The sequence below is a fragment of the Simochromis diagramma genome, unplaced genomic scaffold, assembly GCF_900408965.1.
Source record: "Simochromis diagramma unplaced genomic scaffold, fSimDia1.1 OVJJ01000304.1, whole genome shotgun sequence".
In the NCBI taxonomy this organism is placed as follows: domain Eukaryota; kingdom Metazoa; phylum Chordata; class Actinopteri; order Cichliformes; family Cichlidae; genus Simochromis; species Simochromis diagramma.
Window position 1 is genome coordinate 7,098,793 of NW_024387030.1, and position 72,089 is coordinate 7,170,881.

The following is a 72,089-nucleotide window of genomic DNA, read 5'->3' on the forward strand; positions in this document are numbered from 1 at the left end:
GTGTTTTTGCTGGTTACAAATATTGACACATCTACTATATTTTAGAATCTCCTGGAGGTACAAAACATGACCTCTTTTATAGCAATTATTTCCAAGGTAGTATGCCAAAGTCACCTTAAAGAAAACAAAAAATAATCAGAAGTTGTTTTTAAATGTCTGACTAGTTAATCAAAGTAATATATTTTAATTAATATATTTTAATATAAAAGATCTATTTGCTAATTGTTTTTGACAAATCAACAGGGTATTTACTATATTAATATATTGGCTGTCCCGTTCTTTCCTATAGTGTTTTTTTTTCTAGGCTGGACAGACCACCGTGCAGAATAATCACTTTTCAAATAGTCCAGGTATCTGATATTCTGTATGGTCCAGGTTTTTTAGTGAATCCATTGGTCTATATTTTTCAATGAAGATGTTGTCTAAAGTGTAGCTTTTACTTGTCTATTTGCATCATCACTTTATGAAAAGATAATGTTTTAATGCACCATTTAAAAGTCATTCAATTAATATAGTTTTATTTTTTATTTGGTGGGTGTGTCTTGTGGAAAGTTGTTTTTGAGGGCTAGAATCTAGCAGGAGTTTCACAAGGCATAGAAATTTCACTTATTAATGACATAATGATGTTTGAATTAGTGATACAGATGTCTTTTTTTATTCTCATTTTTGATCCCCATTAAACATTTATGTCATATTTGGTTGAAAGTGATGTTAGAGTCCTGCTGGACTGGATTGCACTGCAAAAAAATATTAACAACAATCATTCTCAATCCTAAAGGCAGCTGAAATTTTGGTTAATGATGACTGAAACATGAGTCCAACAGCAGTCCCAATCAATACTAAGGCTAACTGTGTGTGTGCATTTGGATGTGTAGAGCACAAGAAAATGGCTGGAAGAAGGGAAGGGGGGGGGTCTCCACTTTTTGTCCCTTCTTCTTTTAATGTCATGTTTGACACTAGGTGAATTTCTTTAATGTCAGTGTCATTTTGTCTCCATTTAAAACTCCAGGTGAATGTAATATAGTAATCAGAACTTGTAAACAAAGTGTATTTTATCAAAGTAATAGAATATTATGAATAAATAATAATGGAAAAAGTTTCTTCTTTGACTGCATCTTCATTTTATTGTATTTTTTTTCTTTGGTACTATTTATAATTTATATATATATATATATATATATATATATATATATATATATATTTTTTTTTTTTAAAGCACAATAATGTTACGACCCCTCCATGGGCCAGTCTCACAAAAAAATTCTGTTGCTCCAAAGTTTGACATAATAACCCTGATTACTGTAACTGAGTTATCCCTGACTGCCTTAGAAAAATGTAAAAAAGAAATGTGGTGGGGTGTCTCCTAAAGATCTCTGCCCTTAGGAGGGATACATGTTTTTATATGAGGTCACCACACTGTCACAGTTGGGGAGGGGGTATTATTTTCATTAAATGGCTTCAAAAAATAAACTATATTTAATTTAATATTTAAAAACATTTGGGGTTAGTATATTATCCAGAAGAGTCCAGTTGTTGAATAAAGAACAGGAACGCTCTATGACGCTGTTGAGCTGCATTATGGGAAATGTAGAGCCCAGGAGTTATGGAGCTTGGTTCTCCAGACAACTAGAAAGTCATGATACTTTTCCGGTCGTTTAGAAAGTATTTGCGCCGGCCACATCTCTTTCTTTCCCCTCTTTATGAAAGTCCCAAACTGCTGCAGTATCCCTTTAAATGAGTCTAAATGAATTCTGTGCTTCTTCCTATTCAGTGTATAATATTGGGGATTATATTTCAGAGTAACAGCGGTATTAATAATAGTAGTGCGCCTTTAACCAGCGTGCGTGCGCACATGCGTAAAGTGTACTAGTAGTTGGTCGCGCATGGCATCTTCGTGCCTGCTTGTATCTACTGTCCTCTGCCGCTGGGTCGCTGACGATGCCGAGCGGAGCAGGGCGCCTCTACGTTTCTGTGTGCGGCTACAACCGCAGTTGCGAAGACTGAAGTCGGATGAGACGGGAGAGGGGCTTGAAAAACGACGATGGATGGTCCGAGCTGTTTCTCATCGCCCGGACAGCTTTAACATCAGGGGAAACGCGTGGATTTATTAAAGGTGAGAAGTGGGGCTGTCCAGCACGGAGGAAATATCCCCCTTATTCGCCCATAGCCACTTACATCCTCCCTATCTGATGCTGCTGCTGCTGCCACCGATGATGATGATGCTCTAAACGCAACCTGCGCGATTTTCCTCCGGTAAAGGCCAATTCCCCGCCATGTATCTTACTTGGCTGTGGAGACACCAGTAGGATTTGAAGAAATGCAGAATTGTCATTGTTTGTTAACCAAAAAAATACAAATTAAAAAAATAAAAAATAAATGTATGGACATCACGACACACATTCCCCACTGCGGAAATAAGGTAAATAGTCGGTTAAATCAGCAACATGGCTGCGTTGATGCTCTGCCGTCGCTTTAGAAGTGATTTTTAAGTGTTGCGGTGCCTCTCAGCGTTAGAATTAAGGCTCGTAGAAAGGGAGAAGTGAATGATATCAGCGGCGGAGAGATACTGCAGTAACCGAGTCCTTATGTTGACTCGCGTCAAAGGATGTTGTCATTACCTTGGAGCTGAAGGTGCGGTTACAGTAAAATGCACCTTTCCAGGCCTGTGATGATTACTACACAGTCTGACTTCACTGCAAGCATCTGACATCCAAATTATTACGAGCTTGTGATTGTTTATGGGGAAATGAATAAATGGCACTAGCCAGAAATCCCATTGATCGGGACCGGTGAAACAGTGATCACACCGACTGTGATCTGAATGTGCTGAATTTATTTTGGCATGAATTATTAAAAACTTCCATCAAATAATCAACTTAACCGTTAAACTGTCATCTGCTTACAGGCTCTGATTACACGTCTGTGAACACGAACTGCCAGTGTGCAACCCTTGTTGCATACTCATGAATTTCAGCAGTTACCTCATAGGGGGAATTTATTTACAATGAACCATTGTGATATTTTGCTGACATGTCTCTGCTGGGTCTTCCACTGCATAACAAATGTTTTTTAACCATTTCGCCAAAGGGCAGCCGTGCCTCTTTGACATATCTGCTCTAAAAATGCCCCCAAAGCTCTTTTTTCTTCTCTATTTAGAATCACAATTATGATATATAATTGGTCTGACTTTATCCAAACTACCATGCTTTGCCAGCTCCAAAGGCATGTGATGGGGTTTATAAGCACTGAAGCTGATTTTTGACTATTGCACAGAGTGGTTTTGCTGCTTGTGAAACGAGTGGTTGTTGTCAAAGAGCTGAAGATGAGTCATTCAGTTGCTCAAAAAAATTAATTATTTGGAAAAAATCTGACATTTCGTTTGGTTTTTCAAGCAAACATCAGATTCCCACAACTGGATTTTCTGCTTTACTCAACCCGCTGTTTAGGAAGTGGGAGGTTTTGCTTGTTAGAAAGCCAGGCTGTAGTTAAAGATATCGCCCAAAGCTGTCGTATGGCAAAAATATTGATTGAACATTTGAGAAAAATATCAGCAGATTGTTTGATGTTGAGAATAGTCTTTAGATGTGGCTCTTATTATATTAATATCTATTATTTAAAACTTAATTTCAATGAAGCATCCCCTTTAAAAATCTTTGCTGGCTCTTGTAAGCAGCACAGAGTAATGTTCAAGACAAGGGAGAGGTGCGAGTTTGTGACTGGAAATAGGCTCTGTCATAACACTAGAGATCAGTCTGTCTAAAACAAGGTTGGATAGAAGTGAAAGCAAAATAAAAAAAGGGGGGGGGGGGGGCTTCTTGTCTACACACTTCGAACCTTGGCTTCTATGGTTTGCTGATCAGCTGAACGCCCTCAATTCACCATGAGAACAAGCAAGTAATCTAAACATGTTTGGGATACTCTTGAGTCCTTGGTCCCAGGGACACCCAGTGCTAATGGCTTATTGGCTATCCCTAATGTGCTCTGTGTCCGTCATCATTAAGTGGTTCCTTTGCAGCTCAGTCGGTGTCATTAGCCCACAGGATGCAGTCACTGCTGAGCGGGATGTCATAGAGAATTATCATTTGCACAGACCACAGGCACTGGAGTGCTCCCTAGCTGGCTCACCAGTATCTCTGCAGGAGGCGATGGGGGGGGGGGTAAGAAAAGCAGAAAGTGAGAGTTAATAAGTCCTTGAAGGAGGTAGACAAGGGAGGTGTTAATTACTTATTTAAAAGTCTACTACATTTTGTCAGCATGAAATAGCTCATCTCTCGTAGTAATGGTGGCGTAGAGTCAATATCAAGACACCCTCGCTAACCTTTTTCAATTTGTTTTTTTTTTTTCACAGGGTCAACGTTTAAGGCTTCACTTTGTTGACATACAGTGTGCGGCAGGTAAGTACTTTTAAAATCAGTGTGATATAATATGTCACATGTAAAGCATGTCATATAAGCGCTTGGTAAGCAGGAAAGGATACGGTGTCCATGTGCAAATTGTCTTCACGGTAAATTATTTTTGTCAGATAAGAAAACAAGTGCAAAAGAATTGGTGGTAACGGTAAATTAAATTGTCCTGTGTTTGAGAGAAGTGACACTGTAAAGAAGTGACTGGAATCACAATATTAAAAGCCATGGAGATGCTTTTGAAAAATAGTACAGAGAAAGAAGTGAATGAAGTAATGAAACCTGTGTTGTTTCAAAGGGGGCTTTTCTTTCCCTGCTGAGCTGAGAAGAAAACATACACCAGCAGTGAATCCTGTTTGAAAATGCACAACAGAGTCAACAGTGAAGTTCAATCAGGCAGCAACAGTTAAAGCTGTTCAATAGGGATCTCTTCTTTGGTATCAGATAATTATTTGGGGGCACTGAGAAATATTTACATGCTCGTGAGTTTAGAGCTAAATAGATTTTGTCGTCATATTTTAAAAGATTTGTAGAGATTGCAATTTCCTTGGCTTCTTGAGATTTTCTTTCTAAGAACTGCAATAGACAGCATACTTTTCTTTAATGCAAAATTTATTTTCACTAGTAAAGAATTGATAAGATTGAATAATTTTGCCAAACTGCAGTAAGTTACACTTACTCTTTCATTGCTCATACCGAGGCTGATACTGATAGCTTTAGCCATTTTGCCTTTGCTACCTTTTTAAAATATCCATGTTCAGCTTGGTGAGGGGGATTTAAGTGTCTTATTAAATTTGTTGTTCCATTTTGTGGCGATTTATTTTACAGTATATGACTGTTTGCCTATGCCATTGTGGTCTAGCCCATACTAAGCCATATATGTACATGAGGCTGACTGGCTGGTCACCTGTCTGGGCAAAGAACACTGGAAATCAGCTGATTCTGGTCTCTTGTTGGTCAGTTGGCGCATCTCTAGTTATTTCCACTTCCCCCAAGAGTTAGATTGCGTAAGTGATCTATAACATTCTCACATTGGTAAGCTAGTATAGCCAGAAACTGGTAAAACTGTCTATGCAGAAATACTGGAATACTATATATAAATATCCCTTATGTAACCCACCCTAAACTACAACCTATTCTGGTAATTATGTGAGTTTTAGAAGCTGGAGAGCAAACAATTTCCACATTTTCAAATCTTTATACTAAGCTAAGCTATTTGGCACCTGATTGTAGCTTCATATTAAACCTACAAATGTGAAAGGATATATTTTTTTATTTTTCCTTATATACCTAATGAAGGAAGTAACATCATTCGGACAGTGTTAAACTCTTTAATAAAAGTCACAGTTCTGACACGGCTATTCTTTTACCAAGCACACTCTCAGTATAATGTATATATAATTTCTTTTCAGTTCTCTGTCCCTTCTCGGTAATAGGGAATGGACTAGTAATAAACAAGTGAAATTTCAAAGCAAAATCATCTATATAGTTGACCAAGGTTATATTGATGACTAACGCTGTCCTTTGTGCAGAGGGTAAATTGCAAACTTCCTGCTGGCACAGCCATATTCAAGGGTTCATCTGAGTGTTTCAATAATTCATTATAGCCACATAATGGATCACTTACTGTGTGTCCTCCACTGGTAAATGTAATTTAGACTTGAACACCAGATTCTTTTCTATTCCATTTTATCCACAAAAATCATCAGTTCTGTATATATCTGCATTTTCTTTAGTTGTATGCAAGAAGTGTAGTTCATTCAAATCCTTCTTAGTCCTATCTCTATGACTTCTGACACTGAAATGAGTTGTGTGTTGCATTTATTACTATGCTGCTGTGCAGTAAGCACAGTAAGAGTAAGTGCTGCATGCACTGGTGTTTGATGTGCCACAGAATGATCGAGGAAGGCAGTAAACGAGGCAAGGCCATGGTGGAGAAGAGACAGCTCTTCATGGAAATGAGTGAGTGGAGTCGACTGCGAGAGATGTCTTTTCACTATCTCATGTAATGCACAAACATGCATGGTCCCTCGCGTGTAATTCCTCCCACACAGAGCGTATCACTGATTAAATAAACATTCAAAAAGCTTTAAGTGATATTTTTACTTTGATATCAGATTACATTTGTCAGGTATAGATGATTTTTTGAGACTGCGTTTCTCTTATTTTTCAGGAGCTCAAAACTTTGATGTCATCAGACTGTCAACTTATAGGACTGCCTGCAAACTTCGGTTTGTGCAGAAGAGATGTAACCGTAAGAAAAAAATGTCACCTCTTTTCAGCCGTTATAACACCAGCAGAAACATTTGTTTGAACATGAATGCAGACTTGATTGATTGTATTCTGTCTGTTTGCCAATCCCCCCTCACAGTTCATCTGGTGGATGTCTGGAACATGATCGAAGCCTTTCGTGACAACGGGCTCAACACATTGGACCACAATGCTGAAATCAATGTGTCACGACTGGAGACTATTCTGTCTTCCATTTACTACCAGCTCAACAAGCGGCTGCCCACCACCCACCAGATCAATGTGGAACAGTCCATTGGGCTCCTGCTCAACTTCATGGTGGCCACATATGATAGGTATGGAATAGGTGCACAACACAGAGAAGTACTATACTGTAGTCTAGTCTGTAGGTGGTGTTGTTTGGATAGAAACAACAAACAACAAAAGAGTAAAGGCACAGCTCTTATTTAGGATCTTTTTAAGATAATATTTACCAAAGGAGGGTGGCACATTGGAGCAGTGGTTAGCACTGTTGATTCACAGCAAGATGGTTCATGGTTTGAATCTGCTGGCTAATAGCAAATTCAAGTTAAGTGTAACTGCAGGACTGCAAGAAAATTTACTGTATGCAGTAAAAAAAAAATTCAACAGAACAACAAGCAAAGATGAATCCAACATGAGTTTTGCAATAAACTGTAAATAGTTTTTATAAATAGGTTAAAAAGACAAAAAGTGGCTACAGATTACTGGATCAAGTCCACTAATATAAAACATGTGGAAACCTCACATTGTCACAAAAGAGGAGCTGAAGCCATCAACTATTTGACATTGTTGCTTCAAATCAGTTTTTAAGTAATAATCAATTCTTAATCGCTTATAAAATGCATTGCTTAAAAAAAAGCTTTTTCTTATTTGAAATAAGTGTAAATGATGCTCTATACAGTACTGTGGAAAAGTCTTGAGCCACTCATCGCTCTCATTTCTTTAGATGAATTTACCAAAAATTCCAAAGATAAAACTGTTTGGCAGGAATAAAATAGTATTTTTGCACCAACAAGGTGATTCCCAAAGAGCTGTTAGCTGAAAACCTGGCATATCTCATACAGGAGGGAACAAAAAGACCCTAAATTGCACTAATAGCACTAAATCAGCTCTAGAAAATATAACTATTTATCAACAAAACACAGGACAGGTGCAGACAACGCAGACTTCACAAGGGGACACGGCTGACAGGGAAGACAGATGACTAAACATAGATACACAACAAACCTTTAAGAATTAGGAATCACAAAGATACAGACTTGGCACTGACTGAGGAGACACAGGGAACACGGAGCACAGGAGGAGCACAGGAACAGAAACCAAGAAACCAGAAATGATAAATTATGAAATCAAAGACTATATAATAACTGAAAATACAAAACACTGCGTCACTGACCCAGGACCGTGACATAAACCGTGTCACCTGCTATCATTCTGTTGTCAGTCTGCTATTGAATGGGTCAAGCTGGCAATTACGTACTTTATCAAGCTAAGTGTTTTTCCAGTGTTGGATTTAGTGTAAACTTGTTCAGCTAACATTATCTCAGGATGGTCATGCAGTTGAGTAGTATTCCCAGGGTATTTTCATTTATTATTTTCTATTTATTTTCATTCTTTTAACAAAAAATATTGATATTTCATGTCCCTGGGTTAATACAGTATCACCATGCAAAAAATCACAATACTGTGCTGGTTGGATTTTTTTTCCCGCCACCCCAAATATCTCAGCAATTGAAGTTCAAGAGAAGAAGTGACAGTTCTAAAAATGATCTACAGCAGACCAATGGTGTCGAAAGTCATCCCCTTAATAGAAGAAAAAACTAGTAAAAAAAATCCATCAAAAACCTTACACAGGACCCGAGAGATACACTGGAGCCTGCAGATAATCCACTGTTTGGAAATGGTAGGTTGGCTGTCAAGGAAGGGAAACTAGGATAAAAGACTGAGGTGTGCCAAATTACACAAGAACCAGAATGAAAATCAGTGGCAACAGGTCTTGGATTCATATGATTAGTATATATGGAGGAGGTCAGGTACAAAAGTATCTGCAGCTATCTGTAAAACACAGTACAGACTCTGTCATGGTTTGAGTTTGCATTTCAGTCAGTGGTTTTGGGGGATCTTATCAAAATTGATGGAATTATGAACGTAGAAAAGTACCATCAGATTTTGATTCACCATGCAATACCATCTAAAATAATCTGATTAGCAACAACTTCATTTTTCAGCATGACAATGATCCCAACCTTGCCACTGCAGTAAAAGCATACCTGGATAGAAAAACAGTGGAAAACTATCAGTCATTTGGAGTGGCCTCCCCAGAGCCCAAACCTCAACAGAATTAAACAAAAGGGAGCCAACATCCAAAGAAGAACTTAACTTTGAATGTCCTTCGGGAAGTGGGAAGAGAACTATTCTTGACGACTACTTAAAGAAATGGCAAGTAAGAGAGTTCAGGTTGTGTTGATGAATGTAGGTGGTTAAATTAAATACTGACTTTCAAGCTCACTAATAAATCAGTAATTTCGGGAGCTTTTTCTCATCTTCCTAGCAAAATATATAGAAATCTGAGGTGGCTCTGGACTTTTGCACAATGCTCTTTTTGAACCTTTTTTTAATCAAGTGCAGTTTTAAAATTCCAACCCATAAATCTTCACAAATCCACATTTCTGACTCTGTGATTTGTCACACTAACAGAAAGACTGCCACCTCCCAAAGATTTGCTTGGGCACTTCCAAGTGTTCTCCTTCTGGTTTGTGTTGTGTTGTATGTGATTAAAAAGACCGGGGGAGAACATTTCCTGTAGCTGCTTAACTTTCAGGATGTTAAATAGACACTTATACATGGCTGAGTTATTTCCAAACATAATCAAAATACAGTAAAACCATTACTGGCACTTAGACGGTCCATGGATCTTGTTTTCAGAAATCCCAGAAATACAGATTGGTGCAGAGGACAGAGTATCAATGACCCAGCAATCGATGAAGAATGTAAAATGTTATTAACTTCTAGTAGGTTCAAAATCAGGATTTTAGGTGGGTATGGGTCAGGATAACAAATAGACTCTAAACTAGCTAATAATTAAGATTATACAAGCATATTTACTTTTATTAAAGGACCCTGTCTATGTACATTTAACTAACTGAAATATTAAACCGCTCATCAATCAAAAATGTTAACATATAAGCTACCCTGTACCGGTCGACAAAGTCTGGTAACCCTGGAGATGTTTTACGGTACGTCCCTCCTCTTAATATCTGCTTCCTGAATCAGGGAGGTTTATTATTGACCATAAAGCACTCTCTCATTATTGTACCTCGTGTACTCAAATTGATTGGCTGCTTGCCCTCTCCATTCAGGGATCCATTCAATTGGTTTACTTTTATCTGTAAAGCCATTCTGGTCCCACTCTGTTATTATTCATGCTCCCGTATCTCTGTGAAACTTTTGGAAACGACTTGCTGCAATCACAGGAAGCAGTTTTGCTATCTGTCCCTCAGGTCCAAACTGAATTAGGCAGGAGAGCTTTCATCCACTCTGTTACTTCTGCTCGGAAGCAAGAGCTAAATGAATCTCAGACGAAACAAGCTGGTCTCGCTAGGCAAGTTAAAACGATTTATAAGAAGAATAGAAACTTAATAAAGCAGGTGAATAATCATTTGTACGTCCACGATCAACCGTAGTTTAAGGTTTAGTTAAAGATTCTTCACATTTTGTATGCTAAAGGATGCAAAATCAACACTGCAGTCATATTTTTCAATTTTATTTTTGTTCGTACTCCTGAATGTTAGTTTTTCCTCTTAAATGACAAAACTTCAGGTTAAATTAAAAAAAGAAGCATGAAAAGCATAAAAACCATAAATTCCTAGTACTATAGGAGCAGAATTAATAAACAAATGTATATTTTATTCATTTTGAATTCAACTTTCTGCTTCTTGGAATGCTTTATTTTTATTTCCAAGTATTCACTGTACTGATAACGCTTTCCACTTGCAGTGAAAGCCATGGGAAGTTGACAGTTTTCTCAATGAAAGCCATGCTGGCAACAATGTGTGGAGGGAAGATTGTTGACAAACTACGCTGTAAGTACAATTTTGACTGCTTTTTTTAAAAGCTGATGTTTTGGTTAATTACATATGCCAGGGTCTGCATGTAGTTACTCAAGTTAAACACACAGGGGCACTGCTGCAACATATATACAGTATTCATTTATTTTAAATGCATTAAGTTAATGCTGAGTCTGTGTACCTACGATCAATAGTTTCCATTCACATAAATGTCAAGTGCTGGTTTGCATCCTGTTTTTGCTCAAAAGTAAAATGTGACATTTGCTTTCTCAGATATTTTCTCGCAGATCTCCGACTCCAGTGGCGTCATGGTGTTTGCAAAGTTTGATCAGTTCCTTCGGGAGGTGCTGAAACTCCCCACAGCCGTGTTCGAGGGCCCATCATTCGGCTACACGGAGCACTCAGTGCGGACGTGCTTCCCTCAGCAGGTAGGAAGAGAATATTGAATCAGTTTTCTCCTTTACTTTTTTCAAAATTTTCAGTGCTTTACACTTGTTCAATGCATGCATGTGTGTGTTTGTATCTAGAAGAAGATCATGCTGAACACATTTTTGGATGTGTTGATGGCAGATCCTCCCCCGCAGTGTCTTGTGTGGCTGCCGCTCATGCACCGACTTGCTAATGTTGAAAATGGTAAGTTTTCCCAAACCAAATTTAATACTGAGAAGAGATGCTTGAGAAAGGAATAATAGTTCACTATTTTTAGACATTTTCTCTCATGGTAACATTTTATAAAGTGAGTGAAATATCATAAAAAACCAACAAGGAAATCCTGTTATAAGAAAAGCCAGAAGAAATCATGAAACCAGTCTTGGCTTGGCTCCAAGACCAAAATCAAGACCATGACAACAAATTGTGTAAATAAATTATAAATGTACTTTCCCGTCGCTTATTTCTCCAAATGAATAAAAATATTTTCTCTCTACGTTTCATATGCTAATGAGGGGGCGGGGGAGGTGGGCTGTCTTAAAGATGTGTCATAGTGTCAACTTTCTAGCTATTGGTTGTTACAGAAGTGGTGGAGTCAACTCAGAAGATCATTTTTAATTGTCCTTTATCTGTAAAGCATTGACTAATTTCTCAAGTAAATATAGTGGAGTATAAGGTAACATAAAATTGACATACGTAAAGTATCTGAATTTTTTTATTATTTAAAACAAACCAAATACAGAAGTAGCTCTGAGATTAGTGACATCACCACTCTGACAGGAAAGTGTCTTTGTTTTCGTGTTTATCCACTCAGTCTTCCATCCGGTGGAATGTTCTTATTGCCGGAGTGAGAGCATGATGGGTTTCCGGTATCGGTGCCAACAGTGCCATGGCTACCAGCTCTGTCAAAGCTGCTTCTGGCGTGGCCATGCTAATGGTCCCCATAGCAACCAGCACCAGATGAAGGAGCACTCGTCTTGGGTAAGGGGAAAAGGCTCTGATTATTTCTCAGTCTTACATTATGCTTTTCCCATTTCCATACAATTGAAAAGTCAATATCTCTTCGGTCTCATCTCGACTGATTTTATGACATAGCAACCATGTGCCCACATTTCTCGTCCTTTCAGACAAATTCAGCAGGGATTTAATGAGGTTTTACTCATCTTGGCAAATAAAATTGTATTGACTGAATTTACTGTGTTGCTGCCCCCAAAGCTCAATCATTATGTTATAAATTGAAACATGGGAAGTCTGAACCCATTTCACATACCACTTGGATTTTACACAGAGAAGAATGACTGCTCTTGTAGCCTGAGGACTGGAATGACATGCCGGAGAAAAACAAAACGCTTTTTCTCTGATATAAAAAAAGAAAGAAAATTATAACATGGGGTAGGTGCATGCATCTGTTTGGGATGTTGTCCTGCTTCCCTGATAAATTGGTATGATGTACGCACACCAGTGAAATTATTTGCTGTTGCCATTTGGATGCTTTTTCTGTTCACCTCGGTCCTGATTACCTGGCAGTATTACTGGCTATGTGACAGAAAAAAATGGATGCTCATCCATTTTTCAATTGCTCTCTATCTGCCTCCAAGTGCAGTACATTTATTTTTCCTACTTTTATTTGTTAGTTAAATCACAAGTGTGAGATTGTACAGGCAAGGACATGCATTTTTATTCCTACACCACATCTCACTACGTTGTGCTAACATTAAGGTTCGTAGCAAGAAAGAGGAGTGCTGTTTACTACAGCTCTGCACGTCGCCCCGATTTTCAAGAACAAGGTTGATGTGCAGAGCTGTAGTGGCTGCAGACGGATGTGTTTAATCAGTCACACTATGAAGATATGGGAAAGAACTTGAACTGTATCATTTTTATGTGCATAAAAACTAAATACCATTTCTGCTTGCCCTAGGGAAAATAAACATTTAGCTCAACATATGAGGACCATAATAAACAATAATAAATAAAATAAACATTGGTACTTAAAAATATCTGGATCATATAAAACATGGTTAAGAAGCATTTAGAATAAAATCATTATAGCAGAATAAAATGCTTCTTTGCCTTCTTCCTGACTGCAGGTGAGAAAACAGGCTGCGAGATAGATGGCAGGGATCATTTATGATGCTGTCACCTGCTGTTTTCACAATCCTGTTCAGTTTGTGTCTTTCCTCAGACCTGCTGTTTCCAAACCAGCAAGTGATGCAGGACATGATTATGCTCTCGGTGGTGCCTCTGTAATAGACTGTCAGGGGTGGAGTGGTGAGGTCCCGCTTCAGGTTCAATGTCTTCATGTTACAGAGGAGATGGAGACAATGTTTTACCTCCTTAATGAGGGCTGTGGTGTTGTCGCTGGAGTTCAAACCTTCCTTCAGATACACTTCCTAATACTTGGTGCACTTTGCCTGCTCTACTATAGATCCACTGATGGTCAGTGGTGGGACACAACTGGAGGTTGTCCTCCTGACATCCATGATCATGTCCTTAGTTTTGTCTGTGTTCAGAGTGCTGAGTGTTATCTGGTAGAGTGGGGTCATTAAGACCTGATTGCACAGTGGGTTTATAGCCTTCTGCTGTCTGGAACGCAGCCACAAGCGCTGCGTGTCCTTGTTGTTTGTAAAATGATTTGACAGTTTTTCACATAATGCCTGTTTTCAGTTGCTTCTTCGTATGCTATAGGCTGAGCTGTTTCCAGATGATAACTCTGATCCTCGGTGGTGAATAGACCTCAGTTGTCAGCTGTGGCTTGTCACCAAGTGTCTTGACAGTTCTGATGATAGTCACATCGTCTGTGCATTTGTTTACAAATTCAGTGACAGCATCTGTGTATTCCTAGAGGTCTATACAACTCCATTGATGTAGCTGTGTCTCTAAAGGTCCACCGTGTGCACTCAAAGTTGTCCTGCAAGGATGTATTAGCCTCATGAGGCCGCTTTCTGATATCTGACTTGCTGGAGGCATTTGGCTCACTCTGGGCCTGCGTTCAGGTGTCAACATGACAGTCAAGTGATCAGAGCTACCAGTGAAAGAGTTGGTGAAGGTAGTTTAAGAAGAGAGCTGAAAATTAGTGAGCAGCAGTACAGCTTCATGCCAGGAAAGAGCGCTACAGATGCAGTGTTTGACAGCGCTGATGGAGAAGCACAGAGAAGGTCAGAATGTGTTGCAATGTGTCTTTATGGCTCTAGTAAAATCACATGATAGGATGCCAAGAGAGGAGCTGTAGTACTGCACAAGGAAGTCAGAAGTGACAGAGAAGTATTTGATGGTGGTGCAGAACATGAGGGCAGCAACAATAGCGAGGTGTGCATGAGGAGTGATAGGTGGGGGTGGGATTACATCATGGATCAGCTCTAAGACCCTTCTTGTTTGCAGTGGTGATGGACAGGCTGACAGATGAGGTCAGGCAGGAATCTCCAAGGACTATGATGCTTGCAATTGACATTGTGATCTGTAGTAAGAGTAGGAAGCAGGTGGAAGAGAGCCTGCAGAGATGAAGTCATGCTTAGAGGGGGAGGTGAAGTTGAAAGAAGCAGTGAAGGTGCATGAATGTAAATACCTGTGGTTAACCATCCAAAGCAATGGACAGTGCACAAGAGAGGTGAGTGGAGATGAGCGTCCGGGGTGATTTGTGACAGAAGGATAACAACAAAAGTGAAAAGAAAAGTTTATAAGTTGAGACATTCGGTCAAAAAAAAGAAAGACATGAGGCAGAGTAGAAGGTAGCTTAAGGTGCTAAGATTTTCATTGGGAGTGATCAGGAGGGACAGGATTAGAAATGAGTACATCAGAGGGACAGCTCAGGATAAGCACTTTGAAGGCAAAGTTAGAGAGGCACTGAGATGGTTTGGACATTTGGAGAAGAGTGATAGTGAATATATTGGACAAGGGATGTTGAACACGAAGGTGCCAGCCAGGTGGAAAACAGGAACACCAAAGGATGTAGTGAAGCAGGACATGCAGAGGATTAGTGAGGGCCGAAGAGGATGCTAGGGACAGGATGAGATGAAGGCAAATGATGTGTTGTGGTGACCACCTTGTACCGCACTAAAATATGTTGAAAGATGCCCTAACCTGCCAGTATGAGAAAATATAATTAAAAAAATCATATGATATGAGTGACTTCAGTTAAGAAGTTAAAGTATCACTCATCAGAAACATTATGGATAGTACTGTATACTTTTCCCATATAATTCAGAGTTTCCTAAAGAGTGAAATACGAGTGCTGGAAATCATCCTAAACCATTGGTCAGGGTAGCCAAACCTAAATGTGTTTGTTATATTTTGAAGCTTCTTCCCTTATTTCTCCTGAATGAAGCATTGCTGTCAAGCTTCACTGCAGTTTTTCAGCCATTTGGATTAAAGAATCCACCGAACCTGCTCAATAGAAGCTTTTACTGAGTATGCAACAAGTACTTCTCATCCCCACTTTTCACACAGTAAACAACGTCTTGACCTAGTTATGTAAATGACTTCTAACAGCGTAAAACTGTTTTCACTCCAACACAGAACTGCAAAGCTAACCAATGCGTTGTTTGTCTTGCCTAACTCACAGAAGTCTCCGGCTAAAAAGCTGAGCCATGCCATCAGTAAATCGCTAGGCTGCGTCCCCATCGGAGAGCCGCCACATCCCGTATTCCCCGAGCAGGCCGAGAGACCACAGGAGCTCACCCACACTGTGTAAGTACTCTTCCCAATGCATTTGTTCCTGCTCTCTCTGTCATTATTGAGGGAACCCCAGCAGATTTGTTGATTAACAGCATGGCAAGGATCAGTATCCTCATGATCTATAGTCTGCTACCGTCATGTAACTGCCTCCATCTTTCCATTTTGCTGTCACCACATGACTGATAGTGCGCCATCCTGCTCAGACATCTCGTCCCTGATTATTTGCTACCATGGAAATGCTGATATACTACACAGATTCAGCCGCTGCTGCCGTTAAGCGCAGTCATCCTCATCAGTCTGTTGGCAATGAAACAGGGACGATGGTATAAATCTCAGATTCTAGGCTTTGGGAAATCATTATAGTAAATGCATTATATTCTGCTGGTGTCCTAAACCCTGAAGACTCATTTACATTTCAGCTGAAAAATAGTACTATTAACATAATCAATTCCACCACTGAGATACTTTCACGTAGCGTCTTCTTTGTTGCACTGAAACTCCAACGCTTTATGGTCTCCACCAAGACAACATCTAACTGTGTTTTGAGTATAAAAACAGTGGTCCATGGTTGTTCTTGTCTATGGCGTTAACATGATCGCAGGAAATCTCTCAACTTTTGTATTTGAGCTTTCGACAGTTCCCATAGCACGTTTCATAACAAAATCCCGCTTCATATTCCAGTCACGACCATAAATCTAAGCTGTCTGTATATCCTTTTGCTGCTGGCAAGTGTCAGTGAGTAATTGATAGTGCACTGCATCGCAGGGGAGAAAGTAGCTTCGTGAATACCAAGAAAATTGACACAACGTAAATACATTCACATGATTTCCTGTTTTACCCCGATTCGCTTTTATATCCAGACTCTGCCCACTGCCAGGGGGCTTTTTCTGCATTGTGCCCAAACTTATGCGTTTAAGATGGAGTTTACATTTGCATAAATTTACAATTCATCACAACAGGGAGAGCCAACTGTCGACCCGGATGTTTTCCTCCTACTGAGAGATAAGGCGATTGGATTAGCTTGCACACTATAGGCTGCGTAGCATGAAATGACTTCACACAAGTAGATTAATATTGATAAAAAAATAAAATTTGTGGCTAAAATATATTTAGAATTATGTATCTCTAGGGGCCACAGGAAGTTGCAATCCATATCTATATCTATCTTTTTTTTATGATGTTGATTATTTCAGACAGTGTAGTCACTGAGAATATGGAGCTCTGTCACAGAGAAACCAGCTGGGGCTTTTGTTTAGAGCTCTAAAACTGGTTTTAATTGCTCAGTATTTTCTGATGTAAACTAAAATTTGCAGTGAGAAAAGGCCCTTAATTAAATAATACTGAATATAATATAGCTTAGAGGAAGTTGTACCACGATTATTTCTACTTTTTATAATTTTACTTTTACGTTTTAATAGCTTATTGGGCTTTAATAAAAAAATATGTTTGGCATTCTTTCTTTGAAATTCCAGGAACTTATTGTTATGATCTCCTTTGAGGGTTTTGAACACAAAGTGCATCCTCATGCTCTTGCAGATGGCATTTTCAGGTTGCTGAAACTCTGTATTCGTGTTTGCTGACTTTTAGGATAATGGATGTGACTGTTGACCCCTTCTTTTTATATCTTTTTGTCTCTATTGTTATGTCTGAAAGGGCATTTACAAAAAAAAACAAAACATCTATTTTTGGTTCCAGAAATGATTTTATGTTTTGATTTGTGTGGCGATGAAGTAGCGCCTCTCATCAGCTGTGCAATGAAAAGAAGCTTTTTAAACCTGACAACCCTTCAAAATATGTATTCATCAGCGACTGTCATTCTCAATTTTGGTTCGGATTAAAAGCTCCCAAATTTAACTGTGCAGGTCTTCAAAATAGCAGGCAGATACATCTGCAAAACAACACACACGGGGAAATAACAGTGTTGTTTAGTTCTTTGGAATATGATCCTTAGTATGAAATTATACATTAAACATGACACTTAAGTCTGCTTATCTTTAGATGTGAGAAAAGTACTAGCATGGCTCTATCTAACTGTAGCAAAATCTAGAACCTCATTAGCATTTTATATGTTACACAATTACTGGACACTTTATTAGGTACACCTTGCTACAACAGGGTTGGATCCACTTTTGTCTTCTTAACTGCCTTAATTCTTTGTGGTATAAATTCAGCAAGGTGCTGCGAGTGTTCCTCTGAGATTTTGGTCCACATTGATGTGATAGCGTAAACGCAGCTGCTGTAGATTTGTCGGCTGCACATTCATGAAGGGAATCTCCCATTCCACCAAATCCAACAGGATTTCTATTGGATGTGGCGAGATCTGGTGACTACGCAGATCATATGAGTGCAGTGAACTTGTTGCCATGTTTAAGAAATTAGTTTGAGTTCATTCAGTTCAAATCAGGTTAATTTATATACAGATAAGGACAATATTATTAGCTTCTCTCCCTTTATTTAAAGTATTTAAAGTATTTTCCAAGCGCTTTTAAACAGAGCAAGGAATTTTTTAACACAGCTTTTCCAAACATCCTGGTTTTATTTTGTATGCTTACTTTATTTTACCTTGCACACAGAAACATAATCATAATTCAGTAATGTTCACTTTGGTCTTCTGGAGGTAGTTCTTCACCAGGAGTGATGTGTGTTTGGGATCATTGTCGTGTTGGAAGACAAAGTGATAACTCCGTTTGAGGTTTTTCATTCAAAATCTTCACATATCCTTCTTCCACTTTTCACCTTCCACCTCACAGTTCCAGATGCACTGCAGCATCCCCACAGCATAATACTCCCACCACCATGTTTCACTGTGGGGATGTTGTTCTTTGGGTTGTACACGTCTCATGTCTTTCTCCAAGCATAAACAGTTTCAGTATGACCAAGGAGCTCTAGTTTTGTCTCACCTGATTAGAGGGAGTGACTCCAGTATTTCTGTTTCTCAACGTTGTCCTTAGAATACTTCAGGCTTGAAGTTATCTTTTTTGTATTTGTTTTCTTGGTGTACAACCTTGCAGTCTGTTCCTGTGGAGGGTTCGAGTGATTTTCGTCTTTAAGACAACAATTGCCAACTTGGTAAGTCATTCACTAGAGTTTTGGCAGTTGTTCTGGTGTCTTTTGACACATCTCTTTATTTCCAGAGTCTTTGAAATCTTTCTCTTCCTGCTTCTGCCAAGCTTGTGCCGTACTGTGTGGCTCTCTTTGAATTTCTTGATGATACTTCTCACTCCAGTTCTTGACACTTGGAAACGCTGCTATAACTTTGCATATCGATCTCCTGCTTTGTGAGTGCCAACAGTTCTTTTTTTCTCAAGTCCAAACCGATTTCTTTTGTTTTTGGCGTGATGCTTTCTCAAGTGACAGCTCAAACCCATACCGAAGTTTTTATAATGTGTGAAAATTGGGAGATAACTCTCAGTTTTAACTTGATTTTACAACCTTTACAAGGTTAAATTTCATCAATACACAGCAGTAGTTTGTGCAGTTGCTTAATAAAAAGGTCAGTTCTCCAGAGGGACTAATAATATTGATCATGGTAATTGGTAGATGTTTTTTGTTTTGTTTTTTTCTGAAGTAATGTGTCTAAAAAGAAATTATTTCTGGTTTCTAAAGAAAACTACAATGTATGGAAATTCTATGTTACAAATCCCTTGCTATGTTAAAAAAACCACTTTCCTCATCTGTAGTGCCAAATCACAATAACAGCCACCTCAAGGCACTTTATACTGTAAGGTAAAGACCCTACAGAGCAAGCACTATGTGATGGTGGGAAGCAAAAACTCACTTTCAACAGGAAGAAGCCTCCACCAGAAGCAGCCTCAGGGAGGGGCACTCATCTCCCTCCACCAGAGATGGGCGCGTTACTGTAATCCGATTACTTTTTTCAAGTAACGAGTAAAGTAAGGGATTACTATTGCGAAAACGGTAATTAGATTACCGTTACTTTCCCGTAGGAACGCTGCGTTACTGCGTTACTAAAACTGTGATGTTTTTGCGAGAATGTCTCATGACAGTGACGTAAGCGAGTGCGACGTTCGGGACAACCGCTGTGTGCAGATCAACAATGGATAATATATCAGTGCGGAGAGAGTATGAGCCTGCAGCGTTTAAAGCGTGGAAGTACTGACCTTATTTTGAGTTTGATTCCATAAAAAGTGACAAAAACATTAGCGTCTGTTGTGCGTGGGAAGAAAACTTTTTACAGCAAAAAACCCCCTAAACTTCCAAGCAAGCACCGAGTGCGCTATGACGTAATGGGAAATTCACAGAGAAGCTCGCGGATTCTTCCACTGACTGCTGCGGCACACCTGCACCAGGGTAAACCTCCGCCTACGCCACTCCTGCTTTACAGGTGAAAATAGAGCAACAGGACCGCTAGTCTTTGACTTTATTTATTTTCTGCTGTGTTTTACTTGCATCTATTTGAAAGAGTGAGTGTAAACACAAAATATATATATATTTTATGTGCTGGAATGTGCAGAAAATAGCTTTAAATTTTTTCCAGTCAGAGAATGTTGCATATAATTAAATTTTTGCTTGATGCATAAAGTTAAACGATTAAAACTAATGAAACAAGTTTTAAAAAGAGACTTTTCCATTTGATTACATTTTGTATGATGGATTATGCAGAAAAAGTAGAACTGGGCTGAAAGATCTATCGCTTTATCCCCTATTCAGGTTGTAAATCGTGTTTTTAAAAAGTAACTAAGTAACTAAGTAATTAATTACTTTTGAAAATAAGTAATCAATAAAGTAACAGGATTACTTTTTGGGGGAAGTAATCAGTAATTAGTTACTGATTACTTTTTTCAAGTAACTTGACCAACACTGCCCTCCACCAGTTTGGGGTTAAGTGGAAATAGGGAGACAGGACAAAACCAACTAAGAGAGAGAAGACTAAATTGTAATGACATACTGCAGTGGTAAAGAGTGAAAAGAGGTGCTCAGAGTATAAAAATTACAGTTAGTGGCTGTGAATAGAGCGGTGCTTCAACCATGTTTTTTCAGTAATTATGAAGAAGCAGCTTTAAAACTTAGCTTAACTTAGCATAAATACCAGAAATGGGGGAGCTAGCTAATCTGGCTCCAGATGAAAGTTTAAAGTTTAAAAGCCTCCCAGCACCTCTAGAGCTGATTAATTTACATCTGTGATGTTTAATAAAACATAAAAACTGAAAAATAACAACTACGCTTTGATGTTATATGATATTTGTTGTTTGACTGTAAGACAAGGACAAAATTAAATTGAACTGTACCGTTAAATCCAACATCAAATTGTAAATCGTATGCCCTCGTTGTAGCCATGAGCCATGAGTTCTGCCGCTAATGGAATAATTCTGTTTTTTAATGGGCAGTTTAATAAAAAAAAATGATGGGGGAACACAGCAATTATCTGCATACCATTCCGAGTTCCCTGCTGGCTATAGAAATGGATCCCTCAGATAATTAGTCACAGGAAAACTGCCAGGCTTCTAGTTTTATTCTACATCGACTTCATTTTACTGGTGATGCATAAGAGTGAGAGAAATGCAGTGTTGGAATACTAAAACTATTGCTGCTGCTTGCCAATTCTGATGAATGTTATTTGTGAAGAGATGGTGTTTCATATCGTAAAAGCAGAGGACATACATCAGTGCGATCTCTTAGGTGTGTGTGTGCATGTGTCTGTGATGGCTGACGGAGCTTCTGTGAGTGACTAATAATGGCAGAATCAGGCTAGAGAGTCAAGTTTGATCAAAACGCCCAAATCGAACGGACACGAGTCTCCCAGTTGTCCAAACTCTCATATCATCTTCAGACAAAGTGCATCTATTCTGAAACTATTCTGAAATATTTACTGGCATCTGAAAGCAAAGACCAACAGTGAGCTGAGCTGTGAATTTCTTCTCTCCACTCAAACTGTCAGCGAGATTCTTGGGGATTTGTGTTTTAGAGAGGAGTTATAGGTTTGGGATGCACTGTCTGTCTCAGAAACTTTAAATCTAGGATGCGGCTTCTTACCTTCAGACTTAGCACCGCTTCTGCCAAAAGACTTTAAGCACCAAAACAGACTAAGAGTCAAAAAATAGGCATCTTGCCGTACTTTGCATTTAATGTGGAACACACCAAGTCTGTGAGTCTGTAGGCTCAAATTCTCTCTTCCAATGTTTAATATTTAGTAACCAATTTTCCACTCTCTATATAATCCCTAGAAATCCATTAACATTTTAAAATGCTTTCCTCTGTTTTATGCCTCTTCTTCTTTTTCTTTTTTTTATTCTCCAGGTCAATGAAAATTCCATCAGTGTCATTAAAATGTAGAGAACAGGCATATAATTCACTTCACTGAGAGCGTGATCCATTGGGTTTTTATGGCCGAGGTACTGTCAGCCTCGCGGGAAATAGGAGCACAGCAGGAGAGGATGCTTCACGCTTGCTTATTATTTTTAGCCGACTGAGGACGATTGAAGGCACCCGTCCTTTTCAGAAATAAGACGAACGAGTGTGCATGAGGTGCCACTAGACTTAATTTTCCCAGTACCCCCTTCAAAGCCAAGTATAAATAGCACGTGGTACATTGTCATTCGCTGCACGCAGGTAACACAAAGCTTAGCGCATTGCAGACTTTGATCTCTTAGTGCCTAAATGTTGTGTCCATTCACTCCTGGTTGACCTCTGAGGCGCCGCCCAAATGTCTGGCCTGTGTGTCCTTAATCAGCGTTTAGGGAGTCAGTGAATCACAGCGTTGCAGACACTGATGTGAACGAGTCGGGATGCCTGTTAGAGTTCATTCTAACATTTAGAGGAGAATGAAATACTACTTTACATAAGAGGAAGCTTTTTTATGGCACCCTGCTGTGCCAGAGGAGTTATATTGGTATGTTCAAAAAGGGCTGATGATTATTTATAGAAGGCTAACTGTGAAGAGCTTTGACTTATGTAACTCACTCAAGGTAAGGGGAAGAGTAAGGATATGGAATTGCAATTATAGTAGAAACTGTAGAGTTCATTGTGCTCTTGTCTGCTGAGGAGATGATAAAACATTTGTGCTTTTTTTTGTTTAGAGGTTGCAGAGGAGGTATTTTGAGCAAAAGGCATTTCCCCCTAATTTCCACTGTGTTAGCGAGAGGTGAAGAGAGGAGAGTGAGCGTGTGCGAGAGAGAGAGCGAGAGAGAGAGGGAGAGAGCAAATCTACGTCGTCACAAAGTCACATGACCGCTGAGTTTCCTTGGAGACAACAGCAGTGTAATAGTGAGATGCTCGCCTGCTCAGTTGAGGGCAGATTAGGCATCTGGCAACAGCAGCAATTGGATGTATTTTGCCAGCCAGACAGGTGCTTTCTCTCCTCACAGAGGTAAGTGTGGCGCCTCGCTTCCTGTCCTCAGTCTGGAGCTCACCTTCAGGGTGGATTCTTTTTTTTTTAATGTGATTAAAAAAAAAGAGGTAAACATTTTTCACATGCGCTGGGATTTTAGCCGGAGTGTTTGTCAGGGAGACTGGAAGGCAGCGCGTGGCCGTTTAGTAGTGACACTTTTGCTTTCCTGTTTATCCTAATGCGTGATCCAGAAATTAGCAGTGCTGTGGTTGTGCAAACGGCCCCAGAAACAAATACTCGGACTTGCGTCTCTTACGACCCCATTAGGCAACTCTTGAGGGGCATAAACGTCTGAATGAATTAATAATTGCAGTGTGTCTTCAAAAAGAACACACTGACCCCCTTGAGCACCCACGTTAATGCGAGGAGCATGCATTTAGAAGTACTGCTGCATTTTTTCATATATTTTGTGCTGATTTCTGTTTTTAGTAGCTGAGTAATATACAGAACTGCCTGTGCTGTTGATGCACTTTGTGGGGGGGGTAAAGGTGGCTTTTTTGCACAATGTAGATATAAATAGTTTGATTTGGAAAAAAGAAAAAAGGAAAAGCTGATTGGACAAATAATCTTAATAAGACACAGTGCTCTACATTGCATTTTCTTTTATGTGGTAATGAGTGTTTTAAATAAAGCTGTTACAACAGAATCAAAGCTGATAACTACACAAAGATACTGGGGATGCGTCTTCAAGGATTTGAAAATCAAATGCTTTCCGCTGCTGTTTTCTGTGTCGGATGTGAAGCTGAGAGGACCTGAGATGTGCAGAGTGATATTTCGGCGCGTTAATGAGACTCTGTGGTCCGGGGGTTTGGACTCCGATGAGTTTACCACTGATTCAGCCGCCAGATGGACCCCACTGCTTTGTTTACTCTCACAAATTACCTCCTACAATGTCACCTTTGCTAGTTTTTCACAGACTTCCAGTTTAATTAGATCTCTTGTCTGCTGCTCTTGCTCTTGCTCTTGCTCATGTTAATTAGGTTTAAGCTAATAGCCCAAAAACATCTAATTCGCTGTTCCCGGAATAGTCAATTATTTTGCAACAATTTTAAGTTAACTGGAGTATAGCATGTTGCTTTTTTTCCTGCAACACACTCAGTGGTTTATAATGATCCTCCTGCTTCCCTCCTCACCCTCCTGGTACAGTTGGATTAAACTGAAGCCAGGATCGCTGATTCATGATTATTAATAAAATGCAAATGCCCTCTCCTCCATTCCCTGGTGACAAGCACCACAGACCTCTGCAGCGCAGCATTAAAGACCTCTAATCTTGTCTTTTAGTCAGCCGAAACCAGCGGCCAACAACATGAACGACACAATGCTCATGTCCTCTGGGGCACCTACTCCTACTAAAAGGTAAGCGACCCTCAGGCCTGGTGTCATTTTGAAGGTATAACATCTTTAAAAGATGACCAGACGTCACTTGCAGTTACACACTCTGGCTGTCAGTTCTTCTAATCACAGGATTCAGATGGTTTCGGGTTTCCTCCCATCAGTGGAAATAACAGAGGGCAGTCAGTGAATCAAACTACAGATGTTATTTGTTCCTTCACACTTGACACACATTTCTTTTTTTTCTTTTGGGTTTTGTTTTTTTTTTTTGCATCCGAACAGCATTGCCTTGTGAGTAATTTTAGAGGAAAATTAGTTCCGCTGTCGTGAAGAATATGCGAGCACTCCTACTTAAAGGGCTGATTTGACAAATAGATTATGATAGAACTGGAGCCTTATCGTGTAAGCAGATAGCAGGCGAGGGCCCCGTGAAAGCAGCCTAATTGTCCTCTTATTTCTGCCCCTCTCAGTTAAAGGCAACCTCAATTATTATTTACTCACAGTGCTAATGAACCATTGTGGTTATGAATTCAATAATGGAGAGCACTCCGAGGGAGCTGTAATGTATCTGCACTCTCTCTCGCAGGTCTGTGCTGGTTAAATTTTCCTTTTTGTGTTCACAATCTCTTTATCATATCTTTCCAGCAATTTGTGTTTGCAAGACAGGCACATTAGCAGACACGCTACAGTCCACTGTAGAGAATGAATAGAGGCATGAATATCAAACCTATTTAGCATGCGGTGTTTGATTGAACTCTGAAGAATTTATTTAAGAATTCAGTGTGCAGTTTAATGAAGTCCTGTGGATGCTTTTTTTTTTTTTTTTTTTTTTAATCCACTTGTGTTTCTCCAGGCTGAGGTATCATACAATACTATGCCAAGGACCCTCGCAGCTGAAAGGCACCTTGTAAAAAAAGGGTCCAATGATGTGCAACTAGATTTAGCCCTAAACTGTGTTTTTAAAGAGACGTGTTAATATAAGCCTGTTTTTCTGTTTTAAAGATCAGTCACTTCACCTGGTAACAAAGTGTAAGTATTTAACCTTGCTAAAAGCAAAGTAGCAATCAATACCGGATTAGTTTTCTTTGCAAGATCAACATTTTGTGCAGTGCAGTCTTGTCTGTGTGGCCCGACGGTATCGAGATTACAGCTTGCATTGAGGGAAGCTGACAAGATAGGGTCACCCGAGGCTGTAAACAATACCTCACATCCAAACCTGTGGAGGTCAGTGGAAGACATTACGTTTTGCAGCATGGGCAGGCAGAAGGCGACACTCTCCTGAGATTTGCTTCATTGTGTGCATTGAAGAAGCCCGATAACCTTTGTCTTGACATTTTGCTCTGTGAGTCATGGCTGTATGGGAAGATGTCATGCACCGAAGATGCTGTTGCCTCGGAGGGGTCCTAACAACCACAAAGCTGCCATTTTTAGGGCAGGAATTGTGCACTGAGCCATTGTGACGCTTCTAAAATAGGTTGTGTTGTGAGTGGCAGTGAGGATATCAGTAGGCAGGTCAAAGTGGGTTCATATTATTGTATTTGATAATTACGCAGCACTAGCCTGCCTGCTTTTTTTTTTACTAAGGATGTACGAGTCAAAGATGTTACTGTTGAATAATGGAAAGCTCCTTGTGGCTCTGCTTCAGTTTGAAAGCCTCAAACTGAAAAGCAGCACCAGTGCAGTCCTTGTTTGTTGACTCTTTCAGATTTTTTACTGCAGGGAAACAAACAAAAGAAAAAACAGAAACAGAACTATAAGATGTCAGGGAAAAGAAAAAAACTGATGCTCTCTAAAAAAAAAAAAATAGTGCGTGTTGTGCTCCTAGCCTCCATCACAGTGTGCTCTCTGATACTGTCTGCTCTGCTGACAGGGCATCTGCTCTCTTCCACATCTCCCTCTCACACAGCAATATCTCAGCATAAGCAAGCAAACCAACAGCCCACAATTTAGAACTTATTAGCCGCATTATAGCAGCAAAAAACAAAATGCTGTCTCAGACTTAAAGGGCATTAACTCAGAGTCAACTCACTATTGACCAAACGTCAGTATGAAAGCACTATTGACAAAGCAGCTGTAGTTATATGTGATTGATGAACTGCTATTGCTTGCTTGACATTGAAGTTGAGAATAATTTTCATGAAGCAGGCTTACCTGGTGTATTTAGTGAGTAAATGAAACAGAACAGATAGAGTTAGGTCCATACACATTTGGATAAAGGCACAATTCTTGTACACCGTCGTTGTATTTTTTTAGTCAAGCATTTAATATTAGACTGAAGTGCAGATTTTCAGCTTTAATTCAAGGGTTTTAAAATGTATACAGAATAATGGGCAGCTTTTTACAGGCTTGAACGTAATCGGACAAACTAACCTGATTTTAAATAAAATCAATGGCTGTCTGAGTTCTCGAACCAGTGGGAATCACCAAATGCTTCATTTCCTCACATGGCATGGCCTACCAGGCCTTTGCTGAGTCTCTGTGCATTCAGATTTGTATTTATTAACTAAAAAAACATGTTCTGTTGGGTTGAGATCAGGTGACTGATTTGGTCAGTGAACAATATACCATTTGTTTAACCTGAGAAACTGTTAGGTTGCTTCTGCAGTTTGCTTTGGGCCATTATCTATCTACTATAAAACACTGTCCTATTAGGCTGAATCTGAGCCGTGTACACTTAAGAATTCATGCTGATACTTCTACCAGCACTTATATCATCAGTAAACACTGGCAGTTTCACTGGCAGCCATACGTGCCCATGCCATAGGGGTGCCTCCACCATGTTTGACAGATGATGGGATATGATTTGGACCCAGAGCTTTTTCTCTTCTTCTCTATACTCTTCTCTGCCCATCACATTCGTACAAATTGACCTTGGTTTCATCTGTCCAAAGAATTTTTTTTCAGAAGTGTGCAGGCTCTTTTAGACGTTTCCTCGCAAAGTGACCTTCTAGTTTTTGAGTGTAACCAGTGGTTTGCATCTTGTTGTGAGCCCCCTGTAATTATATGTGTGAAGGGTTCTCTTGATTATAGACTTCGACAATAATACACCTTCATCCCTGAGAGTGTTCTTGACGTAGGGTGTGAAATTTTCTTCTCTCTCTGATAGATTTTGATTTTTGTCTGATGATAGACTCCTTGAGTTGTAGCAGAATCTCTTTGGACCTGATATTGAGATTTCCAGCGAAAAGCGGCCAAATGTTCAACACTTGGGATTTAGGCGTTAGATCTTTTATCCACTTAGATCGTTGTAAATAACCAGGAAACAGGCCTCACCTAGCCACAAAACTGCTCGTCATCCAATTGTCCATTTAATTCTGAGTCTCTGAAAATGGCAAACTATGTATAAATGGCTGAATGTCCTAAACAGCTGATGCAAAACTTTTGAATTAAAGCTGAATGTCTTTATTTCAATGACATATTTAGTGTTTGGTTAAAATCCAATGTGATGGTGACCTAGGTAAAACTACAAACACTGCGTCATTGTTCACAAAAACATATTAACGTCACTCTATCGTACTTATAGTGGTTGGCAAATGACCTAATGTAATGTTTTGCTGTTTTTTATGAAAATGGATGAATTTACTCTAAATCATATATATTGATATTAGTGCTGTAAACACTTGATATCCAAAATCTGTCACTTAAAAGTCATTTAGTCTTTATTTATAGGAGCGTCAAAGAAACCAGAAATCTGAACTCTGAGCCTGCCCACGCTGAGCTGAAATAGGTAAACATGACAGACACAGTGGTGTCTGAGAAATTGTGTTTGAGTAAAAATGCTTACAACTAAAATAAGTATCTGGGAAAGATGCCAGTTTGGAGCGCTTAAAGGTAGTTCATGCATCTCTGTCTGAAACCTGGCTCAGGCCATCAGGTAGTGCCAAGAAACTCCCTGAAGAACAAAACACTGGAGCTGCTTCCAGCCTGAAGATTCAACCCAAACGGCTCCCTGACGTATGTTAATGCCTTACTTTAATTCTACAAGAAACCTCAGACTCTGCCTGTGCTTTGGCCTGAGGACGAGAAGGTAAATTATTTAGAAAGTGCCCCACTTAACGAGACATTTTCAGAGATCTGGCTCAAAACGAATGCTATGACATGTTGGTTGAGTGATTTCTCCTCTAGTGGACCAAGTTTAATCTCCTCCAGTCAGGTGATAGTATCTAAAAATATGTCAAATTGTACAGTGACTATTTAATGATGTAATCAGTGAAATTTTGGGAAAAAAACATTGAAAAAAATAGCTGAAATGATCTCAGTACACTAGCAGATTTATGTGTATAGATAAGATTCAAATACAAATGTTAATTAAGAGGCTGATTATCAGTCCTTTTGAGGCCGTGTGGTTGCTGATGCAGCGAGTTTGAAGCCAGATTGGGTTTAATGGTCTTAATCATCACTTACTCTCAGATAGCGCCCAACTCCATATCAGCTGTCCTTCACTCTTCACTGCAGACCGCCTGCCGAGAAAGAACAGCATATGTCCTGTCGTCTGTCCGCACCATATGCCACACCCATGGTCATTTAAAGTCTTGCGCCTTATTTGACATTTCCAGTCAGTGATGAAATGGCCAGAATGGGCATTGGCACAGTCACAAATGCATTTGGCATGCTGCATTCTCTCTTATCCATCACAGTTCATTGTTATGACCAATTACTGTACCTCAGACTGTCTATCAACACTGCAGTCAAAGCCAATTGTCCTTTGTAAGGTCGCCTTAATTATGAAGTTTTGTTTTCATGCAAATTATTTTATATAATCACTTGCGCCATGCAATTTTTTTTGTTCCTTTCTACTTACATAAGCGCTTTTGACATTTGAGTCACTGTTGCTGTCTATGCTTGTGTGCATGTGTGCACGCGTGCATGATTTGTCTTTCTATCTTTGACTTTGGGCAGTGTCTTGGAGAGTCCCAGCCGGCTAGATGAAGAGCACCGCCTCATCGCTCGATACGCTGCCCGCCTGGCAGCTGAGGCGGGCAACTCCACAGTGAGTATGAGACCCCATGGTGGGCATCAGTCACCCTACATTTCAGATTTGATGCTTTGAAGTTTTTGTCAGGTTTTCTTCATCAGCATAGGGAACTTAGATTTTGAAACTGAAATGTGAGCTTTTATTTTCCATGACTTGTATTTGTTTTAGAAAGATTTAATGAATTTTTACTTTTTGGCAGAGCGCTGTAGAGAAATAGGCACGTGGGGCAGTGAGCAGGGAAATGACTCAAGTTGAAGGTCAGCCAAGCTGGGAGTTGAACCTGGTACTTTGCTGTTCAGGGCATTAAAATCTCTAAGCAATGGGAAACGTAGCCCTTACGTTGATGACTTTTCTAGAAATACAGTGAAGTAAGGAGCACATGTCATCTGATTAAAAGTTCTAGTCCTTTCTATGCTGGTAACATGTTAACAGCAAAGTGTGGCTCAAATATGCAACAAATACTCCTCAAGCCAGATTCCTTATCACAAATACACCAACTGCTGGGTCTGTTTACTCTGCAGCCAAACAAAATCAGGTTCTCTTAATAAAAACTGCTTTCTGATTTTATGCTCCACTAGTCGTGAGCTGGAAGAGTACAACTCTCTCCTTCTTAACTCTTTCATATTCCATTGCTACCTTTTAGAAATTTAAACATAAACCTCTCCAAGAAATGGAAAAAAAAATGTTTTTAAGGCACATTTTGGTGAAGAAAAATGGTAACGAGGATGACACATACATGCTTCAAAATAAAAAGCACCCCCCTGGTTTCGCCAGCTGAACTCTTTTGTTGTGAAGCAGCAGCAGTAGATTTCTTTGTCACTGTTTGTTATACCTGGTATATGGAAGGGATAAAGCGACGCTGTGGTTCCTGTTTATGCTGAAACATAATAAGTCTCCAGCGGAGCATCATTACTGCTCGCTGTGGTCAGGCGCGATAGCTGTTTGTATTTAACTTTTGTTCTCCCCACCGTGTTTTTAATGCTGTTTTATGATAATTTTGTTTTTCAGCAACAATGTCCTCCAACAGATCTCAGTTTCAACTTTGATGCCAATAAGCAGCAGAGGCAGCTGATTGCAGAGCTGGAGAACAAAAACAGGTACAGCTTATCATGCGACCATCGTCATACATGTGTGACAGGTTTTGATTAGATTTTTTGGCTTGTTGGTGGTAAAGCAGTGATGCATGATTTTGTTGCACTCATTTGCTTTCTGTTACAGCCTTTAGTTGAGATGATGATCACGGTTGTTATATATGTGTGCTAAAAATATTACAACGGTGCACAGCGTGGCTAATCAAGCTGTTCCTTTGAAAGTTTCTCAGCCATCTGTAATATTAAAATGCTGCTTGCATGTGAATGCATCGGCAGTAAACCCATTATTAAATCTTTGTCCTTTGACTCATCTGAGTACAGTATGTAAACAATATGTGCTTTTCCTTTCACATTTTAAATCATTTCAAATGCAAGTTTTGCATTTAAGGTATTTTTAAACATGTGACAACACAGCATGAGTAATAAAGCTCACGTTTCGTCTCTGCTGTCTGCTATATTCAGAGAGATCCTGCAGGAAATCCAGAGGCTGCGTTTGGAGCATGAACAGGCCTCTCAGCCGACACCAGAAAAAGCCCAGCAGAACCCCACACTCCTGACCGAACTACGACTCCTCAGGTATCAACCTGCCGACACAATACATCACATATAACATCATCATTAAGGGGTCAAAAAGATAAAGAAATAAAAACAAACAAAACCTCAGGGCGGTTGTACCTTTTTGGACTGAACTCATTCTTTACGTAAAATTAATGTGTGCCTAATTAGGGAGCATTAGCTTCCACAACAGCATGGACATTTGTCTTGCTGGCAGGACACTGAGACCCTTGGGTTCAGTTGCTGGGAGAGAGTCACCCTGTGAGGACATGTTACAGCACTTTTTACCTTGAACGACTCCTTGATTGTGTCAACTGGCCTAAATAATGCATCAGAGGCAACATTGCAAGTCAACAGTTGTGCCAAAGGTTCAAATCACATCATCTTTTAATGTTTTATAGCTTAACTGTTTAGCTTCTAAATTAATCCTTAGTCATTCATCCATTTGTATCATGATTTTTTTTTTCAGTTTTACTCCCCACGTGGACTCTTTTTGGCATGTTAGTGTTGATAATATGTTCATAATATGGTAATTATGAGGTAATTTCTGTCTTATGTCACGTAACCACATTGTTTCTTACTAGTAAACAGGTTTTCATATATTAATACGCTCTCTTAGTATGTTTGCTTTAGGGCAGACATCATCAAATGGTAAATATTTAACAGCACAGTGTTCTGTGTGGAGCTGTATTTGGACTGAACAGATGTCCTATTGCATTTATACAGCCACAGGATGAAGAACAGATAACTGCTGCTTACAATCTGCAAATATTTGTACGTTTCTTATAGGACAACTTTAGCCATACAAATGATTGCTACTGTGCTTTAATTTTTTTTTTCAATATACAGTTACATAGTATGGACACCAGGGGGTGATAAAGAGCCAGAAGCAGAATTGAAAAGAGGCCACAAACAGTCACAGAGTCATGTTTTTATATATAAAAGAATTATTTTAGAGCATTTTTTGTGCATGTACTTTATGAAAAGCAGCAAATCAAAACTTTATCCTAAAACAGACCTCTGAACAACAAAGAGCTCATGAAGAATAAAAGGGAACACTGGGGCTTAATCATAGCAAGAACAGAAAAACACACTAGAGCCTTGTTATTTGGCATCCAGGAGTCTTTGTTTCCTGAATGCCAAAACGTGAAAGAACACATATTCTGATAGCATAGTGTTAGTGTCAGGGTGAGGGTTAATGGCTGGATTTGACCTTAATGGCTGTAGGTTGACACACTTGGTTTAAGGTGTGACATTGATGTCATTTTTTCAATATCGAGAAAACATATTACCTAATAATGCCGGTTATGGTGCACATACTTGATGCAAATGCCGTGGGACTCTATATATATTAGAAACTGCCTACTGGAGTGGCTCTAATTGATCCGGGGATTATTGGACCTAAAGGCAAGTCTGTCTCCCAGACGCAAAAATAATCCCCTCACTTAGCTGCTCTTCAGGAAGTGCATAAGTGTATGAAATAATTTGCTAATAGACTTTGATGAAGTCTCTGAAATAGACTTCATCTGAAATGCTTTCAGTTTCAGATGACACCGCCTTCTTTACAGAATATTTTCCAGGAATCTTTTGTTGTCTGTTTGGAGTTTAAAGCAAAGCACTGGTGTGAGATTATGCCTTACAAATAAAACAGGAATCCATAAATCTTTTGTTTTCCTCCTTCCTCGGCAGACACAGGAAGGATGAGCTGGAGAGGCGCATGTCAGCCTTGCAAGAGAGCAGACGGGAGTTGATGGTGCAGCTGGAGGGTCTCATGAGGCTGCTAAAGGTAAAACTTTCACCTGCTTGGAGAAGATTTATCTTCAAGTAGGGAAATATAATAACCCAGAACAGAACAGATATTAACTGTCCTAAATCTGCTGTTATTCTTTTATATTTCACAGGTTTTATCAATGATATTCTACCTTACATAATTAGGCTTTATTTGATGAATTGAAAATTTCCTTAAGTCTTCAAAACCAAGACTGCAGTAATCTTATGTAAACGTGCCATGTGGTGCATGCAGAAACCCCTTTCTTCTTCTTTTATTGCTTTAATTCTGTTGCTCTCACTCTCCTTGCTCTCTCACTCTCTGCTTACCTTTGCTGGCTGATAGGATGAGGAGCAGAAGCAGGCTGTAAGTTGCCCTTAATTCAGTTTGCAAGGCTCAATACCTGCTCTAGTCACATCACTTAGTCCACTGCTCCCCTCTCCACACAGATGTGATTGAAGGAAGCGTTTATAATAGGTTTTAAGACGACTGTTAAGAAAGATGATAGGATTCCACTACCTAACATGATTACACTGATCTAGTTGTCAAACTTGATTCTGCTCCACCACTTCCTTGTTAGCTTCATGCCAGTGCGGTAGAGGCACAATCTTTAAAATTTGTTTTCTAACCCAGGCGAGTTGAGAGAACTGTGTTTTTCTTGGTCCAAATGTCAGGGACCTGTTCCTTTCATTGGCGCTAACAAACTCACTTCTAATATGACTGCAGTCTGGCTGGCCATCTGCTGCCTGGCACGGAGCCATCAACCCAGGCCTGCAACAGTCCCAGAGACACACACTGATCCTTTCTCTATGAGATATAGCTCCCAACTCAGCACAAGCCCCACATGCCCACCTACGCATGGTTCTCATTAACCCTGTGAATGCAGTAAAGGTGCACTATAGACAGACAAGGTAAAGCCAATCAGTATAGCTTTACCACAAGTCTTTTGGGGGGGGGGGGGGGGGGGGGGGGGTTGTGGCTTTTAGCCAATATTTTGTTTGTTTGTTTGTTTGTTTGTTCTCCCAGTAAGGATTAAGTTCTTTTGGTCACATCTGTGTCAGGATTTATTTCATTAGAAGTCACCTTTAGAAGCAAAAAGGTTTCCTAAAGCTGCAATCTGTGATCCCAATAGAGCATCATCTATTTAAACTGGTTGTTCGAGAATTTGATTAGTTGATGTTAGGCTGATATTTAGGTTTCTTTGTTTTTTTATCTTCTTTCTGTAGAATCACTAAAGGTTAGCAAGCATAGATTCCATGTTTTTCGCTTATTATGCTTCTGGAAGAAGATGCCTGGTGACACTGGTCAGCTAGTGTCTTTGTACCTGCCAGGGTCAAACACATAAATATCAGAAATCAGTCCTGATGTTAATGTAGCCAGTCTCTTCTTTGAGCTTATCTGGTTGTATACCTCTCCAATTTCAACTTTGCTACTATTTTTAGAGTGCTCCCTGGAAGTTGTGCTCTACCCTCTTGCATGTGAACTTTCAGCATGTGGTTCCTACGTTTGGAGGTTAGGTAATGTGCTGATGATTACCGTAACTATCATAAATGGTTTTATCCATTGCAGTCACAGTCTGGAGGCTCCCCTCACTCTTCTCCCAGCCACGGTGCGGGCTGCTCAATGCCTATGCCCATACGTTCCACCTCAGCTGGGTCCACCCCAACTCACACACCACAGGACTGCCTGGCAGGTGTGGGAGGGGATGTGCTGGAGGCCTTTGCTCAGGGTGCGTCTGAAACCAGTAAAACAACGAGGATTTGAAGCAGATTGTACTTACGCAAAGTTACACTCCAAGACTGGTCATTTGATGTCTTCTCCGTTCTCTGTTCCTCAGGTGTGCCTAGAAATCTTCGGAATGATCTTTTAGTTGCTGCTGACTCAATCACAAACACCATGTCGTCACTGGTGAAAGAGCTTCACTCAGGTTAGTCTAGACAAAATAGGTTTTTAGCTTTTTTTTTCTTCCTCTTCGCCTTCAGTCCTTTTTTCTTATCTTAAAAAAGGCACTTGTGGCCTCTTTGCATTTTCTGCTATATTTTAGCCTTTTGTGCCCAAGTATTTACATAAGGAACTGCTGTCACTAAAATGTAGTTCTTGTTTTTTAAAGTGGACGATGCCGCAGAGGATGAGGAGACCAACATGAGGAATGGTGGAGACAGAGGTAAGTCTGGTAATAGTAATTATAACGATTGGCCAGGACCAAAATATGCAATATTTGGTTTCTTTTCTGTTGCAACATAAAATCAATCAAAATTTGACAGGATAATATAAAATTACTGCAGAAACAGCAGCTTTTGATGACAATGACTGTGTTGTTTCTTCATTTGTTGGATTTGAATGATTGGCTCCGACTAAATATTTGCATGGCACCTTTATCAGCCAAGAAAAATATACTTGTTTGGCTCTTCGAACTGGGCTCCTTCTGTCACACTTCATCCAAAAGCAGCGATGCACTGTGGCGTATTGCCACAATCTTTTTTTTCTTTTTTTAAAAAAAACAAACTAATTCATCTAGACTCTTCGGGCTGTCAACAAGCTCTTCTGTTTGTGTATCCAGGCACAGTGAGATTACAGAAGCACTGAGGGAAAGAGAACACCATCCCATCCTGTAAGGACATACAGTCATTAACTGGGAAGAATCAGCAACAATAACAACAAGAACCCCCCTGGCATTAGCACGTAGAGTAATGCATGCTGTAATCTAACAGGATTTCACTATGTGAAAAAAAAAAAAGTTTCTTCACACCTTGCTGGTAGCAAGATGTGTATAATTAGCAAGTATGTATGTTGTCCTGTAAACAAAAACTGCTGTAATTACCCAATGATTTCCCTCATGACTGCTAAGGAATGGCTTGCTGTGCTTTCTCTCCCAACTGTTCCACCGCAGCAGATCATCTGTATATAAGATTCTGTACACACATGACCTTGGGAATGCCCCGACATGAAGGCGACCTGCTGTCACCACATGTTCCCTGTCATTAGTTTTTGTATGATTAGCACTAGCATTTCTTTTTTTCTGTTTTGATATTTTTTGCATGACGTTGCACTCGTGTCTTGATAAAGGTACTGTACCACACTATGCCAGCTCTTTGTGGGTTTATGATGACAGCTGGAGTGTCAGAAGTGTCCTGCCTCAGAATTCATGCTGAGTGTGTTTACCTGCACATCTGTATTCTGCCACTCTAGTCTCCAATAGCAAAGACGCTCTATGCTCTGGTCACAGCCTGGAGAAAAGCTTCATATTAAGGAATATTTCATTTCCTTTCTCGTAGTGCTATGAAAGGATTAAGCTGGGACAAAATTAGATTAATCTAGTATAAAAGCCGGAGGAGGGTTAGCTGGTCTGTCAGAAGCCATTGGCCTGGCAATCAAAAATCACAAAAACTGTCTAAGAAATAGTTCAACGCAATTTTTTTCCTGGGAAATAGCTAACTTAGCTGGGAAAAATGAAATAAAATCACTAGATTTGGTTGTTTTTTCTATTTTTCTTTCAACGAATATTTAAAAGCAAGCAAAACCAAGTTAGCTGTTGAGCACCCGCTTCTAGCCAAGAATACTGGCTTAAGCCTGACTCACACAGGTCTAGAAACCAGTCAACGAGCCCCTGGTTGCTAGTTGAAACTAGTTGCACATAAGGTGATGCATCAAAAACCTTTATCTGGCTACCTGTAGTTTGCAATGGAGATGGTAATTTGTCTGCAAGCAACAGTGATGCTGTGAAAAGTGTGAGAAAAAAAAATATCAAAGTTTCCTTATCGTCTGCAACTAACACATTTCAAAAGGCACAACTTTTACTTTGACGGCATAAGTTCTCCATTTCTGGTTTCTGTTTTACTATAAACAGTTTCGCTACAGCTTGGTGAGTAGTTTGCAAATGTTTGCAGACAAGTCTTTCATGCAAACTGCTGGTGACCATGGCAACCTTTCAGCGACCACAGTGATTGCAAGGATTCCTATTGTCCTGCATTTACCTTCCAGACCAGAGTACACATCTGACACTGATTTTGATTTTCTCCTTTTGGCAAGAAAGCAAGCAGGTGCAGTTTCCACAAGGCTGAATTTTTCCTTTAATCGTTTAAAAAAATCTTGGAATGAATAAGGAATAGCATGGAACTTTTACCACTGTTGTTTCCAGAATATCAGGAGCATGTAAACACACTCGATGAGTCTATACTATTCTGCTGCTAATGTGCTCTCAGTGAGCAAACCCTTGCAAATAAAGAGGGCTGTGCGCTTACAAACCGAGGGGCTGCTCTATACACAATAATGAGCCAAGCCTTGTTTCCTCCCAGTGAAAACTGAACCACCTGAAGGGCATTGTACCGCTCAGCACAGCATGGTGCCTCCTTGCAAATGACACTGACTAGCTGGTAGCCTCAGTATTTATTGTTTAAAGCAGTGTTTCCCAACCACTGTGCCACGGCACATAGGTGTGCCGTAAGAAATGATCAGGTGTGCCGTTATCTGTTTCCACCTGATTAGTACTCAGTGACTGGCAGAACTATTACATTCTGTTCCACTAGAGGGCAGTATAACTGGCTGCTCTAATTAAATGGGTTGCCCTAGCATGAGTAGTGGTCAGAAGAAAGCAAAAAAGGTATACTGGGGACAAACCAAACCAATTCCGCTATGGCCGGTGCCGGGGAAAATGATCAATATGCTTTTTGTGACATTTTTGTTTGGTGGTGTGTCGTGTGATTTTTCTAATGGGAAATATGTGCCGTGGCTCCAAAAGGTTGAGAAACACTGGTTTAAAGTATAGAGAAGCACCTCAGGATGTTAAATAGTAATGAATTAGGCACTGACTTTTAGATTTGAGTTATAAAATTTGAGGATTTAAGGTTTTAGTGAGCAAGTAGATAATGTTTTAATAGCTTTATTTTGTTATTTCGAGAATATTGACAATGTGTATGTGCAATGAAGGTAGGTGCTCAGGGACTGCAGAGGTAATTTAGGTGAAATGTGATGGTAACATGAAGAAATCTTTTGCCACAAACTAAGATCAATGTTAATTGAAGATGGAGGATTTAACTGCAGAATAGTGCAGTTGTGGTCACTGGTTTTGTTGAAGTTTCCCAAAATAGTTTCACATTCTACCAAGTCAAGTTTGTTTTATTTATTGGATTCGAAGAAAAGGAGATTTCAGTGAAGCATGTTGTTGAATATAGTTTGTCTGTGTGTGAATTTGTACTTTTTGTGGAAAAGCAGAGTGATTCGCCTGTTAAGGAGGCAGCTGTTAACATGAAAGGAAGTTTATCCTACGTCACTAGTAGAGTGAGTCTCAGTTAATTTTACATTTTTGTCTAGCTCACTGTTTTGTCCTTCAGAGTAGCCTTTCATCTCATATGAAAACAGGCAACGTCGGGTTTTTAAGTAAATGCTTGATTGGTAAACGTTGGTGAGCAGTTTAAGAGGGATGTGTTCAGTCCCAGAAAGAAGCACAGGGTAAAGTCTGCCTCAGTTAAACTACAAAAAGTGTGATCTATTTATTTACATTTTTTTTTCTGCTTTGAGATTTGTAAATTAAGCCTGTGCTATAAGCTAAGTATAGGGTTTGAACAACCTGTTACACTGTGTCAAGAAAAACAACAAAAAGACACTCCTCTGTTATTGTTGTTCTTAATGTGACGTTTTTCATTAAGTTCTCTTTTCTGCTCTGCGTTATCATTACTGTTATTATGGTTTACAATATTAGTGGAGTATCGTTATTGTAATGATTTTGTTGGAATAAGGATTCACTTGTATAATTGCCCAAATATAATATATAGCAGGTGCCGTAAAGTACAATTCTGGGACCCCTGCTGTCAAAAAGTTCATCCGGCGTCAAAGGTCCCAAAATTACAAAACTGCACAGGTAAAAATTTAGCGAGTTCCTGTCTTCCCCGTCATTTCAACCATGCATTCCGGTGCAAAATTGAGCTTTCCGTTTGTTCTTTCAGTTCGTGCCTGTAGCTGTTCTGTAGAGTGCTGTACAAAGTAACCATTCAGCAAATACTATCAGCCTTTATGTCTGTTTTAGCTTTTGATTTTATTTATTTATTATGTTCTGGGGGAAACTTACTCATGCTCAGCCTTTACATTTGTGCCAAACTGTTTGCAGACATTGTGTGTCAAATTCCAGGTATATATCAAAGTATATCTGCATTAGTACGTTGTTGTTCATAGTTTATTCACAGAATGCCTGAAGATGTTCGTATTTAATGATTTCATCCGCTGGGGAAAAAAACCCCCCCCAAACAAAAACAAACTCATATTAAATATTTCAGAAAAAAAGATAATTTAAAAAACCACACACACATTCCAGATCTACTGATAGAGAGTCACTGATGTCATTTTAACCAACACAGAGGCAATACTGTATGTACATACCCTGTCAGACCAAACTCGGGGTAATACAATTATAACATAGCTGGTCACACAGAGGTGCATACATCGTGATCCTTTTAATGTTTGCAGAGAGACAATGTGTAACGAGGACAACCTCGGCGACAACGCTCCCCTGATGTTATTTATCTATGTATGTGTTCTGTATGGTTATGCTTCTGGTACCCATTGTTTCTCATGTTGATTTTACAAAACAGAGTTTTATGTCACAAAGCCACTGTCTTTTGTAAATAAATCAAATGTGAGATATATTAAAAAGATTTAAAATATGGCTGCGGCTGGTCACGTTTTTTTATTTATCATCACTCGATGCATACATCAGCTATCATTGGTGGCAAGTAACATGTAGTCACTGGCAAATGCTCATTAACATGCATCTCTAATGAGCCAAGCACACGGCAGCAACTTAATGCATTTATGCATGTAGACATAGTCAAGATGACGTGCTGAAGTTCAAACTGAAGCGATTTAGGTGACTTGGTTGTTGTTGCCAGGCTGGTTTGAGTATTTCAGAAACTGCTGGCCTGTCGTCTTTTTCTCACACAACCATCTCTAGGGTTTACAGAGAATGGTCAGGAAAAGAGAAAATATCCAGTGAGTGGCAGTTTTCTGGGAGAAAATGCCTTGTTGATGCCAGAGGTCAGAGGAGAATGGTCAGACTGCTTTGAGGTGACAGTAAAGCAACAGTAGCTCAAGTAACCACTCGTTGCAACTGAGGTATGCAGAAATTTGCATACAGCATGTCTTACCTAGAAGCAGATGGGTTACAGCAGCAGAAAACCACACTGGGTGCCACTCATGTCAGCTAAGAACAGGAAACTGAGGCTACAATTCACACATAATGGAAGCATCATTCATAGCAACTCTCATCACTACTAATTTATAGTGAATGTTCTTACAAAAATCTCATTCAGTAATTTTAGTTAGTGTTTCATTGCTGAATTGTACATAGCAGTATTATTATTTTTAATTAGACTACGTTCTCCAGCATTAATAATACCAATTAAAAGAATAGGGGCAGTAAAAGTCTTAGGTTTCATTGCAACATAGAAACATTAAGATAACTGCTTTTGAATCCTGAAATGTACTTGCAAGTTTGTTGCAGTGCAAATGTTGAGTTGGGTTTCTTTGATCACTTTTTTTGTCTAGTTTGATGTTCACACTTGTAAATGAGGTCATTCTTACACATTTAAAGTATTACTTCCTTTATTTCAATGCATTAGTGGTGAAGACACATGCTATTATGCTATTTTAACATGTATTTCACTTAATACAGGAAGTATAGAGTTCAAGGAAACAGAGAAACTTTGCAAGTAATGTTGGTCACATCCCTTTTATTTAATATGCACTTCATTCATGTAGAGTAGATTAAAAAAAACGTTTACTCCAATGTGTATCTAAGGACAAATCATCACTTGCTGTCTTATGAGTGTTTCATCCTTTGTTAATATAGGTAAGTCTACAGTGTAATATCCATCCATATTTTACTTGTTTAACAGGCTATTTTCTTTACATCTCAGTTACTGCTTGTTTCTCCAACCTTACACAAGTATTTCCAAGTTGCAGACACAAGAAAGTGTGAGTACCCTTGATTTTAATCTTTTGTGTGCGACCACCTTTTCAGCATCTTCTTTTAAACAAGAAGCAGAGAAACAGAATAACCGAGCAAAAACTGAAGCCCACCAAACTCTATATCAAAAAGAGTGTGGCCTTTTTCCCAATACTTCAGACGTAGATCATATCAAAAGCTATGAAGTTGACATGAGGTCAGGACACTGTGACCTCTCAGTATCCTCCTCTTGGGGTTTCCACGAATAGACAAAGGGTGTCCACCAGCCAGCAGCACGCTGCTTATGTCTGTAAGTCATGTGCCATCGTCTTGCTGCTGCTATCCTCAGATGAACCACTCAGTCCCAATGACACTATGAGAAAGAGGAGCCATTGCTACTTCCACATCAGTGAACCACATCTGCCTGCTACGCACACATGTCCTCTCTTCCTCATTGCCCATGAAAAGCCTTCAAGCTGCCCCAAAGGGATTTGTTGGGTGAACATTTAGCCTTCCTGGAATCTGGCATTGGGCGACTGCGTCTAGTGGCATGTACGGGTATAGATGGTTGTTTGCAATAGTGAGTAATAAAATGAAAATGATAAAACCACAGACATGGTGCAAGATGAAGAATTCTATATGGACTATAGTCCCAAACATTTTGATATACTGCATGCATTTTTGCACGTTTAATTTAAGATACATTTGAAATAAAGTGAATCTTAGACCTTTGCACTGTTTTTTTTTTAAACTCATACCTTTGTCCAGCTTCTTTTTTAATGTGTTGTTTTGCCATCTTAATAAATCCTACTAATGTGACTCTTTACTGCGATATAAAGGATACTAACTGTTCCCAGGGGGCAAATTAAACAAGGACTTAGAAGTTACTGAGTAAAACCGAGCAAAGATCTCAGATACTAAATGTTAATACCTTTAATATTGTGTATTGCCTTCAGCTGAGCCTTAAAAGCTCATCATGAATTATCCTACTCTTACATCTCTAAACTTGTTTTTATTTCCTTTTGTTTGATGTTCTGTTCTTGTAATTTGCATTTAAAAGCCTTATTATTATTATGTATTAATGCATAATGTAAATGACTTTAAATTGTCTTTGTGTAAGTAAACTTTCTTTTACAGGAAACGTACCAAAGTTTTTTCACAGAAATTACTTTTGATTTGTCACAGCCTCCACTCCAGCGCTTACAGGCATCACAGTGAAACTTTGAACATTTTATTAGTCCCAACTGCGTTTCGCCAGTTGAACTGTCTGCTTCTCTAAAACTGTTGATTTGACCGAGAAAGGATTGAAGGCTACTGTTGTCCTCCCATCCCTTATTAGATACCAGAGACAAAGCATCGCAGGTACCAATTAGCGTACAGAATAAGAAATCTAGGATTAAAAAAAAGAATCATAAATGTCTAAATCTAACAAAGGCACATTTACGAGTAATTTGAAGGGTCTGAACAGGGATGAACAGACTGTGCAGGGAATGTTACAATCCATAAATATGTAAAAAAAAAAAAAAAAAAAAAAAAAAGTGGGGCATTAAAAGAAAAAGTCTACACCAGCGTCAAGAAGTAAAACACACATTGCAGTTTAATTAAAATAGGTATAGATGACACAAGTGTTACTTCACCAGACCCCAAAGCTGGCTTCAGGCATCAGCTAATTACATGGCTGCTTGGGCCCCCACAGCCACCAGGGGGCCCATAAAAGAAACAAAATAAAAACTAGGAAGTCTCTCCAGGTTCCTGTGTGTGTGTGCTTTGTCATTATTTTGTATTACACATGTATTACTTGTATTACACACTACATTTGAACAAGTTCAAGCCTTTGTGTGTTTCAGTGCCAATACTAAAAATGCAACAATCATTTTCAAACAGGAAACTTCTTGCATGCTTGGTTGTTTCATTTTTCTCAACTTACTATTTGTGTATTTTGATACATTTAAGAACTTATCTTGCATATTTCGTCAGTGTGTCACTTTTACGTGCACGGCATTTCAACAGCTGCTGGTGATAGCTTTAAATGATCAGGTTCATCAGGTTTTTTTTAACATGTGAGATTTGGACAATCTTTTGAATATGCAATGAGCAGAAAAGGAGATGGGGACTACACACACACATAAAGGACAAAACCGCTCAGGACTGGTTATGACTGCAAGTGCATATTGTCATTTGGCACAGGCACGCAGAGACTCTCTAAGGGGCAGTGGTAAAAATGTGGTTTGGTTTACTGCTTATTTTTACCCTAAGGTCACATCACTGGGGCCAACCAGAGCAGCACTTAGGGGACATCTGGACCATTAAAATGTCTCTGGTGTAAAATCAGTTTAGAAACTAAGCATAGTATTGTTCCAATTGTGCAATAATGCGTAGACCTGTAAATAAAGTTATAGAGGCATCCCTGCAGCCTTGTGGTCTTCAGTGCACACATTGTGGTAGCATGAGTCCCAGCCTGAATTATCTTTGTTATACAGGATTCCCCTTTACCTGTCTCATGTTAGAGTATAAGGTAAAGGCCAGAGTTACTAAAGACTTGCATTTCCAATTGAGCTTTTTTTTTTTTTAATTTTACTTTGAGTGTTTGTTTTCAATTCAATTCAGTTTAGTTTCATTTATTTTCACAGTCATGCACACATTACAATGTACACAAATCTCAATAGACGCATTCCCCAAATATTCGTTTAGTTAATTATAATAGCTTTGGTAAATACTCAAGAATAAACATATGAAGGCATCCCAAATGTTCGGGGGATACACATGGAGTAGGGCTGGGTTTCAATTATCGATTTTCTTATTAACACAAAGACGTAAACACAAAGCGCAGACTCGACACCTCATAGATTTTGATGGTGCAGGTTTTGTCGCTCTCCGACCAAAATGCACTGAACCAGCAGTAAAAGAAGATCAAACTACGCTTTAAATTTGATAAATACGGTCATTAATTACTCTTATTTTTGCTGTTTTGCTTCCACCAGGATAAAATCACACTTCCTGCACAGCTCTCTCTCTCTCTGTCAGTGTAGTTCAAGAATGGTTTCCCATCTTAAATCTCAGTTTTCTGCATTATTTTCTTGCTTATTGCTTATTTCTGCTGTTTAGTACCGAAGAAATTATTTTTAAGCTGTTTATCTGAGGCAAAATTTCAATCGAAATCCAATCGAATCGGGACCTTGTGAATCGGAATCTAATCGATTATATAAATCAGTGACGATACCCAGCCCTATTATCGTGCAAAAATGTAGATATTTGCAAATGTGTTGAGTCCACGATATATGACTGTTTCTAGGACCCAGAGAAAAGCAGGCACACTTCAGGCCCCTGCAGTCAGAGCGGCGCATCTGGAAGAGAGCTGGCCGGCTGGGGAGGTGGAGGACGGGGAGAGAAGAGGAAGGAGGCTCCGGGAGCAAGCGAGACAAAAAGGGTCAGGCCTGGGACTTGGGAAAACCGGGTAATGACACACAGTGACTCACGCATGTAAATTTGTTTAACCCGCCACGAGCAACCACGCAGGAAGGGTAACCTTTATGTGAACAAAAAACGTGAACGACCGGAAGGCGCTCGATGGAAATGGGGAAATAGCGATTTAGGGTTCGCTTTTTGCAGATGTGCTGATTGGACGTCGAGATGTGAACTTGACCGGTTTTGGAGCACGGAACCAGCATCGCGGCTTCTCAAAGCTGTGGCCTCATTAAAGGAAATAACGGGGGGGTTATCCTTCAGTGTCCGTGGCCTGTAAAAGATCCACAATCCCCTGGGTCATATTGCAGACTTCCCCTGCTGTAAAAAGACGTCTAAAACTTTGCAATTTTTAACGCATAGCCGGTTGAATAATATATGCACATCAGTCGATCGTAGTATGGTGTAAGCGTGTGGCCTGATTGCAGGCTGATGGCATGGAAATGCGGTGACACTGAACGCCTGTGTGGCCTTATAATAAATTATTTTTTAACACGTTCTGGTTGTTGCCTACATTTATTTTCCACGAGCGTGGACGTAAATCCGGCAGTGTGTTTTACATACAGCATGTTTTAAATAAATCACAACCGAGTGTCATCAGTCTCATTTTAGCCCTTAGATTCAACACATCCTGTACGAATATAGGTTGTTTTTTTTGTTGTTGTTGTTGTTGTAAATTTCCACGAGTGCAAAACAGTGTAACTGTGGCTTCGCTTTGCGCGTTAGGCAGACCGCTGGAGTAACTTTAACCCAGACTCTCACGATGGAAATGAAATATTAATGAATTTTGAAAAATGTCCCCACAAAAATACAAGTATTTTTGCGCTTAGTTTGGAGCATCGCGCTCTTTATTTTCAGGCTGCACGATGCACCCAGTTCATGTCGTCTACTGCACAACACACATTCATGTGGTGTAAAGGGGCCTGTAGGCTATAGTGGCCATACAGTATCTATAGAAGCCTGTGAGGGTCCTATAGCTACATGACGTGTACTCAGCAAAGAGAAAGCTGATGCTCGGGGTAAAACAACTTCATTTTAGAGAAGATACATAAAATATGTCACTGGATTATCTAGTCTGCATGGAACTAAAGAATCAACACATTAAAGACAAACTTGCTGAACATATCTTACCATTGCTTTTCTTCTTTTAACTTCCAGGAGAGCAGGAAGAAGAGGGGATCATCCGTCATTGCTTTATTTTCTTTTAAACTTTTCAACTTCCTTTTAACGTGAAAGTCCATATCTACACTACCCATCATCAGACATTACCCATAAGCTCATAAGACTCTCAATGATGCCGTCCAACACTCTCACCAACACCACCACCACTGCTGATTCACCTGGAAATCCAATGGTAAGAAACACGTGCGTGATAACAACAAAAAATGCGTCACTTGACACGTTGCGGAACTTAACTCATGATCTGGTGATTTTAAAAAGATGTCGGGAGGGTTTCTGAATCACTTGACTTGAGCTCAAGATTGAATTGGATTTGCTCGTCCATCACTGAAAAGTGCTTCTTTTAATGTCTTCGGAAGCACTGATTTAAAAAGACATTATTCACCCCTGAGCTCGTCCTGCAGTGATATAGCATGCACTGCCTGTTTGTATTTTCATATGATCTTGGCACGGGGTATGTGTACATGAATTGTATTTTTTATGACCGTGCTGTTACACAGATAGAGCCTTAAAAATGAAAGGAAGTGGATTGGATTGGTTTCTATAGTCACTTCAGGCCAAAACCAATTCAAATCTTACTCAATTTTACGATTCCCGTTAATCATTAACCCACACTCACTAATCTGTGCAGTCCAAAGAATTGCTAGAGCAGACCTCATTGCAATGAATTCCTCTATTCAGTGAAGAAATAGGCAAATTTTTACAGTAGAATCCAACAGCACGTGACGTGCCTTGTCACCTTTCATGATGCAGACGCACTTGTAATTTCAGTCCCTGTGTAACTGCAGCATCACCTGTGTGGCAGCAATAGCAGCGGCACCGAAGAGGCTGTTGGGAGGTGCAGCTGTATTCTGTGACATTTACTGGTATAATGGTGGTTGGTGACGTGGGCGTTGGCTGGTGTAGGTTGAGATGGAGCTGGAATGGCTCGACAGCTCTTTTGCTGGGGGGATCTGTCCTCTTCTTCTGTGTTCCCATTACACAGTACTGCCCTTAGTCTTGTTGCCTGGCAACAGACATTGCCTTAAATAACTGGCTACCCAGACGGAAATAGTGCAGAGATATTGACAATGTAGTAGGGTTCACTCCAGGCAAGAACAAATTATATTCCAGGCTTTTTTGTTGTTTTTCTCAGAAAATGTTAGGGCGAAGCTGAATGTGAAAATGGCGTGTTGTCCTCAGTCGGAGGACCTCAGCCTGAGCTCTCTAACAGAGAACTGGAGGAGCGCTGTGCTGTGCTGTGCTGTCCTTGCAGAGATAGCCAGGCACCACTGAATTGTGTCATCCATGTAAGTGGTTCCCAAATGAGCCTGCACACCAGGCTGCACTCAAAACGTGCTATTATCTATGCAAATTCTGCCGCCCTGGTAGGGAAAAACCGACGCACCAGGCACTCTATTAGTGATCGCACAATGAACTGGAACCATCATCAAAACACATTCTCTTACAAAAGGTTTCAAATCTACGTGTAAAAATAACCGTTCAAATGCTTATCTCTAACAAAAATGTCATTATTTTCACTTATTTTATAACCATTTCTTCCAGTTTTAATCCTCTGCCCATCAATCAGAGTATCATTTACCTTGATTATATCTATTTCCTTATGCAAATTAGTTTATCTCCCAGGAGCATTGATGGCTATGGCAGACACTGAGGGCGAAACGTGGCCAGACGGTTGAAATAACTGCCTATAATGATTAAAACCCCTTGCCCTTAAATTATTTAGTAGACCTTGTGGTACTTTTATGGTATTTTTTTAAACATATTATATAGTTATAGTATTTCATCAGCACAGAATCGGATGAGTTGCAGATTTTACTGTAGGACTGACTCAAACCCAGAATGTCACAGCTACCAGGTACTTCATGAAATATGCTCAACACTAAGGCTACTGTAAAAACTCACTTTGCATACTGCAAGTTTTTTTTTCACATGACAAGATCATCGTCAAAGGGCACATTTTGTACGGCTAAAGTGAAATTGTTCCTGTTTAAATAATTTTCTGAGGAAATGAAGGAAATCCCTGTCCATTTTGGTTTAACATATGAGGTTAATTTTTGACTTTTGAGACAGCAGTTGAAAGAATAATTAACCCCAAGGCCCAGTTAGCAGCTTGTAATCTTTTTGCCCAAATCAAGAACCCCTTACCCCCTAAGTGTTTAAATTTGAACATTTAATTGACTTTTGAACCCTTTGTGCTGATAAAAGGAAATGATTTAATTAGATCTGATGCTGAATGGATCCTGTGGCCTCATTTCCTGTTCTTTAATTCCGGAATAAATTATGACACTAGAGCATAATCTATAAGGTAAATGTTTTCATGTAACACCAGGGTGGAAGACCAGATGAAGTCATGCAGGGTAAGTAAAATACGTGCACATGCACTTTGAAGCAGCTTGTTGATTTGTGGGCTGTTTAGTCTCATTTTGCTGCTGCAATCTTGTTTAAAAAAAAAAAAATGTAACAGGAGCATATATGGACTCAATTTGCTTTCTTATTTACTATAAGCAGTGTTGGGAAGGTTACTTTTCAAATGTATTCCACTACAGATTACAGAGTACATGCCTCAAAATGTATTTTGTAACATATTCCGTTAAGTTACTCAATGAGAGTAACGTATTCGGAATACTAATAAGGCTTTTAAATGCAATACTTTTTTTAATATATTGTCATGCTTTTTACAACTACATGAATGTAGTATTGCTGTGTGATTTATTACTATAACTGAAGGATACTCTCCATACCAATAGCAACTAGATTTTTAAATCTTAATATAAAATGAGTAACAGTAGGTGGACATTAGGTAAGGCTGCACTTTTTGCAGCCATTTCATATAGAAAACTATTCCGCGCGTGTATAGAACAGGTCCGCGGCTCTGAAACCGTAGTAAAGGGACCTCTGGCTGATACGTCGGGTTCATGTCGGGCTCGTAGCTGAAAACTAGCTTTACTTTGTTGTCTGAGTCCGCTTTGCTAGCGAGAGACAGAGAGAGGCGTTGAAAGGCTGCTCCAACGGAACTTATTGTTTTAGAGGAAAATACGATCACAGTGTACAGTGGAGTCTTAATAGCTTACTTACAACTGGGCTCATCAGGCACTCTTTTTGGCTGCAGTGGTTATTATTATATTTACATGCTTTCATCTCCCTGTTTCTGCTCTTTGACAGCTCGTACTTTTCCACTCTCCTTTTTAAACGGTAACTGTAACGGAATACAGTTACTCATATTTTGTATTTTAAATACGTAATGGCGATACATGTATTCCGTTACTCCCCAACACTGACTATAAGCCTCACCCAGTTACACAAACATTCATAGAAGTGCTTTTTTCTATTCCTAAACACTTATGACCTAGCATTCATATACTCACTCTCCAAAGAATACATCGGGAGGAACCTGGGGTTCAGTATCTTGCCCAAGGATGCTTCGAGTTGGAGGAATCAGGGATTAAATTTTCCAAAAAATAGATGACTCACTCTACCTCCTGAACCACAGCCAATCCCCCCCCCCAAAATACCACACTATGAGTCAAATCCTAAAGCATAACCTGCTTTATTGTTAATTTACTGTAAATGGAACCATAATTTTAAAAAATGAACGTCATGCTGTGTTAAACAGCACGCAAAATGAGTGAATGAGGTCTTAAACTCAGGAGGAGAGTGTTTACTGAGGTCATAAATTGAGTGAGAAGTAGGCCCATTTACTCATAGATCATACAGCAACTACAAGAGTCGCCTCCTGCTGGTCATTGTGAAATAATTAAGGTTCAAGGCATTTCCACCTTGGATTCGCTTTTCAGTCCCACAGTTATCCTGCATTCTGTTGGAAGCAGGAAGTTTCCAGTCTCTGAAGTTTTAGCTGGAATGCCCATTCAAGTCAACGTGCCACTTGGAAAGTTGGAGAATTCATGCCAGCGCCACCTTTGCACACAAACAGTATTGAAATGGCAACATGTCTTGTGTATTTATGACTCCCTAAATAAGTCATACATAGAAAACCCACCAGGCTCTATCCATGAACGCGTCGCAGCCTTCCACTCCATGTATTGCTGAAGGATTGTGTTCATGGCATCACCTTCTTGATGAAGCGCAGACAGCTCAGGTATGAAATAATTCCCAGCACATGAGATCCAACATCCAAGGTTAAAGGAATGCCATAATTGCTTTTATCTTTAATTGCAGTTTGATACTTCCATAGTCTGCATAGCACAGTAATTCTGTGTCATATTGAAATACACTAAACCCGACGTAGTTTCATATGTTCATTGATGTAATTTTTAGTTAAATGTCTTTAAGATGACAAATTAACTGTGGATATGCACTGGAGACTGCTTTTACTCTGGTTTGCTGCTTCTTAAAGTTATTAATGTTTTATACCACTTTACCTCTGTAATTCAGTAACTCCTCTTGCTAGACTTAACTCCACCCATTATATATAGACAAAAGCTTGTACTATCCCATAGTAACATTTTATCATGTTGTACTACGCCATCTCACTAGAGATTAGACATACATACACTTATCAACATGTCAGCAGAGGTTGGAGAATGCCTACAGTGCAGAGACACCGTTTATCTTTGATGGAATTTCACATTCAGTACTGAAGGAATTTAATAAGGACCCGGCCCTCCATCCTCCACCCCCCCACTGCAGCTGTCAGGAATGGCGTTGCACTCTCATTTGCATTCAAACCTGGTACTGGTGGTTCTATTCAGTCAATATTGAAACTCAAAGCATCTACATTAGGATCATCTTTTCTCCCGTCAACCCCAGGGGTACTTGGTGATGGCAGACATGGGGCTTTGTTCCTGGGGCTAGACAGTTTTATTAATCAAAGGGAAATTGCAGCAGGGGAAGGTGGGGGCCGATCTATGTCTTTGTAACGGTGTCAAGAGGGAATTGTCTGTGGAAGGTCAGCACTGCGTCCGAGGAGCTTTCATTTCAGCCTAGTTCAAAGGAATGTGTCATTCAGTTTCTATCTGTCTCATTGTCCACTCAACCAAAGACACTGGAGGACCTGCTCAAGTCCTCCCAAATGTTCAAGTGTTTCACTGTAGTGCAGTTGTCTCTGTTTCCTATAGATCTAGTATCACTTGTGCTGCATCTTTGGTGGAGGTGAAACTGCCATCTAGCTGATTGTACACAAAAATGCACTAATTAAATCCTTCAGTGTTACGTGCATCTTTACCCAAACAGCTGCAGGTACTTTGTCTAAATTGTGGCATGCATTTTTTCTTGATAGGGTGAGAGAACAATACTGGACTCGGACCTGATGGAGGAGAAGTCACCTAAAAGTAGCAAGCCTGGAAGAAAACGCAAGCAGTTTTCAGTGAGTGTTGACATGTCTAAACAAATTACATTTGTCCACGCATGCATACTTGTTTTGCAGTGATTAGGTCTGATTCAACAAACCCAAAAATAGGATTAGAAAAATATTTGCAGATGAGGTGCCAGAGGGCTTGTGTAAGTAAATTTAACCTCCTAAGACCCAAACTCTTCCACGGCATGCATTTTTAATTTCTCTTTGATATTTGGTCACATTGGGGCCCGATGAATGTAAAAACAAAGAATTACCAGATTTTTTTTTAAAACTTATTTTTGTTTTTAAGAAAAATAAGAGCCACATATGAGGATATTCGTTTAAAATTTTGATAGAACAGTAGCAGTATAATGTCCTCGTAAGTGGATATCAGGCCCTGGTAGAGCAAAACTGAGTATTTTGGTCTAAATAACACAAAATGTGATGTCCACATATGTGGACGCCAGGTCCTAGGAGGTTAAAGCAGCTTGGAGTTAGTACTAATACCTGGTGTAGTAACACTCTACTTCGAATCAAGGCACCTTAGTAAGTGCTTTCACAGCTGCGTGGGGAATTGACCACATGTACCAAATGCTCAAATGTTCACTGTTGCTGTTGTTGTAATTCATCTCTGAGCGAGACAGCCACTTCACTTTGTCACATATCAGCCTCCTCGCTGACTTGTGTTGTTTCCTGCCTTCAGTGTCAAATGTCAAAAGAAAAAAGAAGTTGCAAAGAAATAAATTTAGAACTCAAAATGGGTTCAAGTTGTCCAACCACAACCGAAGGTTTGCTGTTTCAGAACTGAAACTACTGAACTGAAACCCTCCTGGAAGGCAGAAGGACAGATGGCTGCCTTTTCACCTTCACATACTGTAGCTGGCCAGTCATCGCGTGAAGTGCTTGTTAGACTGTTGGTTTCAAAATTCAGCCCTTTTCCAGCATCGTCAGCACGATGTGTTTAACCATCTGACCAGTTTCAACATGATTGTTCTTGTGAATCCCACCTGGCCATATTCGGTTTCATTCACTGGTATTTATAAGCCCGATGTACTGAGTGAATCTCATCATTCCATTCAAGCAGAAAGATTATAATGGCGGAAATGCCTGTAGGGAAAGCCCATCTAAAAATGTTTGATATTATTCTTCCCTTCGCCATGTTTTTGCCTCATCGTCAAGTAATCGTTTATCTGTACGCCACATTATTTGAGGCATGTACCAGTTTATAATGTCTTTGCACATGGCACCTATAAGCAGTTTCAGTAGAAAAACAAGTGTTATTTTAGCCTTCAGAAATCTGTTAACCTGTAAGACAAAACGTGTACTCCTTTGTACTCATGAATAAACATGACATATTCTTGAACCTTGTTTCCAAGATACATGCATGCACTACACTAACACCATTTGCAGTCTATTTGTGATGCCTTGTGTAGTTAAAAGCTCTGATTTAATAATGACTCTAAGGGCCAACATGTTTCTGGGTATTTTTTCTTACCCTGAGATGTTATCATTTGCATAAGCTTCTGTTGAAAATCATCTTAATTAACTCTCACTGTGCAATTAAACAAACCAAAAAGGAAAAAAAAGGATTAGACAAATATTTACAGATAATGTATGATTGGAGGGGATATGCCAGAGGGTTTGTGCCCCTGTATTTAAAGAAGCTGAGGAGTGGTATCAATAACTGATTAAGAAAAGCCGTACGCAGAATCGGGGCGTCTCACTGAGTGTTTTCACAGCTGTGGGGGATTGACCGTGTGTACCAGGCGTTCTGCTCACATAGATGCTTCACAGTTGTTGTTGTTATTCTCTGAATAAAAGAGTCACTCAAATGCCCGATTGGCCAACTTCAAATGCTGTCAGAAAGCCTCTTTTAATTTTTTTGTTTGACTCTTTTGAAAAGAGGCTGACATGGAACATTGGTTTTAAAATGTTGTTTTCCATGCAAACTGTCAAAAGCTGAGTGAAAACAGAAGGTAATTGTTGGAAAGGATAGCGTAAACAAGCCTTTAGCCCTCTTCGTATGTTGCGTTTACCCACATGGACAAAGACAGTGGAGAGAAATTCTCAGAAATGTCCTTTCTACAAAAGTGTATGTATTTTATCAATGCACACTATATGGGTGAAAGTATTGGGTCAAACCTCTTAATCTTTGAATCTTAGCACCATTGCTTCAGGTCTATACTTTTGTCCTTATTGTGTACATACTCACTCATTCTGCTCTTTACATATATTTGCGTTCTTTTTAAGTGTTCAGTGACAAGATCAATATACTAGGTAACAAAGTGAGTATGAAACTAAAGCCATCAGGATGTTAGCATAGCTTAGGAGCTGTACACAGATAGCCATTTATATACTGACTATATCATATGTATAGAATAAGTTTGTATAAGGTGTGTAAAGTCTTTTTGATAAAATACTTGCTATAGCTTAATTCTTATTGTACAGACATGAGAACGTAGCACTTGGCAGGAACATGAATAAACAGGTTTTGCTTGGAAAGATGTTGAGCTAATCCTTTAGAAAACCTGCCTGAACAAAGTAACATGACTAAGCTCTTTTTTAGGGCACCCAGCTTCTTTATTGCTGCACTGCACTAGTTTCACGTGAACTGATGAATTTCTGAAGTTTCAGGCTAAAATATAAAAAATCCAAACAAAAACTTGCCTGCAAAAAAGCTCTGTTGCCTGTTAAATGTGATGATTCGTTTTCTGTTAAACAGATCAAACACTGGAGTGGTATTAAAAAAAAAAAAACAGAAAATAAAGAAAAACTCCCATAAACATCTTAATATTTCCTGTTCAGCTAGCTTTCCAGAAACAGAAGATCTTCAATCAATGATAATAACACGTAGAAAGGCAGCAAAATACCTCTATTCGTGTAACAGTTTCCAGTTGCTGTTAATTGAATAACGTAAGAAGTTATCAGGCAGTGTAATGAATTATTAGCTCATATTTTCAGGCGTACATCTGCATTTAATTTTAATTTCAATGTGTATTTTTAGAAACCTTTATAATCATATTATTATTGCACCTAGTTCTATGAGGGTGTGTGAGTGTTGTAGCAGTAAGTTGCTTGAGGTAATTAGTCTTTATTTTTTCAACCTCTCTCTCTGTCTAAGCTGCCTGATTTACCAACTTTGACTTTTGACCTGTAGCAGGGGCCGCATGTTGTTAACTATGTCACAAATCTGTTGCGTAATTCTTTCACTGTGAGTTCTGTGTGTTGCTAGCATGTGTGTCTGAGAATATGAGTTTTTTGGGTTTTCTCTTTGCTTACTTCTTTTTTTTGCATGTGTGTGATATTTGCGTAACCCCCCCCCACACACACACACACACACTGTAGCCTCTTTTTCTAGTAGTAAACTGAGTCAGAATATTAATAATGTCTGAGCTCTGGGTTGTTTTCATTCATCGTGTCAAGGAGATTTACTGGAGAGCTGTTCTTTGTAGGAGTGCAATTGTTCAGTTTACAGTTAATTTGTTCTCAGTTACTACAGTGATGAAGTCGTTTAGAGTTCTGCGGCCTCTGAAGAATGCTTTGAAACCGACTTTGGCTTGCTGTAGATTTGTTTTACGATTCAGAGCAACTTCCACTGAAGCTTTTTTTTTTCTTTTGCATGTCTGCCACTCATAATTTGCATTGCATCCATTACACATTAAAACTTGATTTAAGTTGTGTTTGCTTATTCAGACTGTAAGAATCAGATTACGGATTTGATCCTTACCTTCCTGGAGAGGATCTTTGCTCAACATCGTCCGATGACAGACAAGCCTCCTGAGGCATTGCTTTCCCCCTTCCTCAAACTTCTGTAAATACCTGCAGATAAAAGTTTCAGATACTGTCGTAACTGCTGACAGTCTAATCTCACAAGACACGCTCCACTTTCTCCCCTCAGTGACCCTATAGTGGGACTGTCTCACTAACTCTGTTTTTAGGGCTATTTTTAGGCAGTAGCAAAGACACTATTACATTGCTTCAAACATTTAGGACTTTTCTAGGTCTTCTAAGATAGTTGGTGTTTTATTTAAGGATTGATGACTGAGTTCCTGCCATTGAAACTTTCAGCTTCAGGTCAGCTCTATTTGAATTTACTCCGCTTTATAGAATGAAACACTTGACTGGGCGTTCCAAACTGGCCGGAGAAAAAGCCTTCCCATTGTCAAACAGCCAACATTCTCAACATATTTCCGTGCTGCTGTAATGATGAATACATGACTACAAAAAGTGCACTAGTGTACCTGATGAACTGTAATGTAATCCCTTTCCTTCTTGCAAGTTAATGGCTGTACAGCACATTTACTGGCACAGCTTTGAAGTTTATAAGTTTGCCATAATTCACTGATTAATACGTGCGGAGTTGAGCTACATGTTTGATTCTGTCCAGATAGAGCTGAGGAAATTTAATTAGGCTTGTCTAATATGAAAGAGATGAATGCTTTCATTCACATTCTCTTTGAAAAAGGCCATTTAGCCACCGCTGAAAAGTGCTTATCCTGACACGGATAGTGCCAACTGTTTTATTGTGGGTCGTTCAGATCCACTGGATGATTTGTTGTAAATTCAGAAAGGTTGTGTTTATCTCACAGCCAGCTATCCAGTCATGTTTCATGACTGCTGAGGCACAACTCTGTTGTACACTTCAAAACATCAATTTATAGCATACAGCTGTAAGAATCTTTAAGGATGATCGATCATCAGGATGTTAACATTTCAACCTCCCCTTTTCCTTTCAGCAGGTTGAGAGCTGTGGCTCTCTTAAAGACAGTGCGAGTGTAGGCCACAGCTACACTATGGCGATGGCACAGGTCTTCAATGGGGACATGGGCGGGATCAGAGACAGGATGCCCGATGCCTGCTTCCCAAAACAGGAGAAGCGGGAAGTCGAGAATGGGATTCCCAGAGACCCTTCCTCCTGCCGGGCGGAGGACAGCTCTCAGGGGCAGAGTCTGAGTCATCCTCAAGAGAACGGATTCCTGTCCAGCCGGGAAGAACAGGACTTGGAGAAAGCCAATGATGACTGCTTGATGACGCCGCGCAAGAAACGAGGGAGGCGGAAACTGGAGCGCCCAACTAAATGTAAGATTTTGGCCATTTTCATTTGGGGTTTTTTGTTTAGTTTTTAGTTGAGGTTTACTATCTTTTGATCAGTCTTGTGTGGCTCCAGGAAGAAAAAATCCTCGGCGTGTGACAAGTACAAGATGTTGAGTAATGAACTGTAAATGGATGTCAGACCAAATAGGCCGACTGATGCTGCCAGGATTAGTAACACTGGGCTCGAAGAGGTGCCTTCATGCTGCTGCACAGACTAGTCTGCAAAGCAAATCGGTGATGATGATCTCCACTGTTAACATTTATGCGAGACACAGTACGCAGAATGTTATGCATGCAATATGTCACTTATTTTGCCTCAGTTTGGGCTACCAAATGCTTTCAGTATGCAGAAGCAGTTGGCATTTAAAAGCTCAGCGTGCTCCATATGACAAAAATGAAATTGCAAATGTAATGAAAAAAGAAAGGGATAATTACCAGATAATGTAGTGAAAAGGAGAGTGGATCACTTTACATTTATTATGCTATCCTCTAAGTTAATTACAATGTGCCGTTTTAGTAGGATATAAAAGAATACAAATTTAATTTACCCCAAAGGTTTCGACTCATCCAGCAGTTCATTAAAACATCAAAACGCAGACTACATGTACCAGCAGCTCTGACAGTATGAATTCACAAACTAATCTTGAAGACAACACTTAATTAAAAATTTAGGGAAAATGCCCAGATGTTTAACTTTTTAATAAGACAAGAACAGGCTCTGCTCCCAGTGTGCAGTTTTAGATTAAAGAAGCAATTATTTATTAATCTGTCTGTTCAGTTTTTCTAATAATTTCTCCATGCACAAGTAGTTTCTGCTGCCAGCTTCTCGAATGCGAATGTTCGCTGCATTTATTGGCCTTTGTACAACGTAACAGACAAAATGATTAGTGCATGTAATTTATTACTCTACTCATGTTCATTTTGAAAATATGGCCACATTGACAGTTAAAATTAGCGGGATTAAATCGTTTATAATAGAGGGAATCAAGAAAATTAGGACAAAAAGGAAATGTCGTACTGAAGAATGCCTCAAATATTTATTTTTCAGGAAATAATTTGACAAAATAATTATGGCAAATATAATTATTTTGTATAGATCAGATTTTTGTTCTGTTGGACTAAATCAGCACCAGTCGCAGTGCACCAGGAGATAAATTCAGCGATGTAAATCAGTGGGGCATTGTTGTGAGAAAATACTGCTGACAGGTAGGTTTTAGGCCAAGATGGAGATTAACCATATCACTTAGCCCCCCCAACACACCCATCACAGCACACATGCACTCCATTTTTTGTCCTATCTCTCCCTCAGCCACGTGCCCCTCCTGCTCCGCTCTCAGTCGGCAGACACACTGGCTATGACCTTGATGAGTGCAATAAATAAATCGAGGGGAGGAGCAAGTTCTCTCCTGGCAACGGGCCTCTGTTGGGAGCTGGCAGGTCTCTGTTGTGGCCACCTCCCTGTCGGGGGTCCTGCCAGGTGGATGGCTTTGTGCCCAGAACTCTTTACAAACTGAGTCTGCACTCTGCATACACCTGATCTGTGCTTCTAGGATCTGTTACTTCACTTCCAAGCAAAAGGCAGGAATATGCATATTGGCTGCAGGTGAAAAAGGGTCAGATTTCTTAAAGCTCAGTCCAGTGCCGCTCACCATTAGCATGGGACGCAGATGGCATGGAAATCTGATTTCCACATTTCTACCTTAATGATGGTAATTCTGTGATAAATCATGAAAGTGTTTTGAGCCAACCATTTTCTTCCGCTTATTTGATTCAGGGTCGTGGGGAGAACTAGCCTATCCCAGCTGTCATAGGGTGAGAGCCAAGGTACACCGTGGACGGGCTGCCAATTTGGTACAGGGCTAACACAGTGAGACAATTTAATTCCACTGAGTTTTTTATATAGTGCCAAATCACAACAGTTGCTTTAAGGCGCCTTATATTGCAAAGGTAAAGACCTTAGAATAATAGAGAGCAAACCCCAACAATTAGATGACCCCCTATGAGCAAGCACTTGGCAACAGTGGTAAGGAAAAACTCCCTTTTAACAGGAAAACAACTCCAGGGGTACCAGGCTCAGGGAGGGGCAGGTGTCTGCTGTGACCTGGACAAAAGACAGGATAAAAAACACTGTGGAAGAGACCCAGAGACGGACAACCATTTACACTCACATCCACAGCTGATTTAGTATTACTGGTTAAACCTGAATGTGTAAACTTGACACCGAAAGGTCCCAGCTGGGATTCACACCCAGGGCCTTCTTGCTGTGAGGTGACAGCGCTAATCAATGCACCGCATCTTTTTTTATTTTTACAGTGAGGAGAAGCCTTAGAAGTAGACTGTATGAAGTGAAAACTATTAGGGAGTATACTATTAGGGACTGCATGAAGTTAAAACTATTGAAAAGCACTTGACCAGTCTGTCAAAAGGCTAATATTACTGTCAGAAAAAGTGTTACTCGTGCCTCTATTCAAAGAATGTGTCTTTTTTGAGTACACCGATTTGAAACCAGTGGAAAGTGCAACATTAAAGCACTGTTTACAACTTTAGTCTAATATAGGAGCATGCCAACTCAGAAAATTAACAGCAGCTTTGTAAATTCCCAGTGTTTCAGTGACAAATGTGTTTGTAATTATTTTTCAAACATTAAGACCACATAAAGAATGACCTAATCTCTAAAATTTTGAAAGGGTTGTCAGCACTCTTTTCCACGATAACCACTTTTAATGAGCCCTGTGCCGTGATAATCTAGAGTGAATTGTGGGAGTTTGCAGGAAACAACCTATAAGCATTCCTTTCCACTTTAGCTGTGTAACAGAAATGAAAGGTCTCAGCAAAGTTTCTCTCACAAGATAAGACCAGTTGTCGACATGTCACCCAGTTTGTCAGACTGAGGAACTAGGTAGTGTGATAAAGCACCGTTAGCCACAAAGTCAAACAAACAACCTTCACAATCAGATACTCAGAGTAGAGGTTTGCAAGCACTCTGCAAGTCCTTCAAAATCTGCAGCAGATGTTAGCGACATGGCTGCATCATGGTGTTCACCAGCAGCTATGTGGGATGATACAGCAGAAAGTTTGCTTGAGATTTTAAGATTTTTTTTTAATCAACATGGAGAAAGGATGGTGACATTTTACAGAAATGTGAAAGCAGCAAGGCGTTATGCAAACACTCATGCATGCGCATGTATGATGTTAACATTTACCTTATTGCATTATACTCAACAGCATATCAGACTGCAAAAAAATCCCAAAACAATCCATGCAGGGGGCTTATTAAGGTTTTAACTAAACATTTAAAATGTGTTGGTATATCCTTTTTAGAGTGGAGAGACCTTGGTGGGGGGCACTGCGGTCGATCAATAGTCAGCTAAACAGGGTTTCTGTTATCCATCTGGAGGGTACAGGAAGGACTTTAGCTCCAGCAGGAGTTGAACTGAGCTCCAGCAATACTAGAGCTGGAACCCACTCAAACTGGCAAAGTATACTCTCTGTGGGCAACATTAGCCAGCTCCTCATGCAAACCCAGTGACCTTGGCAGTGTGCATGCCTCACCGATTTGTTATATAGTCACTTATTCCCGATGAGGACAAGGAGACCAGTAGAGAGGGGTGGGGTCAGGGTGTGTGTGTGGGGGGGTGGTGGTGGTGGTGCAGCAAGTTCAGCCACACATGGAACCAACTTGAAGAGGCTGCTAAGAGAGCGGACTATTGTTTGGACAGGTTTGCAGGGTACTTCACTAACAATCCTGTGCAGAAAACACGCCATCAAAAGTTGTCCTTAACCTCTTAGGACTCAAGTGTTATGATAGTGTTTGGGCTTTAAAACAGCAGCTAGTTATGTGTACTCTGGCTGTGCCATCATGCTAATTCAGGCCACAGCTGCCTCAATGTTGTGTGTATGCTGCCCCGGTGTAATATCACTGAGCCAGGGCCCTTTTCGAAACACGTGCCTTCATTCAGATTAAACATAGTGAAAGTAATACACGAGCTTCTGGTTTGAGCTTCTGTGATGAAGCTGATTTTGGCTTGCTTATCAATGTTTCTGCAGCCACTGTGGCAGAAAAACTTTTCATAAATCATGAATCCCTGCTGCCAGGCTAGCGTTTCAGTTGGGTGATATCCATGCTCGCAGGCTAACCTCTCGCTGCTCCGCTGAACACAGGCAAACAATGCCTTTTAAGAATGAATAACATGCCGTTGTTGGTGTGCACCCCCAGACATTAAATCATGGCCAAGTTAATGGGAAATCCCAACTGGAGCTTTTACTGTGTTTGAAGCATTTTTATTAGACTGCGGTTTCAGTGCACGTTTCAGCAAATATTTTCAGTGCCATTTTTGACAGCTTTACCCCGCTGCTGTACCTCTCACTTACGGTTTCGCAACTTCCTCTGTACAGTTAGGCACTCTTTCCTGTGCAAAACACTGGACTTGCTGGTACTCTTTAGCGTCTTGAGCAGTAATAATATATCAGCGGTGGGTAAAGCATGATGATTTCATGTAATTGCGTGAATGTTTTTACAAATTTTTAAAAAGAAGAGTAGAATTTTCCAGTAGTAATGTTGGGAGGTTTGCATTTTTGGATCAAAATGCCATAATACAGCGGTTAGAGCTTTTCTTATATGAATATCTCCTCATTTCTTGGCAAGAATAGCACCCTGAAAAAATTTAGCTTCTTACACTCAGTTTCTGCCCACTTAAACCCACACATATCCATGATTAGTTGTCTTTTTGCTTATAAATGAAGGACTATAGTTGTTAGATTGACTCATCCACTTAAAATCTAAATATTGCTCAAAATTCTTGAACGCTTGCTTGTTTACAAAGATTCTTATTACTATATTATTACTGTAGCTTGTTATAGTTTGACCTAAGGCTGGGCCATATCTTACCGTTCACGGTAATACCGGTATAATGTTGGGCAACGATAAGAAAATGAAATATCGCGATAGAATATGGGTAAAACGCGCATGCGTAGTGCCTTTCTTTTCATACGCACATGGCGGAAAAAGCATGGCGGAGAATGAGAAGGGCGAAAGCGGGCCGTTGAATGAAACGGATGAACCAGAATTGGTTTGTAAAAATGCTGCAACTTCAGTGGTGTGGAACTGGTTTAGCTTTCGTCCGTCAGACACACAACAAAGCACTATTTTTGGTAGAGCATGCTAGCGGGCCGTCGTTATTACCGTGTTCTTTGGAAAATACGGCACACTTAAAATCAATCCTTTGATTTTTCTGAAAATCAACAGTGCCCCTTATAATCCCGTGTGCCTTATGTATGAATTCTGGTTGTGTTTACTGACCTCGAAACGATTTTATGTCGTACACGGCGCTCGAAAATCTGTCAAATATTTTAATACGACTTTGCTAACCTACGAACCCGGACCGCTTGATGGATTGTCGGAGCATTACGGCTATCGTAGGCAGGAGCCTCGCAGAGTGATACGTACTGTGCTTCAACATAATATTATCGTATTGTGTGTGTTTAACCTCTTTTTAAGTTTTATGGATATTATACATGGTTATGCTGAGGATATGTCGGCCAATTTCCACTGGAAATGCCTTTTGGTTAAACTGTCAGCAAGGAATTTGCATTTGCACTGTTAAATTTTTATATAACTTTAATGCACATAAAAACAGCTGCTTGTTTAAGTAAAAATACATTGATGGGATTTTTTTTGCACTAATAAAGTTGTGGAGTTGTAAAGTATTTTGTCTAGTGTCAATTATATCGTCAGTTATATCGTTATCACAAATTTTCAAATGTATATCGTGATAAATATTTTTGGTCATATCGCCCTGCTCTAGTTTGACCTACTACTTACATTTGAACTACTTTTGTGCTGTTGTATAATTTAACGTGTGATATCATATTCTAAAAGCTGTACAGTGGCAATCAGACATTTTTAACTGCTGCATGAATGTAGACTAGTAAACCGTACTAATAATCTGTAGGAAGTCCCTCAGAAATATTATATCAAAACTATCAATACTCATTTTTCTCATCGCCATGGATGCATGAGGGATTTCTTCTCTATAGTGTTGGCAGTGTTAAAGCCAGCTTGCAATTTTGGGGTGTCCAAGATAATGGAAATCCCAAAACGGTGCTCTTGTGTTGTACAGCGAGAGGCATTCAATGTAATCTTCAGTCTTGCAACCGAAGATTATCTGGGACAAAAAAATTCTCACAGTGTCTAATATTTAGGACATTTCTAGCACAGCTTCACCTACTTCCAAGGTCTGTGGAGATAAGCAGTAGTTTTAGACAGGTTGACAATCCAGGAAAACCTGTGGTACTTCATTACGTATTGGTCAAGTAAGCACTGGAGCTTCAACCTCTTTAGTGTCTTCCAACCAGCCAGCAGGAATGCATCATGAAGTTGATGTGTCATGAATGGTATCAGTGGATTTTAAAATGGGCTAAACCAAATGACTGGGACAACCAAGAAGGAAAACTAGTTGAGTTGTGGCAGCAGCAGCGTATTTGTATGAAGTGTCCCCCCAGCTGTTATCCTGACTCCATCATGAAGAGTGTAGTGTGGAAAGGAATAAAAAAAAAAAACCCAAACAATATATTTAAAATGGACAACTGAAGATAGGCTTGGAAAGGCGTATCAAACAGAAGTCTATTAAACAGGTGTGTGCAGGTAACTGTGTAAGTGTGCATGTGTGTCTGTGTAGGTGTGTGTGTTTATATGTGTGGACAAAGATATGACACTGCAGTTATCTTTTGGATAATTTAAGATGTCATTTGGACTGTAGCCAGCTGGCCTCAGCTGTCAGGTTTTCTTTTTATTCTTTTTTATTTTTCCATTAAATTGATTCAGTGGGGTTTATTAAAACAGTTCCAAATGTGAAAATAAATCTTTTAAAACTAAGAAAAAAATAAAATAAAAATAAAAACTCCTACTGAATGAACTGTGAGGTGAAACCCTCCTGTTAGCTGTGAAGTCTGTGATCTTTGAATGCCCAAACTTAGCTTTGACAAAATTGTACTCAGCTAAGGTACAAAGTAAATAATTCACTCCTCAGCTTTAATACACAAAATAGGAGGCTGTTTTTTTCCTTCCAAAATAATGTTGACAAGTACTGGCTATTGTGTCTCCTCACTACATACATCTCCATCTACACAAGACAACTGCAGGGAAATGAGAATCCTGTGTCGATCCATTTCAGGCTTTGGAGATTGGCGGGGAGATTGTATACAGCCCCAGAGTCACAGACGTGAAGCAGTGTACTGTTGCCTTCAAAACTCACTCTCAGTAGTTAGGGAGGGGCCATGTTAATGGCAGCCAGCTGTGTTTCTCATGAAGGGGGGATATCAGGTCAGAAACACAACATTTGCAAGTAATCCTGGCCACCCTCCATCTTCATCATAATTTGGGCAGGCCCTCCGAATGTTCGGAGTGGCTAGGGTATCTTTCAGCAGTTTATTAACTTGACTTTAATTTGATCAAACACGTCATTTATGGGGGTCAGATTAATATATGTATAATATGGCTCAGTGATGGACGAGAGCTCACTGAAGCTCAACATTGATACAGCGAAAGCCGATGCCAGCTCCCTCTCTCTTATGAATGATTCAGGCCATCCATTGTGTCACTGTCTTCTCTCTAGATGTGGAGCACAAGGAGGAGGATGGGAGTGATGCGGTAAAGACTGAGGTAAGATTTCTGTCCTGTTGTGTCTTTATTCTTTGGTTAATGTAGCTAAGGTGACTGTCCCACGTTGCAGAAGTGTAGCTTCATTTATTGAAGTGGGTGAATTACCTTGCTCGTGTCAAACCAGAAGTCAAACCGGTTGGGTTCTGAACTGAACATGGCAAAAATGAGAAGCTATTCCTTTAAACTTACTCATTAAACCTTTGCCACATAAATGGAGCAAAGAAGCCTACACTGTATCAGCACCATTACACAACTGGAGGCTATTAGTTTTCTTGCCTTTGGACTTATGAAAGAAATGGTACCTGATGGTGTATAAATTTGAAATATCAAATACACTTGGGAGCTTGTTGTATAAGTCGGTATTGTTGGCCTTGAGTCTGTTAGACATGGTGACATCATTTCTTCCTGCCTGACCAATCACCAGCATGCGAGACATCATATTTTTAGCAATGTAGTTAACCCCATCTTAAGTTTATTATTACCCAGTTGTTACCTACATTGTTAATTTGCAGGTTGTAGCGACAGATCAGTCATTTTACTACAAATCTGGATGCTTCCTTATGACAGAAACTCTCAGAAGAAGAATCAAAAACAAATAGCTAACTTTTTTTTTTTAACGCCTTAAACAGGGAGGTCGAGGCAGGCTGCGAGGGGGAGTTGGTTGGGAGATCAGCCTTCGTCAGAGGCCCATGCCCAGAATAACCTTCCAGGCTGGTGACCCTTATTACATTAGCAAGAGGACCAGAGAGGAGTTGCTGGCCAAGTGGAAGATGGAGGTGAGTACCCCAGCTCTGTCCCAGCCACCACAGACGGCAGGATGAGTGACAGGCGTTGACTAAAGCCGCCAGGGTAAAAGACAGAGCTCGTAGTGCATTCATGCTCTGCCAAGTGTATTTGATGGGTCATTTGATATCTCATGAAGGTACCATTTATTTCAGTGGATTTCCAAGCCTTTCTGGCTCAGTAGGCTCCTGTGTCTCCTGGCTTAGTTCTTGTGTCTTGCATTTGCAGAGAAGAAATCACACACAGCTGTGTAAATAGCATCCGTTTGGTGTGTTGATATGATTCATGCCTCCTGGATGAAAATGTGTTACATTTCGATTTGCATCATTCTGACTGCTTTTGGTGTGTTGAAGCTGAGCCAGCCAATGCAGCCTCCTAAGGACAGATTCTCCCTCTGTCTTTGTTAATATCGAATGTACTTTTAATTGGCTAGATCAGACTAAGTTTAGATTTAAAAAAAATGGTGTTTAAAAATTAAAGAAGTCCAGTGTGAGGATGATCTTGTAAGAGTAGTATTTTTTAAAGCTTTCACAGATGCTTGTATATGGCACGGGTTCATAATTTAATGGGAAAGGATTCAGGAGTAAAAAAAGTAATTATCAGCATATTAACCCATTTTCTTCCTGTGTATTCAGTCAAATAGAAAAAAGTAGTGTATTTGTAAGGTTGTTAACAACTTGATGTGAAGACACTGCTTGACTCTGCCCACCATCTGCTCAGCTGTGCTGTGTACTTTGCTGTATGTACTGCAGAACGTATTATAGACAACGTCAGAGTTCCTCTGCTGGACAAACACCAGCCGACTTTACTGCTTTGAAACGTAATCACAGTAGCAATCATTTCATCTTTCAACCCAACAGTTGCAGAGTAAACTTAATTTGTATATATAGCTATATGTAGCACTAACTCATAACAACAATCGCCTCAAGGTGCTTTGTATTTTAAAGTAAAGCCCCCCTGACAGTATTGCCAAATCAAACATACTGAGCAACCAGCTGTAGCAATCCCTATTGAATAATGGGGCTTCCGAAAGTAGCTTTTATAGTGGCATGTAAATGCATCATGAGTCGAAAAGAAGCACTCAGTGCATCATGGGAAGTCCCCCAGCAGCTTCAGTTGGTAGCAGCATAACTAAGGCCTCAGTTGCACAGGTCTTCAGACAGGTTGGCAACCCCCTGCCAATCTCCAGTCGGTAGAGAAAAATGTGTATGCCCTGACAGGTTGCTGAGTGGTTCCTCGAGGTTGCTGGCTGCTACTGGGTGAGATTGGATGCAAAGAAGGTGCTGCATCAAAAACCTAATTGGTTTGTTCAGCAGCAGATTTCTGTGGCCGTGGTTGCATGGATTTGCAAACATGTGGTTGCAAAACTTGAAAAAGTTCTACTTTTGCAAAGTGCAAAAGTAGAACTTTTGCTATTCAAGTAAAAGTTGTCCCTTTTTGCTGAAACCAACACACTTCAAAAGATGCAACTTTTACTGTGAAAATAAATGGTTCCCTTTTTATTGTTTGCATTCCACTCTTCACAGACTCCCTATGGTTTAGCATGTAGTTGGAGTGCTTTTAGACAAGCTGACCTCTTCTGTATGGGCAACTGCAGCGAAATACTAGCAACCAAAGCAGTTGTAAGAAAGTTTTTTGCATGTCATCATCTTTTTGACTAATTACATATATATTTTTTCTGACCAGGCGGGTCGCCATTCAGTCTCTAGGGGATTAAGGGAAGGTCCAGGGTCACCGAGTACAGCGCTAACTCTAAGCTTTATCAAATATGATAGCTAGAGAGCATGCTTGTTTACCAAATGCAAACTGGGAGGTTCCACAGGTGAAGTGCCTGAAAGCTGAAGGGTCTGCCTCCCATTCTACTTTTAGTCTACACTCTGAGAGTGAACTGCTCTAATACAAAAAAATATGTTGGAGGCTGATGATTGAGGACTTTGTCAGAATAAGGATTTCAAACTCATTCCTGGATTTAGAAGGAAGCCAATAAAGAGGAGCTGAAATAGGAGAAATATGATCTGTTTTTATGGTCCCTGATAGTACTCTTGCTGAATCAAACAGCATTTGCAAACCAGGAATTTCCACTTGTCTAATTTTACTGTTGGATGATGTTGCATTGTGGTACAGTTGGCCTTCCTTTTTTTCTTATTTTTGCCAGAACCAGTGGCCACTTCCAAATAAAGGAGGGGATTTTTACGCAGGTTTTATGAAGACCTCTGTGCTACCTGTTAACAGACTTCAAACAATATTTTATATCCATTAACTACACTCAGAACAATCACACAGCTTGCTCTTTTATCTTCTGGCAAATATTTATCCTTGATTTTTCTTTTTAGAACATTTATCATCTGTGAATGATGATAGATCATCCTTCATCATTGTAAAATTCTCCACATTGCTTACTTAATCCTCATAGTAATGTGATGGCACCTACCTTCATCTGTTACATAATGGGGAGTTTTCCATTTCTTCTGCTGCTCGCTTCTCCCTCTGCTCTCCTCGGGACCGTAAAAGTGTCTCCAGAGAGAAAATATTGCCAAATTAGTCCTACGAGTGGAGTGTCATAAAATACAAAGTGGGTAGTTCACATTTTCCAAACAGAGGTGGATACTCTTGAAGAAGTAGCTGTACAAGACAGGGATTTACGGGGATTTGCAAGATGCAAATTTTGAATGTACCTGCTCCCCCCCCCTTCCCCATCCTTTTCTTATCTGGCTTTTTGCAAGCTTTGAACTCATTTGCATAAAAGGGTGATTTGTTTTGACATAAAAGCCCTTTCTTGATATGATTCATATCCCGTAATTTTGGTTCCGCTCTTGCTACAAAGATCTTTGCTGTTGCATTCTGCTGCAACAGGGGCCATATGGTGTTGAAAGGCTGTCTTGCACTTTCTCCAGGATCCATGTTTGTTTCATTTGCCCTGTGTTACAGTGGACTTCTCGGTCTCTCCCTCTCCTTTTCCCTGCTCCATTCTTCCAAGGACCCCTCCCCCAGCTATGGAAATGAACTCTGTGCTATGGATATGAGGGTGAAGATGAGGTTTGCAGCAAATTTCCAACCCTGCTTGCAAGAGAGCCTCTTGGCTCCTTGCCAAAATTTTGCAAGTCCTCTCTAGCCAACCAGCGTTCCTGTCGGCAATCACCTGACCCTGAATTCCCAGACAAAGAAATGTTCATGCTTTCTTTTTTTAAGCGATCTCTCCTACGCCAAGAGTGGGGGTGGAAAAAAAACTTCAGCCCCACACTGGATTATGAGGGTTGCACGCTGGCGTGTATGGGTATGTGCACTGCATTGTTTGTTTGATAACACAGGGGGATAGTGTGCATGTCTGATTAGCCTGCTTACAGCGAGGGGAATATGCTGACTTCAGGTATTTCCACGAGAATTGTTGTGGACCATCTGCTCTGCACGGCTTAAAGGGAAACGTCTCTTTAAAAAGGAAGAGGGAGCAGGGAGCTTTAGCCGTGTTTGGGAAAAAGTTGATTGGCATGAAAAAAACTTTTTCCCGTGGGTTGAATACTTGCTCAAACTATTTCCTGCTTCAGAGCAGCAGCTAGAAATGTTAGAATAGCATTGTTTTTAGAGGTGAAGTATATTTAACTTTTGAAAAAAAATGTTTGTTTTTTATTTCCTCAGTGCCGGTATCCTTCACCTTACATAACATGCACCTAGAAAAAGTGTGAAGTGAAGTTGTTGTGTAGGCCTCAAAGCCCTTTTCTTCCTATCTTTGTGCACTTTGTTCTGTTTGACTCCTAACATAGATTACTGTAAAAACTCAATCCCTTAGAAATATTTTAAGTGGCTTTTTTTGTTAACAACTCTAGTTGTGGATTAATGGAGAAGTTGATTTATGTATTCATGGGTAGCTCTGTAAAATTCCTAATTATCTCTTAAAAGGATGTAATACAATGAGAAACAGATGGCCTTTTTTAAAATGTATTTTCTGGGCGATGTGACCCCCCGCACCCCCTCTTCCGAGGACACTCACGTTGTAGGGATCAGTGCTAAAATCAGCCTAATGAAAGCAGTAGCCACTGAACCTGACATTTGTGCATTTTTGCAAAGTATTTCCACGCTAAAAGCTTTTTCAAAGCTTAGGATCAGATTATTCTCCATTTGGAGTTAACTACACCTGTTGTGGCTTTAGTTTTTATTATTTTGCTGCAGTTCTGCTCAGCAGATAAGCTTAGGTCTTTGCACTGAAAAGACATCTCACTGCATTATCCATCACACAGTCACACAAATGAGTCCCCGCTGTGCCTCCCCTGCCTGTTGCGCATGACAGACTACTGCATTCAAAGGTCACACTCTTTTGTGTTGTTTCAAAGGCTCAGTGTAATTTTTGTGACAGTGTATTTCATCTAATGTTTAGGATACCTGATTGTTTTGACTAAATGGCATTTTTTCTTGAAGTTTTAACACGCTTCTCTCTGTTATCAGATTTGATTTTCTCTTTGTAGCTGGATCATATTATTTTTAACATGCACAGTGTTGTTTCATCTCAGCAACTGCACTTTTAAGTCTTTGACCCGTAAATACTGAGACGTCTATAACTTGTAAAGTTAATAACCATATAATAGACAGTTGCTGACTGCAGCTATGCCGTAAAAGTGACCTTTTTGTTAACAAGTGCTGCCAGATTTGATAGTAAAGTATCATCTGCACACCCCAGAGACCAATATCACTTCTCTTTTTTTTCTTCCTCCGTTGCAGTGCACTCTGTCACCCCTTGAGCCCTCAGGGTATCATGCAGCACAGCCTCTAAGTCTGATTATCCCTTATTGTGCGCCCAACATGTCTCCACAGTCTGCCAGGGGCCTGCAGAGCTTCTGTTTTCTCTCTGCTCATAACAAAGTCCACGATCACTGGAAGCTTAGTCTTGCATGATACTTTAGAACATTTAACATAGTTTTTTGGAGGGCGGGGGAAGGGGGATTGTGTAGTTGTTTTCAGCACATTTATTTTGCAGTGTTTTTACAACTACAGTATGTCTGCTGTCATTTTTGGTATTGTTGTTCAGCACGGCGTGACAGCGGATATATGGTATTTCTGGTATCTGGTATTTCTAAGCTGTCAGTGACGGGCAGGCGTGTGTAAGTGATAAAGACCGCATTGTGTCTCTGCTACCTCCTTTCGTATTTTCCCCTTTAGACTCTGAGGGCCTGTCTTGCTGGTGGAGCTGCACACACACTGTGAGGCCCCCAAAAGGGGGCAAGACAAATATCTGGTTCTTATAGCCACTGTACTTTCTCTCCTCCCCCCACTGGCATTTTCAGCGTCACTTTCTCATTGGCTCTGAGGAGAAGGAGTCATGGAGACAGCCGAGTCCTAAAAACACAAAAACGAATGCAGGAAAAAGGTGCTTCATTGGCTTTTACAGATAACTCTGTATACCTGCAATTACCAGTCAACAAATATGAAGAAACTCACTGTGCCAGTTTAATTCATTAAACCCCCCTTCCAGTTAGTCTTAAGTCAGCTCATTTCGTCACAGCTACACCAGTGACTGCCCTCCTCACTTGCCCATAACAACACGGATTATTCCACCACAAACTATGTCAGCTTAACTGGCATTTGGTAGTTTTTGTATTTTACCAACTGGAACCGCACATTCACGCAGGGCTCTCGAATACTAACTTCAGTGTTCTTGTACTGGAGCCAAGAGGCCTAACACATATGGCCGAGGGCTTTGAACCATCCATCCCGCACTACAGTACAGATATTTATAAACCACAGCAGAGCCTCTTGATTGAAGAGCACATGTTTCTACTCTTCTGCGCTGACACCCCTCCCCATGCTCGGCACTACCTCCCCTTAAAGGCGCTATTGTTTACTAGTCACACTGGGGGAGAGGACGGAGCGTTGTGCTATACTCTCTCTCAGCCTCTCTGCTGTTTGACTTTTTTTTCTCCTCTTCCCACAGAGCCTCTGAGTGAGATATGAGAACCTGAGAAACACTTGAGCAAAAGTAAGCACAGCTGTGCAGCACTGCTCTCACGTGGAGCCTATAGTATGACCAGCACGTGTTTACATATGGTACTGCATATATTCTGTGTGTGACAAAGGAAAAGAAAGAAAGGAAGAAGAAAGTTAGCACGTGTTCGCAGTACAGTCCTACTGGGTGTGTGTTTGAGAGAGAGAGAGAGAGAGAGACATCAGAATGAGTGCAGCTGTTGGGGATTTGCTGTGAGAGGCTTAAGTCCCGGCTGTGTCTCGTCCTCTCTGATCGACCTAGCGGTTCAGTGTCAGGTACCACAAACCAAGTGAACGATACACTGCAGGTCTGTACACTATAGAGTTATTGTATTCAGTGCTGCTGATGAATAGGTCTCACACGCAGAGATAAAGACGTGTTTGCAAAGGCTACCATTCTGCATTTACACAGCAGAAATGAGGCGTGCCTCTTATGTTCTATAGCTAAATAGCTTCAAATCCGTCAGCCTCTGTACAGCTATATCTATATCTGAGGGAAGCATTTCATGCATGAACAGATTTATGGAAGACTGGGCTGCGTAACAAATTGTTACCCTTGTGAGTAAAAAACTGTGTCCATAGAAGTTGTTGGCAGTTTTACTTTTTTTTTTTTTTTTTTACTTCTTTGATATATTGCGTCTATATTTCCTTGAGGTTAGTAAGACCCCCCCCCCAAAAAAAACAACAAAAAACAAAAAGAAACATCACACCACCCCCTATAAGCAAGCACTTTGTGACAGTAGGAAGGAAATACACTCTTCTAACATGAGGAAACCTTTACCACAAGCAGGATCAGGAAGGCGCAAGATGGCGCCGAGTATGGCAGCCTCGTCGCGAGCTCCCCCAAGCAACGGCTTTCTTCTGTGTTTAATTTTACTTTTCCTTTATTTTTTCACGAGCAGCACTTGTCTCCTTGTGTACGACCGACAAACCTTACTGGACATAAAAGACGGTCTTTCTTATAACTTTCCGGAGTTCAAGTTTTGCAACACGGACGCTCCGTTTGCAGACCCCCCATTCATCTCACCTGAGACGCCTTTGTTCTCTGGCCCTGGAGGCCGCAAACGCCGACGCAGAGGGAGAAGATCTGGCGTTCTGGTTCGACTGAGACGGCGCACTTACAGACCACCGTTACCCAGTTTATTACTGGCTAATATGCAGTCTCTGGAGAACAAGCTGTGCGAGCTTCGGGCACGGATCTCATTCCAGCGAGAGATGCGGGACTGCTGCGTGATCTGCCTCACAGAAACCTGGCTATCGGACAAAGTACCGGACTCCGCAATACAACTACCGGGGTTCTCTGTGCACCGCGCGGACAGGTCACAGGATCTTACTGGGAAAAGCAGAGGCGGTGGTGTGTGTTTCATGATCAACAACAGCTGGTGTGATTATGCGAACGTGCACCCGGTCAAATCCTTCTGCTCACCGGACCTGGAGTACCTGATGATTAAGTGCCGGCCATTCTGGCTACCGAGGGAATTTACAGCAGTGATTATTACGGCTGTTTACATTCCCCCACAAGCCGACACTGACCGTGCACTCAGGGAACTGTACAGCGCGATCAGCAGCGAGGAAACCGCACACCCAGAGGCAGCGTTTATCACAGCCGGAGACTTTAATAAGGGAAACCTGAAGAAAGTCTCACCAAAACTCCATCAACATATCCTTTTTAACACACGTGGAGATCGGCTACTCGACCACTGTTACACCTCTTTCCGGGATGCGTACAAAGCCCTCCCCCGCGCCCCATTCGGCCAATCAGATCACTGCTCCATCCTGCTCCTGCCCGCCTACAGGCA

The 72,089-nt window shown here is 40.2% G+C and overlaps 2 protein-coding genes across 13 annotated transcripts in view; both read left to right on the forward strand.

Annotated features, from left to right (window-relative positions):
- Nucleotides 1-1,890: 1,890 nt before the first annotated feature.
- dtnbb (dystrobrevin, beta b) lies at nt 1,891-39,542 on the forward strand. 5 transcript variants are annotated; one of them, XM_040041992.1, is made up of 20 exons: nt 1,891-2,113; nt 4,349-4,394; nt 6,298-6,365; nt 6,577-6,657; nt 6,775-6,988; nt 10,671-10,756; nt 11,015-11,169; nt 11,272-11,374; nt 11,985-12,151; nt 15,729-15,853; nt 24,471-24,545; nt 29,421-29,511; nt 30,505-30,593; nt 31,050-31,163; nt 32,832-32,928; nt 33,256-33,276; nt 34,480-34,639; nt 34,748-34,837; nt 35,021-35,074; nt 35,471-39,542. In XM_040041992.1, the coding sequence occupies exons 3-20, from the start codon at nt 6,299-6,301 to the stop codon at nt 35,494-35,496; spliced, it is 1,815 nt and encodes a 604-aa protein (XP_039897926.1). In that variant the 5' UTR covers nt 1,891-2,113; nt 4,349-4,394; nt 6,298; the 3' UTR covers nt 35,497-39,542. The 5 variants fall into 5 exon arrangements, with proteins under 5 accessions (XP_039897926.1, XP_039897925.1, XP_039897927.1 ...); XM_040041991.1 differs by having other exon boundaries at nt 1,892-2,113; nt 11,269-11,374; XM_040041993.1 differs by lacking the exon at nt 33,256-33,276 and having other exon boundaries at nt 1,892-2,113; nt 11,269-11,374.
- A 4,628-nt stretch (nt 39,543-44,170) lies between these two features.
- Nucleotides 44,171-72,089, forward strand: part of dnmt3ab (DNA (cytosine-5-)-methyltransferase 3 alpha b) — a 51,938-nt gene continuing 24,019 nt past the window's right edge. For 2 of the 8 annotated variants that reach the window (XM_040041980.1, XM_040041982.1), the window contains exons 1-6: nt 44,171-44,300; nt 45,467-45,662; nt 50,727-50,813; nt 55,523-55,862; nt 63,491-63,537; nt 64,167-64,313. In XM_040041980.1, coding sequence (XP_039897914.1) covers nt 45,600-45,662; nt 50,727-50,813; nt 55,523-55,862; nt 63,491-63,537; nt 64,167-64,313 — 684 coding nt within the window. In that variant the 5' untranslated portion in view covers nt 44,171-44,300; nt 45,467-45,599. Of the gene's footprint in view, nt 45,663-50,726; nt 50,814-55,519; nt 55,863-63,490; nt 63,538-64,166; nt 64,314-72,089 lie in introns of all 8 variants that reach the window. The other 6 variants (XM_040041984.1, XM_040041985.1, XM_040041978.1 and 3 more) reach the window with 5 other exon arrangements.

Excerpts from the sequence above, each read along its gene's own strand:
- dtnbb (XM_040041991.1), top strand. The coding sequence starts at position 6,299 with ATGATCGAGGAAGGCAGTAAACGAGGCAAGGCCATGGTGGAGAAGAGA. Across the intron at positions 6,989-10,670 it reads ATGGTGGCCACATATGATAG|TGAAAGCCATGGGAAGTTGA; the intron begins GTATGGAATAGG and ends TTCCACTTGCAG. Across the intron at positions 32,929-33,255 it reads GTCTCATGAGGCTGCTAAAG|GATGAGGAGCAGAAGCAGGC; the intron begins GTAAAACTTTCA and ends GCTGGCTGATAG.